This window comes from Zeus faber (genome assembly GCF_960531495.2).
Source record: "Zeus faber genome assembly, chromosome: 21".
Classification (NCBI taxonomy): domain Eukaryota; kingdom Metazoa; phylum Chordata; class Actinopteri; order Zeiformes; family Zeidae; genus Zeus; species Zeus faber.
Window position 1 is genome coordinate 8,235,712 of NC_137208.1, and position 71,709 is coordinate 8,307,420.

Below are 71,709 nucleotides of genomic sequence, written 5' to 3' on the forward strand. Positions count from 1 at the left end.
TCCTCTGACAAAAAAATAAATAAAAAAATAAATAAAAAACCACAATACCGCGATTTAGGAATATAATATTATGAACACTTGTGTCATTGGTTTCGGAAAATGAGTGCCCATTCTGTCTCTATCTCCATGTTATTCTCCCTTCCCTTCCGTCTCCCACTCACCTCCTCCGTTCTTGTAGCAGAGGTAGGGGAAGCGCCACATGTTTCCCAGTCCGATGATGGACCCCGCCACCGACAGGACAAACTCCAGCTTGTTGCTCCACTGACCCCTCTCCTCCATCTTCTCCACCGACGGAGGCCGCGGCTCCGCGGGTCGGCCGGCCCCGTTGGAGAGGCCCACTTTGGCGGCGTCCCCTGAGAATTAGACGGGGGGAAAAACAAACGGACGCGGACACTTGAGAATGAGGAGCCATGACGATGTGCGGGTTCGGGGTGTGTGACCTGGAGGTTGTGGGCGTAACGCAGACCCAAATATCAAGAGCAGGTAAGAAAATGAAAAACCGGAAAAACATTAGAGACCCCTTCAATAGTTTGTCTCTCAGGCATCCTCTATGCAAACTCCAGGCATGATGAAGAATTACGAGCTTCATAATATATATATATATATATCTCTCCATTTACATTTATATATATATATACAGCATATATAGCATAGTAATAGAATACAGATATTTCAGAAGCGGCTCAAATAATATTTAAACTGCGACAGTGGCCGACCCAGACTCCATCTAATGTAGTACAGTTTTACAGTTATTAAATTCTAAACTAACACATAACTCAATCTTTCTTGTAATAACATCTAGAAAAACTGCGACGCAACCTGGCACTAAACATGGACACCTTACCGTTCATTGCCCCCTTTCAGTCGCACGACGCTGCGTCTAACTATTGTCTCGGGGCCGGAGCTATGGCTGAATGTTGACCCGCAAATCTTGAGGTTTTAGTATTTAACATAAGTGTGACTGGGGGCGGAGTTCTGTAATGTTATACAGAGACCAGCCTCCGCATAACTCTCCCCACGCCTGCCCCACTCTGAGCAAAGGGCATCTTCAACACTACCATGTGTTTTTAAAATAGTTTGCATATAGGATTCCAATTCCGATAGGATGGCACGGGCAGAGCCTCATACGCAAAGCCTCCGTCGCCCCCAGTGCAAAGAATGAGGGTAAGAAGAGTGGGGAAATGTGTGAACGTGCACAACCATGCTGTGTTGCGTTGGTGCTTTTGACAGAATATAAGGCAGGCATGAGGGGAGCAAATACGATGAAGGGGGGGTCAAAGCTTCCGCCTGATTTTGACCCGGGCTCCGGTCGACAAACGGGCGTGCCGACGTCGACGAGGGGTTCGGCTCAAAGTTGAAATGAAACGATGTTTCTGCAGAATCGACAAGCTTTCCCAGCCTGGATCCGCGTGGTGCATCCTGACAGACAGGAGGAATGTGCACGACAGTGGTTCTCGCAAATTCGGGGGGGGGGGGCTGTGTGGGGTCCTTCAAGAGGTTCCGGGGGGGGTCCTTGCAGAAATGATTTCCTTCACAAGAGATTTATCGGGGTTAGAGAGTGTACGCCGATGGCCGTTTTAATCATAGTTTCGCTCTTATCTCCCGAACTACAGACCGAGTCACACCCGAGAATAAAAATGCCGGCGGATGGCGTCCGTGGCCTAATGCTGATCAAATTGGGGGTCCCAGATGTGAAACGGGTCCTGGTACGTGGGTCACAGTGGCACTGTTTCTATTTTGCTTGGGACGCCCAAATAAGGACGGGGATATGCAGTACTTGTGTGTCTGTGAATGTATTGGACAACAGAGTACTCAGCTCACAAAGTCCTGTGTCTCTGGCGATGGCGATGGAGGGCGCGGGGGGGGGGGGGGGGGGGGGGGGGGGGGGGGGGATTATGAAATCGGTGAGGTATTACGACGGATCATCCTCGTTAATGATCCCGCGGGGGGCCTGGGGCGAGGAGAGGTGATTCCCCCCGAGAGGCGCCGCGGGTCCCTTGGTGGCCCCGGTCAGATACTTCCAGTCAGCACGGTGGGAAAGGTGAGCGGCCTCGCGGGGCAGAGGAAAGCAGCTGAGGTCAGTTTGCGCCGGATTTGGCTTGGTCAGCCCGATATCCCACATGCCACGGCGAGGTAGAGCGGCTGGAGGTGTACGAACCGTAAGCGCCAGCAATACTATATGTCCCTTTCCTTACATTGGCGATGAATAACACGGGGTGTGGGAGCCTTACCACGTCACTGTAGCTGTCATCCACAAGGACACAATATCCCAGAATATGACGAAGGAGCTAGGGAGCAGCTATGATGGTGTTGGGGAACAAATCCGGTGCTGACCTGAGCAGAAGTAGGGGCGGGCAATGGACAACAAGTGTCTACGTTTCCACATGAGTAAAAGTGGATAAGTACTGGCTAAAAGTAAAAGTACTTGTCATATTCAATCTACAACATGGCATGAAGTACGACTGCACCCGAGCGCTCAGCATATCCTGATGTGACTTGCTTTCAATAGATCTAATTACAACCCCTAACCCAGAATGGACAGGGATATAAATCCATATTTTCAAAACTGAATGCACATTAAAAGGATTTAATTCAATAATAATAAAAATACATTTAAAAAAAGTAAATCGTAGATATATTTGCTTTGAAGCATAATGGAGTCAAAGTCAAAAGCTCTCTGAAAATGAACTTAAGTATTTGTACTTTGTTGCTTTCCACCACTGCAGGGTAGCGAGAGAAGGGTTTTAGGGCAAACGAGACATTACCTCGTAGAATCCCCGGCACTCATCACTGATTTGAAATTTGATTATTGGGAAACCTCAAATGGTCCACGGCCTCGTGACCCTCCCTTGGACCCCTCTCGAACAAGTTGAGGATGAATGTTTTAAGCGTGTGGCAGTGAGTGATTCCGCTCTTTTGGGGGATTCACCAAGTCACCCGTCGGTCTTGACCAACAAAACGTTCCCAGTTGGTAACCTCATTTCCCTTGTTCGCCAGAGCCCTCGGGGAAGTTTGTTCAAGAAAACATAATTACAGTTGAGCCCTTTAGGGGACAATAGCAGCTTACTGAGACGTGAACAATTAACGAGTAATGCAGGCCGGTCTCATGGGGTCGTCCAAATGTGACACATTTGGAAAAACAAACAACTCTGTCCTAGGAAATAACGGATTTTCCCCAAAGTGATATAACAAATATCTGTTGCTCCTCAAGTAGAGAAGGACAAGGGTGTCTACCCAACCTTGGCTGTATAGCAAAACACACAATCTTTTTTTTTTTTTAATCAGTATCTTTAATATCTATATCTTCTGGATAAGCAGTGGCAGTATGTTGATTCATACACTGAAATAAATTTTGGGGTTCATTCTGGCATTACAAAATGAAATTCAAGGACTTTCAAGTGCTTTTTAAAGCACTTTTTTCTATTTTCACACATTACAAATATACATTTTCAATGTGATAAATATTCATCAAAATATAATCTTAGTCTCATCGACAATAAATAATATTAGTAAATACAGTATATGTGTATTGTCAATCAATTATATTAGTAAATACAGTATATATGTATTATCTCTTTGCCATCTAATATTATAGGGTCTATTTCTAAGCATGGTGGATTAAATGTGTATTTCGTCTGCATAATCTATCGTAAAAGTGATTCTGGATTTTTTTTTGTTCTGATTCGAAGAACAAAACCAGTGGGTACACTACATTTTTTCCAAGGACTTCTCAAGCACTTCAGCACAAAGGTGGATATTTTTGAGGTATTCCAGTACTTCAATTTCTGAGGACAAAATTCAAGCACTCAAAGCAGCAGGAGGACCTGGGAAGAACGCCAAAGCTTATAAACGACAGAGGTGAGGGGAGGAAAAAAAAAAAAAAAGACGACAATGACGTCTACTTCATTTGACTAGGAATAGTTTATTAAAGGTGGGAAATCAAAAAAAAAAAAAAAAAGACAGAATCCAATTGTTCAAAACATATATACATTATAAATAATTCCACTACATTACACCCATCTGTTAACCTAGTCTTGGATCCTACAACTTGACATGTTATTGTTTGAGGGGCCAGGCGGAGAGGCGTGGTTTAAGATGGCAGACGGGACACTAAAACCGAGGGTAGGCTTGAGTTAGAAGACAGAACACCGGGAGACCGTCGGTGTATTTGCCGACGTGCACTGACTACAACAGCTGAGGGGGGCGGCGGGTGGTTGACTGTAACTGTATGTGTTTGGAAGGTTCGCTGAGAGCACCGGGAACAGCTGGTTGATGTCTCTAGACCTAAATCGCTGGAAGAGTTTTATCATCTGCACACAAACAACACCATCGCTGCGTTACATCTGCTGATGACGTCAACTCAAAATAAATCGCTAATGCAATAATAACAATAATAATAATAATAATGTGCATCTTAAAATGTAATAATGTTGTCTATGTAATCAATACCACAGTGATGTAATTAAAGTTGCTTACCATTACCGTAATAATTTATTTCTCAGTTGTCAAATATTCATGACAGTAAAGGAGAATGTTTCAACCTCCCTGTTGATGTAACAGTTCACCATTAACGTAATAATTACTACATTAACTTCTTACGTAACCGGTGGGCAACTCCCATTACATTTCTGGGAAATGGAATACAGTGAAGGGATTTTTTTTATATTATAAGCTGCCAATTATTGTTATCATGGCAATTGTTTATTAACCCGGGGTCCTTGTGTCGGCAGTTATAACAACTCCCTCTCGGCGTTCAGCAGCTTAGGGTCGTACTCGCAACAAAAAACAAACAAACAAAAAAACAAACCCAAACAAACGTCACCAACCCGTCACACAGGAAGAGGGAGGGTGACTTTGTGCCACTACTGTCCAGTTTAAATCCCTTTCTGTATCCAAAGACCTTGTGGAGCTTCGGTCTGAAGGCAAACCGCTGATGAGGACCATGGGGAGCGTCTTCCGTGTGCTGTAGAATTCAGGCAACTTATAGCAATGCAAAATGCCCCCCCCCCCCCCGTCTGCTTAGTTTATTCATGGGGAGGGGGGGGTTGGGGTCAAGAGGTCACACGATAGGGCGGCCACTGTTAAGTGTGCATGTGCTACAATCCGCCGCTCTCCCGTCGTGCTAGCTGCCCTGGCGAGGTTCTTGGTGTGACGTCACTGGGTTCAGTAGCTGCGACACCGAGGCCACGTGCACGGCGGACGCGCAGCGGGAGACCACCAGGCCCGTTAAGCTGCCCCCCTCCTCCTCCTCCACCACCACCTCCTCCTCCTCCTCCTCTTCTTCCTCCTCCTCCTCCTCCTCCTCTTCCTCCTCCTCCTCCTCCACCTTGACCTCCACGCTGTCGTCGCCGCCAGCGGCGGCGGCCTTGCGGGAGCAGTCCAGGCAGATGTAGTCCTCGGTTTCGGCCATCTCGCACGACACGCCCACGCACACCTGATGGAACCACTCGTCGCAGCCACCGTCGCACTGCACCCAGTCCACCTGGCCGGGCAAGCAACAGTGTTTCCAAATGGTTAGTGTTTAAAATAAATTAAAAATAAATAAATAAAAACATACATTTCTCTCCGTGGCTATGCAGATCAAAGGCCTGTAAATAAAGAATCCAGACATGCAAATTGCAATAATTCACTGTTAAACATGGAAAGAATCATGTCGCATGACTTATAGTTGCTAATTAAGTTGTTGTGATTTTTGTGTTTCCTTCCTTCCGTCCACCCCATCCACATTGTTGCAAGCCTACCGATTCCTCAAGTCTGATTGGCTGACCCGAGAACCGAGAGGAAAGGAGGACGAGCCACTGGTTAACCTGCTGGCTTATTTACTGTACTGGCTCTAAAAGGACCACGCGGGCCGCCCCTGTTAATACGTTATGTGTAACTCTCTTTTAGGTGTTCCAGTGCTGTTATCAGCTGTTGAGATTCAAGTTCCACTGTGCTTGTTTCGGATGGCGTGTTGTCTTTCCAGTGTTTTCTATTAACTCTAGTCAGCAAGTCATCGTCGGGGGACGGGTCCAGTGCTCTAGAACCTCAGGGACCTCGTCTGAATATTGCCGTGATGGAAAAATTTAGAAAGAAAAGAAAATTTAAACCCAAACACCACCAATCGGGAGAGCACCAGTTGGAACATCCTAAAACAGGTGCACTGTTGCTTCTGCCACCATCGCAATATGCTCCGTCTATCGTCTATGGGTTATGCATCTTGACCATTCTACCACGATGGCGTGTCCACCCTTGAAGGACAATACCCACTTTGCTTTCATTTAGAATCTCACCAATATAACAAAAGTATTAGGCTGATTTTGGAAAGTGATAATTAAGTGTCCATAATTCTTGTATAGAAGCACAATGTGAGAAACAGTATTTTTTTTGCTAAACATTAAATATGAGGTGAATAGATGTTTTACAACGAATGTATCACTATTACCAGGTAAAGATGGCACTTCTATTGCACCATGGTTCCATCTTCTTGGATCTTTGTGAATAAATGTTTTTTAACTATGTATGTGTGCTGACTAGGAAAACGCTGCCCTCTGCTGGCACAAAGACAGTAATCACGGTCATCCGTGAGATTGTTTTGTCTAAAGAAATCCCACGTTTGATATTCCCATAGCAAATTTATTTAGCTATTGTGGGACTTGAGTTAAGAAACTGCCCATTCAGTGTATTTGTCTTATGGATGTTGTGCTATATACGGCGTTTCTATTTTTGGCGGCAGCGTCCTCCGTTCCTGGTAAGAATGCAGTAATTGGGCAGGCGCAAGAAGTTACAGGCAGCTGTAGTAGAATTTAATAAAGCAGCATAAACAAAAAACAAAAATAAATACGCGCAAATAGCAACGGCGCACTGCAACGCTATTTGCGTGGCAGCTCAGTTAGCGGGGCGTTTCACCGTTTGCGGATGCTTTGTGAATTAGACGCTCGCCTTTTCTGGGGGTTTTTGCGCCGACTTTAGCGGCCGCAAAAGCTTTGAAGGTCTGTTTGACGGTCACGTCTGGCCCATGTACGTCAAACACAAGAACATCCCCCCTCCCCAACACAGATAATTATACGATTTCCACTTTAATCCATTAGCTGGCATGTTTAAAATGTGGCATAAAAATCTCCATGACAACCGAAAAAGCAAACACAAACTGTCATGGTATAGGGCCTGCTCACCTTGTCCTTGCAGGGTCTCTGGCAGTTCTTGGCAGCACACACAGCGTTCTCATCGTTGGAGTCCTCGGCCCCGGACCAGTCGTACTTGGAGGGAATGTCCAGAATCTTCTTCTCTTTTCTCTTCTCCAGTCCCTCCCTCATGGCCTCTGCTTTAGCCGCCGCCTTCTCCTTCCTTTTCCTCTCCTTCTCCTCCTTGGCGAGCCTCTTGGCCAGCTGCTTCATCTCCCTGCTTTTGTCCAGGTTGAGTTTGAGCTTCTTCTTCTTGGGCTTGCCCCCGAGTCCCAGCTCCAGGCCGGCCCTCTTCAGCTCCTTGGACTTGACATGTCGGATGTCCACCAGGCCCGAGGCCCCGGCAGCCGACGCGGCAGCCATCAGCATGTGGTGGTGCTCAGCACGCCCCATCTTCCTCTTCCTCTTCTTCTCAGAGTCCTTCAGCTTGATCTTGAGGGGCTTCTCCATCAGAGAGTCGTCAGGCTTGGGGCGAGAGAGAGGCATAAATGAGGAGAGCCTCGGACATGAGCATTTTCACCAGAGATAGTTAAAAATCAAGCACCAGGACTTTAATGTAATTTCGACCAATATCTGCTATATTTGAGTCTAGAATTTTTGCTAAATTGCTGTGACTTGTCCCACATTAAATCACCAAATCAAAAGACCTCTTTGACTTGTCGCGCCTTCCCTGAGATGACAGAGCCGATGTCACCAGCAGCATCACTGTATCGTCATAAAGTACTGATTTTATTTGGTGCTTTGCTGTATGTTGAGGTGAAAGCTTATTTCATAGACCCTGGAAAAAGTTTACTCTATACATTTCTTTACGGGTTTTGAGAAAAGCCGCCGCAGAAGTCAAGCATTTTCGTTTGCAACCATCACAAAAAAACTCATGAATGTATAGCAGATTCGCATTGCTGATGGTGCTTTACTTTCAGAGAAAATCTTGGAGAATCTGAGACTTTCCTCATAAACTGCAGTGGAGCTGAATGAATGGGGTGCTGGATGTGAACCGCTTTTAAAAAGTGGGTTTTAAAATATGTCAAATAAATTGTATTTCCCTTGTTTAAGTGACTGTGGTGATGCGGTACCAAGCAGATGCTCCACTCTGCTTCAATCTGACATTTTCAATCCTTTTTATTTTTTTTTTTTTTTTTTCCAAATCCAACATGAGCCAAAGGGATCCAGCTGTGTGACCAGGATGTGAAACCAATGTGCGTCCTACCTCCATGACCTGCAGGAATCTCTCCTCAGAGGGGGGGTGGGTGGCCTGCAGGATCCTCCAGATGTGCTGGGTCTCGTCCAGGGACACTTCCAGCAGGTCCCCCACCATCATCAGCTCCTCCAGCTTGGCCTTGGCCTGGGAGGACAACTCCAGCACTGGGGGCTCCAGGCTGCGGGGCACAAGGGGGGTCTTCCTGGGCTGCTTTCTGGGCGTGCCCAGGTCTGGGGAAGAAGATAAGGGGGCGGTCAGACGCATTTTCAGGGTGAGTAACGGAGCATGCGGGGAACAACGGGAACCATAATCTTTTACGGAGTCGCTTTATTTGCTTCATAACTAGTGATGATGACCATCGTTATTAAAATATTTTCAAAATGAAATTTCTTTGCACACTAAACGAAGAGCTCGATGGATTAAGAACCTAAGAATTACAGTTCAGTACCTCAATAAATAGCAAAAGATAATATTAAATACAGCTAGTTAAAAAAAAGCTTTTGTCAAAAATGAGGTCATCTCTTAATGTCAGTGTAGCGCAATGTAAAATGTTGGGCCATGTAAAATGTGTGTGCTCACTAGTGATTGGGCTCAACAATTTGACACCGACATACTCCTTGAATAGTACGAAGAAAAATCAAAACAGTGACAGAAAGGAGGGCGAGCGCTCAGAACTCCTTACTTTGGACACATGATTTGGAGGCCGAGGAGTAGGCATGTTCCGTGCAGAAGGAGGGCGCGGCGGCGGGCCACATGTGACTGACCACCTCCTCCGACTTTACGGGGATCTCTTCGTCACAGAACAAATAGGGCTTCACCTCACCCGGGTCCTGCGAGGAAACATCAAAATCACACCGGGAGAGATTCAACTATTTTGTAGTCCAAACCGGCAGTTAAAGAGGAGTTATCACATTTAAAGGGAGCAGTCGACAGCTTTTTGTGCCACTGTCACATGGAAAACCAGACAGCTTTATGATGGTTCAGAAGCGCTCCGTGGAAATGATCAACACCACTTTGGAAATAAGAGAGTAGAATGAAGCATGTTCACTGATCAGGTAAATTGAAATTGTCATAATATTAGCTTAATTTCATAGACAACAACTAGACTCTGTGTTGGGCAATTCGGCCCCTTGCTGTGATACGTCATCGTCGCCGCCATATTGGAAGGGAAAGACTGGGATGTACACAAATACAAGTAAACGGGGGAACTGCAGTTTTTCTGGATAAAAAGCACTGTAACGTTTACATGTCTCAACCGATTTCAATGAGTGGTTTTTATATTCAAGGGTTTATGATCTACCTGGAGAAGTTTGCTCCACCGCCCGCAATTTCTGCTAATGGTTGCGCATTGGTTGACCCACTTCCTCTGAAGTGCTGCTGTAAATCATTCATTTTGCCGGGAGTTCCGTACCCGATGGCAGTCCGAATGCATAGCGATATCAAGGCTTATAGGGAACCGATCTAAACGCAGACGGTGTCATTATTCTAAAGCCATTACACCGTGCAATCAACATTAACTTCATAATGATAAGTAAAAGCAAAAAAATTGTCTATTACACCTCTAAATATCTATGGGAGTTTTATTTGACAAACTCCAGTTGTCCTTTGCCATTAAAACCAGTGACATGTATGAGGCAGCAAGTGAACAGTCAGTTCTTGAAGTTGATGTGTTGGAAGCAGGAAAAATGGGCAAGCGTAAGGATCTGAGCCACTTTGACGAGGACCAAACTGTGACGGCTAGACAACTCGGTCAGAGCATCTACAAAACGTTTAGGGTGTTCCCGTGCAGTGGTTAGTACCTACCAAGAGCGGTCCAAGAAACCGGTGAACTGGCGACAGGGTGATGGCCGCCCAAGGCTCTTTGATGTGCGAGGGGAGCTAAATCTAGCCTGTCCAACCCTAACCCTAACCCTGTCTGGTGAATCACGCTTTCTTCTACATCATGTGGACGGCCGGGTTTTGGGTCTGATCCCATGGAGCATCTGTGGGATGTGGTAGAACAACAAGCCTGATCCATGGGGCCCACCTCACAACTTCCAGGACTTAAAGGATCTGCTGCTAACGTCTTGATACCACAGGACACCTTCAGAGGTCTTGTGCAGTCCATGCCTCGACGGGTCACAGCTGATTTGGTGGCACAAGGGGGAGCTCAACAATATTAGTGGTGGGTTATAATGTCATGCCCGATGTGTGTATGATGTGTGTGTTAGGCTTGGGCAGATTAATGACTAAATCATCTCTCGGCGATCGACTCCATCAATCCCGATTGACATTGATGACAGACGATTTTGATTTTTATCCGCCAGGAAAAATCCGAGCATTGAACCGGTGAAAGTGCAGTTTACCGTGTTCTGAAACTAGTGGAGAGGGAGAGAGGAACACAGAGAAGGAGAGAGGGGGCGGAGGCTCTCCCCCTCTTCACTCAGAGCTTTCGAGTAACCACTGGTGATAGGACCTCACTTCCCTGCTCTGCAGTCCTGTGCAGAGCCTTGAAAAAGGGGCAGGTGTTATAATAAAAAAAAGGCACATGGACCCACTACCAGCTGCGGTTGGAGGCATTTTGCTGCACTGGGCGAACGGAGCAGCACGGCAGAGCCCCGATGCACACCATCGGGGCGCCCGTGATCTGCGCTCCGCACATCGCAGGCGTGCCGAGGTCACGTTCCTCATGAATATATCCTGCCCAAACAATCCGCTACCTCGATGCCCGTTCACGCATTCAGGCATGAAGCTACAAAGGGGCAGATGCTCGACACCCCCTGACCCCCACTCCCATCCTGCCACTCAATATGTACATGTTGTGATAATAATATAGCAATATATAATGTAGAAAATATCACAGAGAAAGATTTAGATTTATTTAGTTTCTTTGTTTCTTACTTTTATAGAAAAAAAACAAAAAAAAACAAAGTCCTGTGCGCCCCCCTGTTGCTTTCGGTTGCTCTGGAAATTAATTTAGTAAAAACTGTTTTTGTGTAAATAGCTTACTCGTAAATAACAACTCCTGCACTCCTGCAATGGGGAGACCGCATTTGCAACATTTCAATACGTTCTATGTGTGCGCCCAAGCCTCGTGTGCGCACGCGCACACACTTTTTTTGTGTGGGAGTTTAACAGATCAGATATCCCCAGTCATCTGTACCTTCATGTCGTAACCATAGGTCTCCCTGATGTCCTCGTCCGAGTCAGTCTCCTCGTCATCGTAATCCACAGACTGGCGGGGTGACGCTACTCGGCTGAATCCTGCCTGGTGGAATGTCTGGATGTGGCCCTGGAAATAAACAGACCTTTAGTCGGATAATAATACTAACAGTAACAAGGATAATAATAATAGTAGTAGTCGTAGTCGTAATGATAATACTATTAAAAGTAATGTATAATTCTGACTCCAAAAAATAACAACAATGGGACATGTTTAAACATAAAGTAAAAAAAAACACCCTTCTAAGTTTATTGCAAATTTAACGTTGGATGTCAGCGAGTCTGTCCCGTGGTACCTGCAGGTCTGGGTTGGCGGCAGCTTTCTGGAGCTCAGCGTTGATGATTTTCTCCGTCTTCTCTCTGGCCGCCTGCTCCACCATGCGCTGGCTCAGCACAGACAGTTTGGCGAGGGCTGAGGAGAGCTCATCGGTGGCCAGCGCCTGACGTGCACGGTCCTGGTACGAGAGAGGCAGGTGGATGGTTCACTAGCTGTTCCAACGTCTGAAGCCTTCTATTCTCACACACACACACACACACACACACACACACACACACACACACACACACACACACACACACACACACACACACACACACACACACACACACACACACACACACACACACACCTGCCAGCCCATGGCCCTCTCCGTCAGGCACTGCAGAGCCTCCCCCTCCGGCAGACGCACCGGCAGCTTCTGCAGCGACACGAGCAGAGACAGGATGGTCTCCAGCCTCGGTCGCCTGGAGCGCTGGCACAACGGGCACAGGAACTTGGAGTCCTTGCTGTTGCTCTGCCAGCCCACGCCCGGCTTCTTCTGGGAGCCCGTCTTGGGCAGCGGCACACAGGCCCCGTGGAACCAGTCCTTGCAGAGCTCGCACTGCAGCATGAAACCACTGGCCGTCTTGCGGCACAGGCAGAACTTCACCTCCTCGATGCGGTCAGCCATGGCCATCTTGGCGAGGTTGGCCGCTCGGAGGGAGTGCATGGCGTCCGCTTCCTTCTGCTCCTTGGCCTTGAAGGCTGCCACAACGGTGGACGGGTCCCTCGCCTCCTCCGGGCCATTGTTCGGGTCATTGAGGGCCGGGTCGAAGCCCCCCCGCTCCTTCTCCAGAAGCTCCTTGACACGCTTCCGCTTGCTCTTGCTGTTGCCGTAGACGCCGATGTCCACACGTGGGCTGAGCACCTGAGAGACACGGTGAAGGTAATTAGAAGTTGGAGTGCAACCTTCAACCTGAGAAGAGGTCAAACCAGCCAGAACACCTGACACAGGGTTAAAATTGTATAAATAAATATTCACTCTGAAATGAATATTGTTGGACAAAAATAACTTAGTTGGACATTGAATAAGACATTTCCAGGCCAACCTTTCTTTCTAGGACATTTGGGGCAACTCGTATTCTCTGAATTTTCCATGACCGTACTATAAAATTCAAGGTTTTCCAGGACACGTGGGAAGCCTGATTAATGCCAGTTTGCAAATATCTCCGGCAAGTTAAACATGGAGCGCAACCTCTTGTCCCAGGTGACTTAAGTATGTCCATGTAACGCTAACAAGTCAGACAAAAAGTACCAGCTCTTGGTACCATTTGTACTTTTATGAGGCCTGAACACGACGTCCCACCTGTAGCAGTGTGTAGGTGGAGTTCTTCTTGAGGAAGGTGCGGGCTGTCCTCTCCCTCCAGGACCGCGCCGAGGCTACCTGGGACTCGACCTGCGCCAGCGAGTCCAGCCTCACAGGTATTGAGCGGCCCCGGGCCAGAAGGCTCTCCAGCTGCTCTAGGTAGGCGTAGCTGCTGCCGTTCTAGAAGTAGACGCAGGACACGAGCGTTCGAGAGGATCAATGCTAACGCTCCTAAAAGGTGTGGAATGCACGTGAATTCAATTTTGTCCTGCCAAAATATAATACCACAACATTTTTATTACAGTTAAGTAATTACATTTTCAGACCTTCATAGACTGTTCTCCATGTTGCAGTCACTACCACTACCTCTAAACATCTTGTGAAGGCACATTGAGGTAATTGTAGTAGTACTTTCTGTCAGTACCTGGATGGCTTCCACCTTACTGGTCCACTCCTTGGCCTTGTGCAGGGCCTCCCTGAGGGCCAGGACATTGGGTAAATAGGCAGGGATATTTCTTGCTTCCAGCACGATGCTCTCCAGCGTCACCATGCTGTGACGAGGCCTTGGAAATAAGACAAATGACACAATAAGGCATGGTTGAAATCAAGAAAACCTAAGATCTACCTTGGCAGGGAAATTGAAGAAATTCTGATGACCAGTGCCGTGTGTGTTACAATGAAATACATTGTAATAGCATTTTTACAACCAAGTTTGCGTTTATATGCGTGTTTTTATTAAACACGGGTAAACCTGCCAAAAGGCGGTCGGCGCCTTTCCCATCGCCAGTAAACAAGTAACTTTTTGTTCTGTAGACATCGGCATGTCTTTTCATCAGGACTGGGGACAATTATTCCTACTACTATTATTATTATTGCTTATTATTGTGGTGAAAACTGGGACAATTTGGTAGTCAATGTTCAAAACCGGAGGTGGAGCAGGCTCAAACTCAAACTCAAAGGCGAAGAAGTGGTTCATGATTAGGCACCCAATCTGAACTGGCCCTCGAAATGCCGTGGTGGAAAAGGGGCCTGAAGGTGTCGTTGGCAATCTGGCACCAAGTGGTAGCAGAGGATCCTTCCTCAGTGGTTTCAAAGTTGTGGCTGATCTGTGTACGTTAGTAGTGTTTACCCTCACCTAGCCTGCAGGCAAGCTCGGGCTTTGTCCTCCCATTTCTCCGAGACGGTGAGTATCTCTTGCAGTTCGGCCATGGCCTTCTCCACAGCGTGGTGGGGGGCCAGGCCCACCCCAGAGTCAATCAGCCTCTTCATGAGCTCCAGGGTGACGCGGTGGGGCTCGGCCAGCGTTACGCGCACCTGTTACATGGCAGGGAGGGATGAGTCACTTGTATTTCCAACATCAGAATTACCAGGAAAGGAAAAGGAGAAGTGCCGCGCTCCAAAAGCCAAGCCTCTCTTACTGAGATGTTAAATATGCCGGTATCATTTCTTGAGTAGTCCAAAAACTGAGGATAAAATGACACAATGGGGAAGTTATTAACATCTCTAACTCCGTCGGCCAATCACAATGGGAAGACTTATCTGTTACAAGAATAGATTGAATTAATTTTCCTTTAAAGCACCAAGGACCATAAACATGACCCAAGACCCATTCTTAAACTGCATCACCCGTCTAATCGATTAAAAATCTACTCAGGAATTTGGGGAAGAGCTACTCCAGTTCTTTGGGAATTTCACGGGAGCCAGGCTGGTTGATACCCTCTGCAGCCTTGCACCGAGATAGCGCAGTTAGCCCGCAGCCCGTCGTTATCTCGGCAGTGAACATGGGGATGAAATTGGGGCCGACTGTCGTCTGAATCTGGCTAAAATAAGACAAAAAAGCAACTTTCCCGAAAGAGTATCCCTTTAAGAAAATGGGCCAATCTAAACAGCAGTCCATGAGATGCAACAGTGTGAACATGGCAGGGACCCACCTCGTCCAGCCAGCGGGCCTGCTGGAGCTCTTGTTTGAGTCTGGGAAGCTCGGGGAGCTCCACGTCCAGGCCACTGCCAAGATCCAACAGGGCCTGCAACTTGGAAGAGTCTGGCATTTCATCTGCCAGTGCCACCTGGGCACGCTCGTGAAAGTCCTCTACATTCTCCAACAACTCCTGGAGAAAGAGGGGGGATTGAGTACAGAACAGGGGTTAGGGAGTAGTGACTGTGATATCATAGGGGTTCAATACCGACAATATAAATTAAAGAGGGGGCACAGAGAAAGGACTAAAGGTAGAAAAATGGTATGTTTTTAATAGACCAACTCTGGAATTCTTAACATAAGCCAAATTTTTCCCCCAATCATCGGAAGTCTGTCAGAATCTTTCAAGATAAGTACTTTGATAATTATCATGATTAATTAGCAATTATTTCTTAAATTGAGCCAGTGTCACTTAGGGTGACTTCCAATGATCGATAAATAAGGTGTAGGTTAAAAAAAACAAACAAACAAAATAAAAAAAGCAGTCGAATCAGTCGTTTAACTCGGGGCTTCCAGAAATTAACACAGCTCAACTGGATGACACCTATAGATTCCGGGTGACGGCGGATGTTTGAGCGGGACCCACCTTGACCTGCCGGGCCTGGCCGATGATGCAGGGCAGCCTGAACAGCTGCTCAACGAAGGCCTTGAGTTCCTCTATCGTCAGCTTGGTGCGCGTGCGCGTGCTCTCTGGTCGCAGTCGGCTACTGGAAAACACAGCCAAGAATACTCCTTCATACCAGGGATCCGATATATATATTTTGATTTTTCTGAGCAAATATTTAACAATAAAATATAATATTTTGTCAAATGTTGGTCTATATGCATATATGATATATATGCATGATATTATATATATGCATATACATGTTTGCATACTATATAATAGTTTATAACATATTCTTGTTGATTAAAATAACGTCTTCTCTCTTTTCAATGTTTTGAAGCATATTAAAAAGCTCCTCTGCTCTCTTTCCTCTTAAAAGTTATGCCCTCGTTAATGTTCCAAAGAGGAGATCATGAGCAAAATTTCTGTTCCAGGGAAACCTGAAGCTTGACATTTGAGGACATTTACAATTTAACATAACGTAACATAACATAAAATTATTCTGCAGTATGATTAATCATTCTAAGGCAGTGAGTTGACATGTTTAAGGCTTACATTTTTTGCCACATTGTACGAGGGATGTTGAAACAGGTCAACTAATCATCAATGTCGAGAGAAAAAAGGTAAATCTAAAATACATATATTTTTTAATTAATATTATTTTTAAATAAACATTCTCCAAACTTTGTTTATAATCTATTCAAAATGTCCACAATTAAATAAAATAAAAATACCAGTACTGTTTTCCAAATGGGAGAGGGAGAAGGGCGTGTGCGCCGCAGGATGTTTTCTTTCTGAGAAGCCTTTCCAAGAATTCCGAGGCAGATCAGAGATTCTTTTTGTTTGCGCAATGTCAACTACCCCCTCGCCTGTCCCGAAATGCCCCACATCGCACATATGAGCCACATAGCCAAGTTTCATTTCAGACACGCTTGAATCTTGAGTGTCTGCTTCGTCATCATCTCGCTATGCCAGACAGCCATTGCCTGTGGCTAAAACCACGCAGTTCTCCAGCATTTTTAAAAGCTGAATATATAATTTATCATGACTCAGATCTTTATTTATTTTTGCCAATATTCAAAAATGCAAGCGAACAAATTCATTGTTGACTTGTCAAAATGATGAAGCACAATCCACACCTCGGATCATAGCGATCTGTTGTTTATTTAAACAAAGTGTGTTTTTATTGGCTTTTTTTTTTTTTTACTCCTGTGGAACTGTGTATAATGGGGACACTTTTTCACATTTAAAGCGTCACACACAGAAACAGCCCTTTGAGAACAGGTTATCGAGGCATGTTAGAATGAGTAGAACGCATGATCTGAAGGGAACAGTATTTTCAGAAAAAAAGAAAAAGTCCAAAACATGTTTTGGGGACCTCAGAGACCCACATTAACTTGCGAAAAGAAGCATAATACGTCTACTTTAAGGCCTGGAGAGAACATCAGCGAACCTATCCTCCACAATTATTGTGTCTGCCTTTGGTTTGACAAAGCACATACGCTGGCTTCCAATGAGAAAACAGTCTGCGGGTGTGCAGCAGCGCTCTGGGCGTGGCTGACCTGTGTCTCTGCTTCTGGCTGAGCAGCAGCTGGGCTACAGAGGAGCAGGTCTCCGCTTCCTTCACCATCTCTCTGAGACGACGGAACAGGGCGTTCTCGGGGTACTTCCTGTCCTCCGCATCCTCCAGCAGCACCTTCAGCTCAATCAGATCTGCAAGAGACGCAGAGACCAAGGTCGAGGCCAGGACTCAGTTAATAATAATACTAATAATAATACAAAACATGAAGCTTTATGTGCTTTACATTAAGCCGATCCACATAGTTACCCTTCTTGTTCTTTTGGTCTGCGGACAGAGCTTCAGAGACCCTTTTTGCCCACGTGTCGTATGACTGCGCGCGGGTCTTCACCCCGTACAGCATGCCGGGGAACTCCTCTAGATCATAACGGTACCTGAAATACAAGCAACAACGTCTACGTAAGAGTACTACTCGCATGACTACGGATCGTCTGACAGTAAATTACAATGCGCAACCCTTTTCCACGGCAAAATAAAAACAATCCCTCACCGTAAACACTTGTTGCCCAGTGGGCAGTCACAGAGATCTGCTGCGTGGTGGAGACAGACCAGCCGCTCAGGGCTACAGGAACAGGTCAGAGCTGACAGGAAGCAGGTGGTCTTACACTTCTGGCACTGGCGCTCATCATCAGGAAGTAACTCAAACACTTCCTGCTCTGATGACAGCACCCCCTGTAGGAAAGGCCAAATCACAACAGATCAAGTCCCCCCCCCCGACTTCAATTTAGGACAAGGCCAACAACCATGTGTGAACTGACCAGAGGCTTGTTAAAGGGTTACACTTTTGGGGAGATTCCCTTGTTGTTTTATCTAACCCAGATTCCGACGAGAAGGTCAATACCAATTTCATCCCTGTGTCCGGTAGCGAGACAGATTGAATGAAGTAACTTGCGCCCCGTAATCCTCGTGCGCTGTCCCGATGCCTTACGCAGACCTGCCAACCACGGGAAAATATTTTGAGTTCCACAACAGTGTAACATGGAGGCTCCGTGGCGTTTTAAGTTACAGCAGCTAAATGACGATCAATTGTTCAAATTGCAGCCCTCGCATACGGGCGTATGCAAAGAACCACGTAACAAACGAACATATGCGAGCTACTACAGCTAACATACCTACAGATTACAAATTCCTCTCATTAGGATATACCCCTTGAAATGCATTACCTCGTATAGTTACTGAACATGTTTACCAAAGAGAGATGCACCGATTCCAATTTTCTTGGCCTTGGAAAACAGCTATTGCGGTTGGCACAACACCAACTCAACTGCGGCGGTGCTTCACAGCTATTTAGCGGCAACACATACACACTGAAATTGGTATTGACCTTTCCGCCCGAATCAAGGCAAGATGGACAAAAGGAAAACTTCCCGAAAAAACTCAAGTCTCCGTTTTCAGTCCACACTTCCATCTTAATCTACCATCTCACCATTTCCTGGACGGCCTGTCGAAGGCGTGTTTCCTCCTCCATCATGTCTCCCATCTCCTTGAAGACTGCAGCGGCCAGCTCCACATCCAGGCCCTCTGGGTCAGCGGCCATCTTGCACAGTAGCTCCTCGTGGGAGAAGACACAGTAGCGATGCAGTCGCCTATAGTGTGCGACACACTGGCGGCCCATGGGCAGCTGCCAAAAGAGGAAAATGCGGGCTTTGAAATTACAACCAAGATGAAAACACACACACACACACACACACACACACACACACACACACACACACACACACACACACACACACACACACACACACACACACACACACACACACACACACCTTTCATTCTAAATAAAATGATGCTGCTTTAGTGCTGACCCAGTCTGCAGTGCAGAAGTTGACAGCTTCTGCAAAGTTGTAGCCCTGGTTGAACCCGCTGTGGTAGGCCCTGGGGAAAGTCACCACAAATTCACCGGCACACTGGTTGGTCCTGTACACCTACAAGAGGGGATGACAAAGTTAAGAATTTAACCGTCAGGAAATATAAACAACTACATAGCAGGAGATGTTGTGTTATTAACAAACGTTAAAGAGGAAAACGTCATGCCTCGTTTAATTTAACATTCAAAGAACGCTAATTTTTAACTGCCCATCAAAAACCAGGGCATTGAAAGCCAGCCTACGCACAGGGACTCCGTGCTCCATGAGGACGTTGGGGTTCATGATCGTGACCAGCTGGTGCAGGAGGTCGGGCTGCGAGTCGAAGAGCTCCGGGGCCAATTTCTTCATCACTGCCTCCAGCTGTTCTGCCGCGGAAGCCGGCACGCCATACCACGTCTTGGGCTCGCCCCTGGCGCGGGCCGAAGAAAAGGTAGGTATGACAGTAATCATCTCAGCTGATTTAGGGTTTTACGTTATTATTCTACTTTGTAGATTGCCTTCACTTATTTGCTCTGCTTTTATTGTTAATATTTCACGGCCTTATTTTAATATTAAGCACTTTGAGTGACATGTCATGTATGAAAGGGGCAATACAAATAAAGGTTATTACTATTACATTAATAATGTTGACTGATGCAGAAGAACTCGTCTCATTTTGACAACAAGAAGCATCTGGAGTGGAAATGGTTATGCTGAAATCGAGACCTCAAAAATTGAAAACTGAAATGCCTTGATTTCTCATTCAAGATATTTTAAGTATTGATGCACCCTGCATAACGCAACAGGTGACCATTGTGGTGTTGTCGGGAAAAGCTCACCAGTGCAAGAAGTTGATGGAGTAGCTCCAGTGGTCTTCAATGTGCCAGCAGAAGGAGGAGAAGCACATGCCAACATATAGCCAGGGTACCTTCATGCCTGAGATGTCCACGTTGATGTGAGTTAGCACTGACTGCTCCAGTACTGGCATGTTGTTCAAGTTCCAGCCCGAGTTAGCGTATTCCTGGAAGCAACAGAATAATATGATGCTAAAGAATAACTAAATGGATCCCCCATTCACCCCATAGGCAAACTTGCAGGAGTTCTTAAAAGTAGTTTAAGTTATGATCCTGCCACTCAACTAAAAGACCAATTAACTAATACACTTTTTATATATCTATATTTATAAACAGAAATCAAAATAAATAGAAAATAAAATATATATTTCATATCTCTGCTTAATCATCATCTCCAAACAAACAATTGGTGTGGGTGTGAGCCCTATACAAGGAAATCTGTGAACGATGCAGTCACTGACATTTGAAGAAAACAGGGGGTCTTCAAAATTTGTGATCTCACACTTTTTGAAATCTCTCTCTCCCTCTCTCCAATTTACACATCAAAATCACCTCCTCGTCTCCCAGCAGCCTCCTCTTGCCGTCCCTGATAGGAAAGCCACTGCCAACGTCTTTGGAGCTGATGTCCGCTCCGTATTCAACGATCACGTCCTCCTCGATACTGCTGACCAGTCGCCAGAACTCCTTCTCTACCAGCTCCGTGGGAACCATCTGAGAACGGGGAACAGACAGAACAGAGTGGCTCAGCTGCCGGCACACACTCAAAACCTTCCCTTGTTATAATCAATAGACCATCCTCTGTTACAACATGTTCTGTCAGAACTTACCAAAGTGTAATCAATTTGACCATCATTTTGTAATAACACCAGCGTATTGTAATGAACATCTTGAGGGCAATGTGTTTTGCTTCACCCTATACATAATGCAGTGGTTATTGCATATTATGGGGATAACCTTTAATGATTAAACTCATTATGTAAAAACCCAAAATATTTATATCAAGTTTTCACAATTTACCAATTTTACTTGAAGGATCAAACAAACATAGAAACCAATGAATGTGATGGACCTGTGGTCATATGCAATAACAACCTCTTTATGAAATTATGTAATATGTCAAAGAGTGAAATGTGGAAAAGAAAAACGGGAACTGAGAAACAACATTTTACTTTACTCAAGCAAAGAATTACAGATTTTGGAAGAGAATGATCCTTAGCGTCCAACTTTTTGTACTCTTCATCCATGAAACGAAGCTTCGTACCATAATGAACCAAAACAGATGTCACGCACTGTCTGCGTTCGCCTGACTGCGGTGGACAGTTTATAACACGGTGACAACACAAAATATTTTAAACGGATTGGAATTTTCCTGTCACAAATCATTTTGGAGAAATCATTGGAAAGAATCAGATTTTTGTCCTTGTTTTTCTTACGCATATGGCAATATTCACTTATTCCACTTACAATAGATTTGATTTAAGCCCCTTTATTGTCAAGTTGGGTTAGGGTAAAAAGCTTTGGTCAGGCATGACTAAAGGCTGTCAGGTGTAGCCGAGGCTCACAGCAGGCATCTTATACAGGAACTCTTATATGCACAGGTATTCTAGCACGTTGCTGAATTTGTACATACATGGACGGGCATGTTGAAGTAATCAGACTTGAAGTGGTCGGCCATCTCTCCAAAGCTCTGCAGGGTGTACTCTCTCACGGCCTGTTCAAAGCCAAACGCCTCCCTTGGCTTACTGCACTCCTGTGGGGGAGGGGGGGGAGGGGACAGCAGTTTCTCACAACAGCAATTCAATGAGCTTTGTTTTATTAACAAACAGTGGAGAATGGACAGAATTCAAAACTCAAGACAGAATTAATTATTTTAAGATCGGGCACTGTATTTCACGAGGTCACTCAGTTTATTTGCGTTGCCATGTGCTCCTCGATATGTTGTTTCCATTGTTGGTGGCAGGGTCCACCTTTTCCAGCAAGAATGCAAAGATCGGGCACACGCAAGTAGTGAAAGCAGACGTGGTGAACTTTTTTAGAGAATCTTGCAATGAGGAAGAACAAGAATAAGAGTAGAATAATTCTACATTGTGTCTCCGTTCCATAGTTCAGTTCCTCTGTAATAAAATGCTGAGCAGGACATGACATCTCCTGAACGGACCAGTTCCTTTTCGGCACCTTTGTCGGTTAAACCACGATGAGCAGGAGTTCCCCCTCAGCTGAACCAAGCACCGATGCCCTGCATGCAGCCATGTGGGCTGTCTAGCGCTTCTGCGTTTATTACTTCATTATTCACACGGTACTTTCTCTCTCCAGCCACCTTTCTTTCTAAGAATGTGCCGGCTATCAACGCCCTGAGCTCTCTGCGTGGGCGCTGCCCCACCCTGCGGGAAGGTAATGCCGGGGCTGAAGGGTGAAGGAGGGTAAACCGAGATTTTGCTGTTTTGAATGGATTCTAGGACTTGTAGTGGAATCTATTCAACGAAGAAAACCTTATGTATTAAAACTTTAAAGCAACGAGCGCAGGAGTATGTAACAGAATCTGTAGCTAGGCTTAAGTGTAAACCGTCAATTAACACCAATAACAGTGGTACGAGTGATTTCACTTGAACCAAATTTGACCTCTCACCTCAGCTACACACTTGGGGCAGCGCCAGTCTCCCTTGGGGACGTCCTGCAGTGGCGGGATCAAGCAGAAGGTGTGGTAGCTGTCGTCACAGCCGTCGCACAGCAGGAGGCGGTCCTCCTCGTTGCCTCGACCGCACATCAGGCAGAGGTACAGATCAAGCTGGGGGATCAGTGGCATGGAAAGCCGCACAGCGGTGGTTAAGGCATAAACATGCATAAATGCATAAACATTGCTTCTTAAAACAGACAAACGGCGTCATAGCCGCTTGCCATAACTGCATGACAACTCCTGAAAATGTTAAAAAAAAAAAAAAAAATGATACCAGGAAAAGGATTTACAAGCAAACTTAATAAAATGTCTGGTACTCACAAAGTTGACCTCCAGAGTCTCCTTGCGTGGCCTCATTTTGATCGCGAAAGCCTGAGCTTTGAGATGCCGCTGCTTCTTGTTGAAGCCGTCGTCTGGATGAAAGTTGGAAAGGAACGATTGAAATGTTTTAGCTCTCCATAGCAGCAGTAAGTACATCAGAAAACTTTGCATTATGGAGTGGCGTGAACCGTTTTAATCTTGATGACGCTTAACAGAGAAACGTATGACTGATGTAAAAACTTGTCTGATATTAGGATGTCTCTTCCTTACCAGCCGGTACGATCTCCAGGCCCACCACCTTGGCACTTGTACCAAAAATCTTCAGGCCTTTGGGCTCCTTGTTCTCTCTCTGGAGAAAAACAAAACAACAAGAAACAAAGATTCAAGATTCTTTATTTCCATGTGTAACAAGTACAATGGAATGCGTATTACATTTACTCCCACAGTATCACTCCTAAACATTAATTCTAAACCATAGGTAAAAGTAATAAAACTAATAAGTAAAAAAAATAAAAATAAAAAATAAAAATAAATAAAAAAACAGACTAAGTAAAAATTATCACAACTATGGCGAGCGATGAAGAAATGTACAGTGACCAAGTGAAATACTGTATAAAAAATAGCATAATAAATTGTAACAATTAGATAGAAACAATATAATGATATAGTGGCCAGAGCAGTACAGTACAGTGCGAGTGCCTGCGTGCTATGTAGCCGAGTTGCTTGTGTAATTATAAGTCCAATAATTGAGTGATTAACAGTTGAGTAGGCGCACTGCCTGGGGGGTAGAACTGTTCTTGAACCCGCTTGTCCTGATTGGAATGCTGTGGTACCGGCGACGGGACCGCGACGGGGCTGTGGGGGGGGACGTACGGTTGGCGCCCAGAGTGGTTGTGGTCCTGAATGATGGAGCTGGTCGTGTTCCAGCACCTGCTCCGAAAGATCTCCTCGGTGGATGGAAGTGCACACCCAATGATCTTTTCCCTCCGTCCTCACCGCCCTCTGGATTGCTTTGCTGTCCTGTGCAGTGGTATCGCCATACCACGATGATGCCGCCCGTCAGAATAGTCTCTGCGGTATGTGCTTATGCTGCATTTCATACTGCGGCGTAGGAGGGAGCGACGCTCTCGTGCCTTTTTGAGCATGACCTCTGTTTTACGGGTCCTCGCTCGGTCGCCAGAGAGCTCTGATCCCAGGAAACGGAAGCAACCCATGATTTCCACCGGAGTCCCGCCTACGCCGAAGGGGAAGTGGCTGTTGCCCTTGCATCGCCGGTCAGCCGGACTACCTCATCTCTGAACTCCGTCTCGTCATGGTTGCTTATCAGACCAGTAACTGTGGTTCCATCTGCGAAGTTGATGATCCGGTTGTTGCTATGTTTATAGTTATATATAGTTATAGCATAGTTGCTGTAGTACTGTAGGATAGTTGTTGTTAAAGACATTATTGTTGGAACCTGATACAATGCCAAATACATAATACTTCTTAGAATTTGACCCCTCGTGAGGAACCAAATCAACCAAAGGAAAAGACAAAAAGGGCTTTAGCCCCAGACCTTCTTGGTGTGAGGAAACAGCCTTCAGCATCCGTATAAATAGCAGGGAACATGGCTGCCACATCTGTTATATGCTATTATAGGCATATACTGCAAAGGGGGCATACAATTATTTAAAAGAAAAAAAAAAAGACAAATAAATTGTTAATCAAAATTTACTGTATGAAAATCATCATCTAACATTTCAAGATCATGACAGCCCTATTTAGTTTCTCATTAGCTTGTTACATCTGTCATAAAGCACTTTCAAAAGCGATTCCGCAAAGAAATTGTACAGAAATTACATTCGGTCTGGACATTTAATGAAAGAAAATATTACTGTAAGACAGCTATGTGATTTATGTGAATATACCTCAATATGAAGAGAAGTATTAAGAGGGCTAAAAACTTGAACATTGTATTATATCATAAATGGGATAATCGATATATCAACTTCTATCAGATCAGTTTTACCAGTGGTGTCAAGTTGCTATTGCGTTTTTAGAAAAGTTTATGTAATTTTGATAATACATGAAGTAACAGCATGAAGTGCTGTTAGAACAGGACCGTTCTTCAGACATCACAATCTCCCACCAAAAACCTATAGAATGTTCTTGCAGCTTTGAGGGTAACTTATTTAAAAAAAAAACCTTTTTTTATTTACCTCAGATTTAAGTCGGCGGGAGCGTCTCTCAGGCAGGGGCCGCTCTTTGATATGCTTCCCGTCGCCTGGGCCCAACCTGTCCCTTTCTAGGTCCTTGTCCTCTTCTTCCTCCAGCTCCTCCTCATCCACAGCCTCCTCCCCTACTCCCTCATCCAGTTCCTCTCCATCATCTCCCTCCTCATACAGCCGGTGGGTACCCTGTGGAGACACCATGGGGGTCAGGGTCAGAAGACAGGGTTCTATAAACATGTCAACTGATCAATGCAATTTGCTTTTCCTTCTCTGAACATATAAGCACCTTCTGACTTTATTGTGAGCTTCCTGTTCTGAAAAGGCACCGGTTTAAAAATGGTGAACCTATCATTGCAGGTTGTTTTTGCAAGCAAACTTGCAAAAAGACAAAGGTTTTTTGTGAAATAAATGGAAAATGTGTCGCAAACATGGAGGACCACTCACAGTAAGCGTAGCTCCAGACTGAAAGAGCTCGTAGGGGTAGAGGATCCTCTCGTAGTGCGAGCGCAGCAGAGAGCCGACGCCTTTCCCAGGAGGGAACCCCATCCGGCCGGCCACCTTGGACCATCGCTTCTCCTTACACACCATTTCAAAGCCGCCCTCGGACGATACAATCTGAAACGCAGAGGGGACGTCTCTCAGCCGTGCTAAAAGTGAAGTGACCCTCTAGAGGATCAGAGAATAAACACAGCCTGTGAGATATAGATTTAATGTGTTTAAAAACAAACTGTTGGCCCTGTTCCAAAAATTTCAAAACTGAAATAAAAAAAAAAAAGGTAAATAAGGAAGCATAATATGAGATGGGAATGGCATCTACCTAAATCGCACAATGATTAAGGGGCGTTTGGAAGACATGAAAATTCCAGGCAGACTCAACAGTTCAGAACACAAAAACACACAGTTTACAAGAAGAAATTGTGGAAGTTTTAACCTTGCTAAGCCGGTAGAGGTCAAGAATCTTCTTTTCCAAGTGCGGGAATCTGATTTTGGATCCCTGCAGCTCCCAGAACTTGGCGATCTGATCTAGGAAGTTGAGCTTCACCCTAGTGAGGGCCTGGAGGAGTACATGTTCAACAGGATTACATTTCGGTGGCTGCACACAAATACCTCTTTCATTTCAGCTTTCATTTGAGTGCACAAACCTCATAAAAAAAAAACAATGCACTTGCGTTTCATTTTAATGCTGTGCATTCTTGACCTGTTTATCATTAAATATTCTTACTTGTTTTAATGACCAATTGACTGTTGGACTGCTTATTAATATGTATATATTTTGAATTTAGTGTACATTCTCCTCCTGTTACTCTGTACGTTATGCTCCCCCATTCAGCCGCTACAAATCCTCAATTTCCCCTTTGGGGATCAATAAAGTTACTCATTTATCGCATTTACACAAAATAATTCGTCACAAAAGATATAATATAATAGTCAATATAATAATTGTGCTTTACTCCATATTGTACAACGAAGTTCCACAGTTTTTAGACAAACCCAAAAGTGATCTATTTGCCAACACAAAACTCAACAAATGCTCCCATTGTTGCATAACGAGCAGTGTTTCATTTAATTAGCAGGAATTATCTTAATCCAAATGAACAGAATCAGGGATTGTTCATTTGATTTAAGCCCTTGTGGATTTAGTATCTCTTAACTACCCAAACAAAACCAGAATTAGGAAGAAAACACTCCCAAGTTCATAATAAATACAATGCGGACAACATCCAATGAACAGCCACTGAAATAATTTCAATCTGAAATGCTAACCCTAACCCTTGTGAATAAAAAATAATAACTTTTTGTTGTTATGGTGACATTAAGATCCATACTTCAGTCTGACAAACTCACCTCAAGTTCGTTGAGTCTCTGGATTCTGGGCGTGAAGCGGAAACTGCGCACATCGCAGGCGAAGGGCGGCTGCCAGTCCTGATAGCCAAGAAAGGTCAGAAAAAAAGCCAGTTCAAAGATGTATGCATCACCACCCGGTAACAGCTTTACCACCAGTTCAGATCAATTGGCAGGGACCAGAGCTAAATGCATTACTTTTAAGCCCTTTTAAGACACACTTTTAATAAAATGTAAGACTGATTTTTGGGCAAATCATCTCTAATTTACTCAACAGAGTATCGCAGGTACATACTATATATATGGTACAGGGCAGAGAAGTATTCAGTAGAAATACGGTAACCATGAATTAAATTACAATGCAGTCCAGTCAATCTAGAAACGGCATTTTCCCAACAGGTGGCAGGCAACTATACCAACCATTAGTGCCTAACCGGACTAATCTGGACAACATGAAACGTATGGATAAATAGGATCCAAACAAAATGTCTACTTTGAAAATATGAGCTCTTCAATCCTAATTGAAGACTGACCGTTTAATGAATTTTAAAAGGGCTTAACTTTGCTAAATTAAATTTTAAGACCTAACAATACGGCCTCCAAATCCGCGATTGGCCACCACAGTCGAGCCTATTTCGGACTGTATTGTTGGACAGGGGTCGCCCTAACCCGACAAGGCCCACACTTCAATTATTCACTGCCATCTTTAATACAAGATACATGTTGAGATGATCAGTTTGGACACGACAGGATTACGAATTCGGATATGTAGTTGCAGCGTTAGTTAAGACGTTACACATATTTATACGTTTTAACTATGCACGCATGGGTGGAAAATACCATTGTTCTAGATTTACGACTCTCGCATTAGGGTCGGATGAAAGTATAAAACAAAAAGAAAGTCATGTTTTATTTTGAATTCTACTTTATTACATGAAATATAATGTCGTTGCGTGTCGGCCTGCAAGTGCGATGAAATCACGTCTGATTTCACATCTATTTGACTGCTGATGGCGTTCCAAAAAGCAGGCCCCGAAACGACGCCGTGGACAACACTACGACAACCAAACAAGAAGCTGCACTCAATGATAATTCGTGTTTTTTGGGGGACGACGACACACAACATAAAGTTTTACCTCCGGGGGTCGGATCTTGCAGATGCCCGTTTTCTCCGCAATGGGACGAATCTTGTTGATAAATCCCAAAGGGTCCGAGAAGTCCTCCCAACTGGGTTCAAACACGGGGCATTCGGGAGGGGGCACGAATTCCGCAAAGGCAGACATGCTTACTTTGGGCAAGGCAGACAGCCCTTAAAAAAACAAAAAACAAAAAAAAACAACAACAACAACAAAACAAAAAGCGTAAACCAAATTAAAAATATATCTCGATGCGGGTGAGTGGCATCAGTCCATCCATCGTTAGACTCAACTTCAACCGCGGGCGAGCGTCTTGGGGCGAGCCGCTGTGCCCATCGCGGTTCCTAAAATCTCTGCAAAGAAGGGTACCTCAATAGTTTATGGGGGGGGCGTTTAGAAGTGTGTCCCAACGACTGTTTTCAACATCTCCACCGTCCGGGACAGCGCGGGCCAGGGCCGGTGGATCCTGACCACCTCTCCCCAGCTTGGACCACGGGGCTCCAGCTGCTCCAACCCCTGAATTCCACCCCGGGGCGAGGGCGAGGGGGTGGGGGGGGTCGGTGAAGTGTTGTTTTATGTGATCGTGTCCGACCGGGAGGCAGGGCAGCTTCACCAATGAAGGCCCCGTCAGCCCCCTTGCATAGCGGCAGACAACAGATGCACCCACCCGGGGAAGCTCAGCCCTTCACTGCACCGCACATGCGTTGGTCCATATACGCTGTGACACACGGACCAGCAGGGGCCGGTCCTCCGGCATCGGGCTGCGGCGTCTGCGCTGCTCTACCGGGGTCGGGCGAGTCGCGGCGGCACGGCTTTCACCCCGACGTCAGTCCTCCAGGGAACAAGTTTCCACGAAAGTTTTCCACTCCCGTGCAGTGAGCGCGGAACACGGCAGCCCCCGCTTCGAAACGGAGTCAGCAGCACACTGTTACCAGAAGACGCACAGTGTTGACCCATTCATTCAGCGGCCATGTACACTACGTGTGGCTGCTAAGATTAGCTCGCCAGTCGCGGGTAGCCGTGGCGCAGCTAACGTTGACGTCAGCCGAGGCGATCCGCTCAGCGGGGGAGAACCGGTACGCGCGGCGTCGACAAACCGCGGGCAAAACCACGGAGGCTCTGCCCGTGTGTGGAGAGGCGGATTCCACACCCTTCACGAGTGTGTATGTTTTATCCGGGCTACCGCGCCAGCAAAGCGGCTAGCTGCCGAGCGCCGCTGCCAGGTAACGAGCTAGCCAGCGGGTTCCGCCAGCTCGAACCGAGCCGGGCGAGAAAAAACATGATCCGACGAGGCTCGGTCTCCCGCGGTCCCTTCGACGTCCTCGGCAGCGGGGATCCGAACAAAGGCGGCGGTGCGGGGCGGACGGGTGACGGCTCAGCCTCCTTCGTGGGGGAAAGTTTGATTTGGCCTTTAGCTGCTAAGTGCTAAGGGAAGCGCCGCATCACGAACCACGCAATAACATTGTAGGCGTCCGCGAGCGACTTCCGCCTCCGACAAAAAAAAACTAGACCCCGGTCGCGCACTCGCTTTCTGTTTTGTCTCCTGTTTTCCGCCGTCACAGAATTAAACCATTGTAATTATTGTTGCATCTACTTGTTTCTTTCTCCTCCCCCGGGGATTTATCACAGCTTTCACTACCGCGCCAAGGTTGAAATGTTGTTGTTTTTAATGCACTCGTATCCGACACTGCGTAGTCCGCGATACATCGCCCCGCGCCCCCAGCGACAGGGAGTAAAACAGCAGCTTGTTGAAACGTGGTGTTGGGGCTGTTAAAACCTAACACACATAGCACAACCAGTCTAGATGTGTTCATGTTATTGGATGGATTCATTGTTATTCATGATTAATTTTATTACCCCCCCCCCCCCAAATTGCCTTCTATTAATGAAAGGTGTATGAAAGGTGCTATAAAATAAAGGCTGTTATTATTATTTTCAGGGGTCCAGCCCGCAGCGTTTTTTATTTATTTTTCCGGGCTTAAAGTATCTGGAACATGGCAACCACGGTACACACAGACGTGGTTGAGATCTCGCGAGAACAGACCGGTATCTACCATGTGGGATATCTGGGCACGTGCCCAGGGGCCACTGAGCGTGAAAGGGCCCTCTTTCTCCCGATGGGAGAAAAACAAATTATGCATTTTTCTCAATTTCTTGGTGGGTGGGAGAGCTGGAGAGAAGAAGAGGGATCCAACCGCGAGCATCTGATCTATGCTTTCTTTCCCTGTCCCTCCTTCTCGTCTTCTCTACCTCTCTTTCACTTTCTCACTCTCTGCCTCTCTCCCTCTCGTTTTCCCTCTCCTCCCCCTCTCTCTCCCTCTATCTCTCTATCGCACTGTCTCTCTTTTGCTTTCTCTCGGTCCCTCTCTAGCTTCCTATGAGCTTCAGTGCCCGGGGCCCCTGGGGCTAGTAGGCCAGGCTCGGTTAGAACCGGGACATTTCAGATGTCTTGTTGTTCAAGTTTTATCAATATCGATCTACATTTGGAGCAGAAATTAGTGGGAAAATTGTTGTAATTCCACCAGAAGTTGTAAAAGCTGGCACGGTTTGATTAGTTGCAGGAGCGAGACGCTTTGTGACATAATGTTCCGAAGTTATACAAATCCAAGCTTTGTGTCTCAGAAGTCATTCACATCCAGCCACTTGTGCCCTGTGAACTGCAGAGCGTTTGCTACGCATAGACAGGCAACTTGAGCCGATGCTGCGTTAAAAGGAAACTCAGAAGACTGTAACTCGTTCTGTGTTTTACAAAACCCCAAAAACTATAATCATGACATGCAGTGTTTAATCAGTTTGAATGGCACCGTGTTGTTGGGAACGTCCACAGGGAGTGATTTCCTTCCACAGAGACACCGTGAGGCAGGACTCTGTGGACTACAGGTCATAGACAGCCACCTTCTAATTTTTAGCATAAAGTCATAACACACAACAAATGCATCCTTGTATTAGTAATTCCGCGTGTCACCAGGACTCGGAAAACTTGAGTCACCGCATCATTATGTGAGCAGGATGTTGTGTTCATTGGAAACTCTGAAGATTTAACTCATTTTAGACGTAATGCTGATGTAAAGAGGAGCTACAGCAAAAACTGATGCTACGTTCCATGGGAGCTCGAAAATGTGTAACTGGTCTCAATAGTGGACCCCTGTGTATTGCTGCCTGCAGGGTTTTTTATTATTATTATTATTATTATTATTATTATTATTACAAGTAGTAGTAGTAGTATTTTGCAGTGAACTAAGGTCATTTATTAGGTGCTGGTTGCTGCTGTACATTCCTCAAGTGGTTTCATACAAAAAACAAGACTGGGTTATGTTAAGTAAACAGATTACAACACGGTGTAGCACTTGATGATTTCATTTCAAATATTTAATTTCAGAAGAATTTTCATAAAATCATGGAACAAAAGAACATGCTGCAGTAAAGGAGATATAGTGTGAAAAAATATTAGATTTCTATGTTGTCAGATAAGACGCTGCAGTAATAATGGCATAAGTAAATAATTAATAACGGCATTATTAATTGTTGTCTGATATAATGCTTAGAAGTGGTGTAAATTGGATTTCAGTAGGATGGTGCATACTAACCCCACTCAAATTATTAAACAAAGTGGTATAATGGATAGATAGAGCCCTCTTTTAATGTAAAGCACTTTGAGTTGCATGTTGTGTATAAAATGTAAAATACAAATAACAGTTATTGTTATTATAATTATTATTATTATTATTATTATTATTATTATTATTATTATTAGGTTATTATTGATCCCTGTAGGGATCAATAATAACCGACTAACTGACTCAATAATAGGAGTCAGTTAGTTGGTCTATTAGAAAGGAATTTTTTACTTTTATTTTTTTCCTAGGACATATTGTGTGCTATCACCGCGTTGCATTACATTTCACTGCATATATGTATGAAAGTATGTATATGTATGTGACAAATAAAAATCTTGAATCTTGAATCTTGAAATACATTGATCTCTGTATATTAAAGAGATTTGTTGTCATTTCTTGGCCTCTGGGGTCTAGTAGTCATCATGGAATGGATACTCAGGGTGGTCACTCCACCTGTAATTACACATGGTTATTTTATACATGGTAAATTTATACATGGTTGCTTTGTAAGAGGCAATAAAAAATGTATTCAATGTACAGAGGTCATACAGAAGCTTACTTACATGAGAAGCTCGACAAAACGAATGTTCTTGTTTAACCCTTCTATTTCTTTCATCTCAGTCTCGGTGAGCGAGAAGTCAAATATCTGATAAAAGCAAAAATATGATTAAACAACGGAAATAAACCAGAGTATTTCTGCCTACCTGGTACATTTTTTTTCAGTCGATATTAACTGAACTGTACATTATTTTTACATTCTATTTCCAGATTATGCAGACATGTGATTTTAATATTGTGCCACCAAAACATGTCAGATCTATTTCAAAACCAACAAACCTGGAAATTGTCTTTTATGCGGCGGTGGTTGAAGCTCTTCGGAATGACCACCACCCCTCTCTGGACATTGAAGCGCAGAGCTACTTGGGCGGTGTTTTTATTGTGCTTTTTGGCAATGGCAACAAGAAGCTCATCTTCTAACAATGGCGGGCATTTCAGGTTTACCCTTTTGAAATGAATGTGACTTTATTTAATAAAGGCAATAACATTTTTAAAACAGCACTGAAAGAGATATTTGTATCCTTTCCATCAACGACAACCATCTGCTGCTGGACAAAAGATTATTGGTCCAAAATTATCAAACTATGCTGGAACTACCTCTAAAATAAGCTATCAGCTATGACATAAATGTAATTGTGGTGTGGGGATGGTGTGGTGAGCAGCCACACCTGACCTGGATGTAGGTGACTGGGATCAGGGTGGCTGCATACCTGTTGCTCATTGGTTGGTCTAGCAGCTAGCCCACTCTCGACAATAAACTGGTGTTAACAACCCTCGCTGTCTGTGTCTCTGTGCCGGAGGGCCCTGGAAACACCACTTGGATGGCGTGTGGTGGTGAAACTGCCACACTGGCACCCGTTTCCAGGGCCCTCCGAGTGGGCTAGCTGGAGTTAGCCCAGGAGCAGATTGAACATGTCATGACATAGGCTCCTATCCTGAGTTTCTGGGAATGGGGGCTTTAATCTGTTGCTGGTTAGACCAACCAACGAGCAACAGGTAAGCAGCCACCCTAAACCCAATCACCGAAATCCAGGTCAGGTGTGGCTGCTCACCGCACCATCCCCACACCACAGTAATGTAATGTAATTTATTTCCATCGCATACCAGGAAGGGTCTCTGGATGTCCCTATGGGGCTATATGCCACTATGACAATGTCCTTCTGCCGGCAGTACTCAAGCAGCTTTGGCTGAGTGAAATAGGGATGGCATTCAACCTACAAGCACAAATTCAAACATGGGAAGATCACAGATCAATGACAATTATCAATAATATTTAATTACTTTCCAGCTATGAATCGTATTGATGTACTCTATCTATACCATACAATTAACGTTGCAAAGGTGTGGTGCATGGAATCAGTCACATAATTTTTCTTTCTGCAAGTTTCCTGCAGACAGGGTTGGGTAGACGATTATCGAAATCCTTGATTCAATTTGACTTTCAATTTAAAGGCCACGATTCACTGTGCAACAAACTGGATGAACTTAGATTGAACTTAATCAAAATTTTTTTTGTAATATCCAAAATTCTATTCGAATTTCGCCCCTGTAGCTGTAGTTCCAGGTGGACTGGCGTAGTGTGCGTTGCGGGAGGCGGGGCAGCGGAGTCGAGTGCAGCTCTCCAAACTCCGAACCAAACTTCATGTAAGTCGGCTCGGAGCAGGGCGAGGCGCAGTCGACACCCCGCAGCGCACACTGCATTTGTTTACTGGCGGATCTTGACCGCCCCAATATGGCGACCATGACAACATTATCACAAAGAAATACGGGAAGAATCACGAACCCGCTTGTGATTTCAAAGTTCGAAATCGAACGTTCATTTCGATCGATTTCCGATTTCCAATCGGAATCGTGACACCCCTAGTGTTGGGTATGTGTAACTGAGCATCACAGGGATGTAATAAGAACGTTTCTCTACCTGATTTGAAACAGGTTTGTGTTTCAGGCCAGGCTTGTTCAGAATGAGTTCCAGTTGCCTCTTGTTGAAGTTGGAGACTCCAAGGGATTTGGTTAGCCCCGCATCTTTGCAAGCTTCCAAAGCCTTTGAATAAGAAAGAAAATACTCACAATACTGAACTCAAGAGGAAAACATTGAATTATCAAGACAGAATCCATCCTCAGCTCAACCATTCCTGATATGGTATCCTCAGTTTATGTAGTTTAATTAAAATCGGAAAATCTATGATTTCAGTCGAATATCATGAACTATGAGCTATGATCACCGGCATTAACATACATGAACCTAATATTATAACCCACTATCATATGAATATTTGGTGGAAATTCAATTAATTGATGTAGTCATTATATATTTTTATGAATAAGTAAGCATTAATCTTAGACCATTTCATGTTCACATGGTCTAGTTCAAGGTCTAGTTTCTGGTCCTGTTCACTAACTAAAATGTTTACTGTGATTCACTTGGAAATCCAATACCCGATTCCTTTCCATTTCTGCTTAACAATATGATCACAGACGTTACAAATACATTGCCATGGTATTAAAACGCAAATATTTTATTTAATAAATATTTTTCTTCTCTTTGTAATCAGTGAGTGACAACGTCGGCATCACATAACATGAAGATTAATCTATATTCCATATAGATGTTTTAATCAGGTGGTCTGAATATGGAACCATTTTCAATCACAAAACCCTGGAATCTCTGTTGTTGTTCACCTGTTTACATTTACTGCCTTGCACTACATAACTGTTTACACTCACTACTGCACTGTTTCATCAATTGCCCTTGCACTGCTATCACCTAAAAAACTGCACAATATTTTTTTTAACTTAACTTCTTTTTAATATTCCATAACCTGACCAAAACCTGCATAATATACATAGATATACTACATGTATATATATATTATTTATATAAAATGTCTATTTATACTCTCTGTACATAATCCCCCTATACTCCTGACAAACCTGTATTTATAACCTTACACTGTTGTACATAATACATCGCTTTTGACTACATAACTGCACAGAAACACTACTCAAATAGCACTTTGGTATTGAAATGCTTCTTTTGCACTTCTGGTTAGACCACAACTGCATTTCATTGGTTCTGTACCTGTACTCTGCTAGTGACAATAAAGTTGAATCTAGTTTAATCTAATAACTTCTGGAAATACCATACTTACAAGTTCACATCTATTCTAGGGGCATTTAGGTGTTTTGAAATACATTTACCCGCAGACCTTATCAAGGTTATGGATTCTCTAGGTTTATCCCTTTCTGAAGGAAAATTCTACATTTTGATAAATACCACTGTGGACACAGCTCCAAATCTGGACAGAATAGCATGCCAGATTTGCTTTTAGTCTTCCTAAAACTGTTTCTAAAGTATAGTAGTAAAGTATACAGCCTACTTATATACATAGTCATACCTACTATAAAGGTGCAAACAGAACTGATATTTTGTTGTTTTTTGATGGTGGTCAGTGTGTAGTCTGTTGCCATCTGAAAAGTGCTGCATGCAGTCGAAGTTGTCTCACCTCCCATGTAGCGCAGAGATCCGTTTCATGATAGATATACTTGCCGTTCTCATCCACTGGGTAGAATGTGTTTCCTGGCTTTGTATAAACAAAATCCACATTGTTCAATAAAGACCTAATTAAAGTATCATTCTTGTGTCAAATTCAGTCCTAGCCTTTTTACTAGTCAGCACACACACATTTTTGCATTTTACATTACCCCTGAACATTTTTCTAACGACAGCTCACATTTTGAGAAACTGTCTCTACTTTCAGTTTTTAGAAAATTTGAATGATAGAAATTTGAATTGGAATGTAGGGGATCATTTTCTGGTAGTTTTGTCACCATATCGTTCTATTATTAGAAATCGAAAAATGTGAACGATCATCAGGAAAATGATCAATTTCACACCGAAATGAAACAAGAATACAGTTGAGCAGAGTTTGCCCTGTCGGTTGGCCTGGTCAACGCCTCTGGTGTTGACTTTACCTTGAATGCTGTTGGCATTTCCACAATGTACAAGTCGACATAGTCGAGCTGTAATTCCTTCAGGGTTTTCTTTAAAGTTGGCCTCACCAGGTCTGGTGGATGAAATGTATTCCATAGCTGCATGTTACCAGGACAGAATGGATGATTATTTGCTGGCTGCTTCATAACAATATAGAAATAAATTAAGTCATATTTACAAAAAAATATATCTCATTGGTAAAAATGCACCACAGCAGAATACCACTGAGAATGCCACAATAATGCTCCTGTTATACCGTATCTTCTAACAAACCTTTCCGCAGTAGAACATTTCCTCTCTCTTAACAGTTCCATCCGCAATCTTGTCGCGTATAGCCTGCCCCACCTCGTGCTCGTTGAAATACACCAACGCACCATCAAAGTGTCTATATCCACTTTCAATGGCCACTTTTACTGAATTATACGCAGTTCCTTTGGGTGTCTGAAAGGTCAATGTTTAAAAAAAAAAATTATCCTACGAGAATATTCAAAAATAGGAGAAACTTAATTACAATTTTAAAAAATAGTAAAATGCAGTAAAATTGAATACAAACGTCTTACTGTGCGTGGATCCCCATAAGTTCCCAGTCCAATCAGAGGTATTTTGTTGCCATCACTCAGAGGGACGGTGCGATGCTCAGCTGTCACGTCCATTTTCAACAACGTATTTCTGCGGCAGGTAAATGTAAATTTTCTCCAAAGTCCGAGGTCACAACACCATATACAAATAATGATGGTTAATGAGTTACCCGTCTCTCACCTTTGAGCACCGCACTGCCCGACCTAATCTGATGTGCCTGGGATGTGGATGCACTGTGTTGTGGGACTTCCAGCCACTGGGCCCTGATATTATAACAAAGCTATCACACCCACTGGGAATGATGTGTGCAACTGCCAAATATTGTTTCTGACTGCAGGGCAAGGAACAATATTTGAAAGGAATATCTGCAAGGACAGTAAATTATAAATATTAATTCTTAAATATTTATGAGTTTCACCAGAGTCTAAGCAGTCGAAAATTGTTTTATTTCTCTTTATGCCTCCTTAGTGTCCTGGTGTGCTCCAGGTCTGGTGTGTTTTCTCCGTTGCGTGAGCGGCGTTACCATGAGACAGGTATGTGCGTAGTAAAATGTCTCCCTGTATCGTGTTTTGTTTAAGGAGAAAGACGTCATTTGGGTGGTATATTTGAATGCAATGTGTGTATTGTTTGTTTTAGCATGCATTGTGATGATTTTGGAATATTTTTTATTCACTAATGAAACGTTTATTCTTACTATTTTAATCAGACCATTTGGACGCTAACTCGCTTCAAAGTTCGTTATGCCGTCACAGTAATGTTACTGCATTGGATGATGAATGCATTTCATTGTGTGTTCATACATGCGAAGCCTGTAAAGAACCAACGCCATGACATTCTATGATGACATTTTGTGTGTTGTCTTCTTTAAAATAAAGAAGATAAAAATCACGTCCTTGTCCATCGGTTCTTCACTAAGTGACCACGGTAACACTAATGCTCTTTACAGGAATGCCCAGTACATTTAGAAATTAAGTGTATCTATATATATATAGATAGATAGATAGATAGATAGATAGATAGATAGATAGATAGATAGATAGATAGATAGATAGATAGATAGATAGATATAGATACGAGCGTGGAAATTTGCAGTCAGCGGCGGTCAGCGGCAGTCAGCGGGCGACCTACATTACATTACATTTACATTACATTTAGTCATTTAGCAGACGCTTTTATCCAAAGCGACTTACAAGGGAGAATAACATCGTGTGTCATCACCTACATCGTGTGTGCACGTAGTTCGTGGCTTATCGATATTTTTTTCATATTTACTGTGTTTGTGCTGTGTATTTTGTTTATTTTTACCCTTCGTGATGAGTCCTAAGAAGAAGGATGTTGGTAAAAAGAAAACGGCAATGACTCCCATTGAAACTAAGAAGGAAATCATAGAAAAATATGAGCGTGGTGTATATGGGAAAAATTGCTTCGACATACGACAGTTCTTATAGAACGAATTACAGTCGTAAGTTGAGGTACCACTGTATATATATTTTTTTCAAATTCCAGTTCAAAAAACAAATCGAAATTCTTCACAGTCAGAAGACAGAATAGCAGGACAGAATAGCCACAAGTTTCACATTGAGATATATATACACTACTGGTGAAAAGTTTTCAAACGCCTCCATTTTTGCAGTTTTATTGAAATGTACGCAGTTCAGGGTTCCCTTTTTAAGTCAAATGTCAAATTCCCTGACTTTTCCCTGGCTTTCGCTGACTGAAAAGCTGAATTTCCATGACCTACTGTATAATGAATGGAAAAACAGGCTGCCTTTGTGTTGAGCAGAGAAAAACCACCCACAGTAATTTAAACTCATCAATTTGCAAGCATTATTTTACTAGGCCACAGACATTTTCAGTACACAATGTAGTTTACACTGCTTAAACATACTGCATAATTATGATGACATATTGTACAACTCGGTCTATACACCCTTATGAACACAGTGGCCCCTTAAGCAACAAACCTTGAGCAAAATATTTGTTTTTAAATGGGAAGAAAATTTACAAATTTACACGGCTATTACATTACTTGAATACTTAAAAGAAAGAGCTCTGATGTATGAAGTGCTTTGGATGAACTTTAGTCTTTAACTAGCTTTTAACAACAAATAACACAATCAAACAACCACTTCAGAAATATACACACTCTCTCTCTCTTTACTTTCGTTGGTTTGTTGGCTTTTAGCCATTCAATGCACTTAGATCTTTTTCTGTACTATCTCAACAGAAATTCATTCATGGTCTTTACGCCTTCGGGGGTTAAACCAGGGGTGGGCAAACTACAGCCCGCGGGCCACATCCGGCCCGTTGGTCTTTTTAATCCGGCCCGCCAAAGATTGGTACAGATTTCATAATTATGACTGCATTCATTTCACCTTGACCTGTAATGATCTGGCGTTTCCAACAGGTGGCGCATCAGGCGCAGGGACTTGATTTTGCGGAGTCCGAGCTACTCTCTGTTATTAGTCTGCTACTACTCTGAGCCCATCTGCAACAATGAGTGGGCCAAAGAAAAGAAAAGTCGACAGTGAGTGCCGAGTGTTTAATGAGGAATGGACAACTTAATACTTTTTTACTGAAGTCCGGTCAAAGGCTGCATGTCTTATTTGCCAAGAAACTATTGCGGTTTTAAAGGAATACAACATCAGCCGTCACTTTTCCACCAAGCGTGCTAATTACGCTAACAACCAATCAACGCATAACGGACGGCTACCGCTCAGAGGTTGGCGGCTGGCTTGCAGGCTCAGCAAAACACCTTTATCTGACAAACTGCCATCCAAGAATCAAGCACCAAGGCAAGTTATTTGCTGGCATTCAAATTAGCAAAAGCCAGCAAGCCTTTCTCCGAAGGGGAGTTTCTCAAAGAGTGCATGGCAGAGACAGCACGTATCTTGTGTCCTGGGAGCAAGAACAAATTTGAAAAAATTAGCTTATCACGCAGGACAGTGACTCGCCGTGTCGAATTAATTGACGAAGACCTAGCTAGCAAGCTAAACAAAAGAGAAGTAATTTACATTATATTCTTTGGCACTGGACGAAAGTAATGACATAAAGGACACCGCTCAGCTTTTAATTTTTATCAGAGGGATTAATGACAATTTTGAGATAACGGAGGAGTTTTTTGCCAGGGAATCCTTAAAAGGGGAAACACGGGGAGAGGACTTGTATGACAGTGTGTCGGGGGTCATCAAGAGGCACAAGCTACCTTGGAGTACGCTCGCCAACGTTACCACAGATGGATCGCCAAATCTGACGGGAAAAACGTCGGACTGCTCAAAAGAATCCAGGGGAGGGTGAAAGAGGACAACCCTGAGCAGGAGGTAATTTTCCTACACTGCATAATTCACCAGGAAGCACTGTGTAAATCCGTATTGCAGCTTGACCACATGGTGAAGCCAGATGTAAAACTCGTTAACTTTATTCGAGCGAGGGGACTTCACCATCGTCAGTTTAAGTTTCTTGAAGAAACTGACGCTGATCACAGGGACTTGCTTTACCATTCTAATGTCCGCTGGTTAAGTTTGGGGAAAGTATGTCAACGAGTGTGGGAGCTCAAACAGGAGATTATCTCATTTTTGGAGCTACTTGAGAACGTTGACAAGTTTCCTGAGCTGAGTGACACAGATTGGATTTGTGATTTTGCTTTTGCTGTGGACATACTGACACACATGAATGAGCTGAACGTGAAGCTACAAGGGAAAGACCAGTTTGTGCATGAAATGCATACAAACGTCAGCACTTCAAAACCAAGCTAGCTTTACTCTCAAAGCAAATGTCAAACAAGTCATCCGCTCATTTCCCCACACTGGCTACGTTGAGGCCCCGCAACATGTGAAAAAATACAGGAAATCACTGGATGACCTGCACGAAGAATTCTGCCGTCGGTTCTCTGATTTTGGAAAAATTTACAAGTCACTTCAGCTGGTGTCATGTCCCTTCTCACAAGACCCTGAAACTGGAACTGATTGATCTCCAATGTGACACCATCTTAAAGGAGAAGTTCAACTCTCTTAAACTGGATGAGTTTTATGCTTCATTAAGCGCAGCTAAATTTCCAAACATCCAGAAAATGGCACAGAGGATGCTGGTGTTGTTTGGCTCTACGTACGTATGTGTGTGAACAGACTTTTAGTGTGATGAACACCAACAAAGCACCCCACAGATCCCAGTTGAGTTATGAAACCCTCAGATCTGTTCTGAGAATTGCCAAAACAAAAACTAACACCAGACTGCGATGCACTGGCAAAAATGGGTGATCAACAACACTGTAACGGGTGTGGTTAGGACCCAATTGCAGCACAAAGACAGGCAGGGATATTTGGTAATTTATTTTATTTGTAGAGCAGACGGAAGACAGGCAGGGGGCAGGCAGGATACATCGTCGGGGACAGGCAGGTTCGAAAACGAGGAGTGCAGACAGAAGACAGGAGTGGGGGGGCAGGAGACCCCGTCCATCTCCACGTCCTCCGCTATATGGGCCACGTGATCCTCATCGGAGTAGTCGGAGACCCCGTCCATCTCCTTGTCCTCCGCTAAATGGGCCACCTCCTCATTGGAGGAGGGACCCCCAGGGTCGACATCCTCCGCCTCTGAAACATCGCTGGAGGACGCAGACAAGAGAGATGGTGGGGTCTGCGGTCGGGAGGGTTGACCCGGTCTGGAGGGCTGGTCAGGATGGAACCTCCTGATGAAGGTGTGGTCCAGAATGTGTCTCGCAGGGACCCAGGACCTCTCCTCCGGGCCGTAACCCTCCCAATCCACCAGGTACTGCAGGCCTCTCCCATGCCGGCGGGAACGTAGGAGACAGCGGACAGAAAAGGCAGGACCCCCGTCAATGAAGCGCGGAGGAGGCGGGGGAGGCGCCAAGAGGACCAGAGCACTCTCCCGGACTGGCTTGACCTTGGACACATGGAAGGTGGGATGGACACGCATGGACCTGGGGAGCTTGAGCCGCACTGCCACCGGGTTGACGACCTTCTCGATCTTGAACGGGCCGATGAACCGAGGAGCCAGCTTCTTAGAGTCCACCTTCAGGGGGAGGTCCCAGGTGGAGAGCCAGACCTTCTGGCCCGGCTGGTACTCCGGGAACTGGGAGCGGCGATGGTTGGCGGCAGAGGCGTTGCGGCCAGCGGCTCGGAGGAGGGCGGCCCGGGCCCGCGTCCAGGTCCTGTGACAGCAGTGAATGAAGGCCTGGACGGACGGGCAGGAAGCCTCCCTCTCAAGAGCCGGGAACAGAGGCGGTTGGAAGCCGGAGGCGCACTGGAAGGGGATGAGGCCTGGGGCCGAACTGGTCAGGGTGTTGTGGGCGTATTCCACCCACAAAAGCTGCTCAGACCAGGACGACGGGTGTTGAGACATCATGCAGCGAAGGGCCGTCTCCATCTCCTGGTTCTTCCGCTCCGTTTGGCCGTTGGACTGGGGATGGTACCCTGAGGACAGGCTGACGGTGGCCCCCAGGAGCGAACAGAACTCCCTCCAGAAGACCGAGGCGAACTGGGGACCCCGGTCGGATACAACATCTACCGGGATGCCATGGAGGCGGAAGACGTGATACAACAGTAGCTTGGCGGTGCCCTTGGCCTACGGGAGCTTCGGTAGAGGCACGAAGTGAGCCATCTTGCTGAACCTATCCACCACGGTGAGGATGGTAGTGTTACCGCTAGACGGTGGCAGACCGGTGACGAAGTCCATGGAGATGTGAGACCAGGGGCGATGAGGAACCGGCAGTGGGTGTAGAAGACCGGCAGGAGCAAGAAGAGAGGGTTTGTGCTGATTACAGGTGGGGCAGGCATTGAAGAACCCTCGGACGTCCTCACCCAGGGAGGGCCACCAGAAGCGATGCTGGACGACCTCCTTCGTCTGCTGGATCCCCCGGGTGGCAGGTGAGTTGGGAGTTGTGGGCCCACTGGAGAACCTCGGACCGGAGGTCAGGCAGGATGAACAGACGGTCGGGCAGACATGCGCTGGGTCCGGGTTGGTCCTGGGCGGCGGCTATTACTTTCTCCTCCACCTCCCAGGTGAGTGTGGCGACTAGACGGGAGGACAGTAGAATGTCGGGGTCAGCAGCGTCTTCCTTCTCCTCCTGGAACTGCCGGGACAGGGCGTCGGGTTTGACATTGCGTGACCCCAGCCGATTGGAGAGGGAGAAATTGAATCGGGTTAGGAAGAGCGCCCAACGAGCCTGACGGGAGTTCAGCCTCCTGGCGGACTGGATATACTCCAGGTTCTTGTGGTCAGTCCACACCAGGAACGGCAGCTGGGTTCCCTCTACCTAGTGTTGCCACTCTTCCAGGGCCAATTTGACGGCGAAAAGCTCCCTATTCCTGATGTTGTAGTTCCTCTCCGCCGGGGTCAAACGCCTGGAGAAGAAGGCGCAGGGATGAAGTTTCTGATCGGAGGCGGTTCTCTGGGACAGGACAGCTCCGACTCCCATGTCGGAGGCGTCCACTTCCACCACGAACTGCGATTCGGGGTCAGGCAATACTAGAATGGGGGCTGAAGTGAAACGTGTGTTCAGGGCCAGGAAGGCGTCGTTGGCGGCGGCGGACCACAGGAACGGCACCTTGGAGGAGGTTAGGGCTGTGAGAGGGGCCGCCACCGTGCTCTAGCCTCGGATGAACCTCCGATAGAAGTTGGCAAAACCGAGGAAGCGCTGGAGTTGTTTGCGGGAGTCCGGGGCGGGCCAGGTGGTGACGGCGGAGACCTTGGTGGGGTATATCTGGATGGTCCCCCTCCCTACGACGTACCCCAGGAAGGAGACGGATGGGACGTGAAACTCACACTTCTGCCTTCACAAAGAGTGAGTTCTCCAGGAGGCGCTGCAGGACCGTCTGGACGTGGTGGACGTGCTCAGCTTGGGATCGGGAGAAGATCAGGATGTCGTCGAGGTACACGAAGACGAACTTGTTGAGCATGTCCCTGAACACGTCATTGACCAGGGCCTGGGCGGCTTGCTTCAGGCAGACCTGATGGCACGCAGGACTCCATCCCAGAATAGCCCCTGTGGTCCAGTCGAGGTGTGGGTTGTGACGCCGGAGCCAGGGGAACCCCAGGAGGAGAGGGTGACGAGGTGAGTGCAGGATGCAGAACTGTATTGTCTCGTGGTGGTTGCTGGACAGGAGCATGCGGATGGGAACCGTCTGATGGGTGACTGTCCCCAGGAGGCGGCCATCCAGGGCAGTGGCAGGAACCGGAGAGGGCAGGAGAACTCGGCCAACACCCAGCTGCCGTGCTAGGTTATCGTCGATGATGTTAACATCTGAACCAGAGTCTATAAGTATGGCGAGGGAATGTGAGCCTTTGGGCAGCAGCAGCCGAGCCTGGCACAGGGGGTGTAGGTTGGAGGGGGATTTGGAGGTGTGGCTCACCAGGAACTCCTCCCTCACTGGCGAGCCCGGCCCTTTTACCGGACACCCGGAAATGTAGTGTCCAGCTAGACCGCAGTAGAGGCAAAGGTTCCCCACCTGGCGTCTCTACTTCTCCTCCGGGGTGAGACTGGCCCGGCCAACCCGCATGGGAGAGGCCTCACTCGTGGGTTGACAGGCCCGAAGACCTGGCGGCCTGGAGGAACCTGGAAGACGGGTTGCTGGGCTGTGCTCCACTTGCCTCCGACGCCTCTCTCGCTGCCGGGCCTGGATGCATCGGTCGATACGGGAAGCAAGCTCAATGATGCCATCCAGAGAGGTGGGCAGGTCGTGGGAAACTAGCTCATCCTTCACGTACTCTGCTAATCCCATCAGGAACGCGTCAATCTGGGCTGCCGGGTTCCACGCGCTCAGTCGAGCCTGGGTGCGGAAGTCGATCGCCTAATCGACCACAGAGCGGGACCCTTGACTGAGACTCAGGAGACCACCAGCAGCATCGGGACCTCGTGATGTCACCCCGAACACCTTGCGGAGCTCGGCGACGAAGGCGTGGAAGGAGGAGCAGGCTGGTGTGCGTCGTTCCCACTCGGCCGTTCCCCACGGCCGAGCGCGGCCCGTCAGGTGATTTACTGTGAACGCCACGCTGCAGAGCGAAGAGGATGGAACAGTTCGTGATGAACGGACTACAGCCGTCTGCGTCTCCAGCGTAGCGTTTTGGAACCCCACCCGGGGCTCCAGGGAGTACCCAGGCTGGGCCGGTGCTGGTGGAGGTGGGTCCAGGGAAGCAGGCGGCGGGATGAACTGACCGAGAGTGATGGCGAGCTGCTGGACCTGGGCGGCTAGCGTGGCGAGCCCTTGCTCCTGGCTAGCCGCTGCTAGCCGAACGTCCTCTGAGGTGGACATGTTGGAATGCTTGTTTGTCACCTGGAAGACGGCAATCTTCGCCAACACCATCTTTCATGCCAAACACGCATACGAGACACACTAAAGAGACAGAGAATGCAAACAGGATAAAAATAAACATTTTACAGAAACTCTTACATTTTGAACTGGCGTGTATTAGTCTAAATAAATGAATGCAGCTATGTGCACATGAAACGATGAGTTGAACAGGAACGCCCACAAGCGATATCGATGGCTTCTGGTGTGAGCGTACAGTAAGGGGTGACAAGGGCTGTGCGTATGGGCATATTGTCATGATTACTAGTCCTCCATCCGATTTCAAACCTACAAATTATAACCTTAGCCATAATAATAATTATATATATATAGCTGCAGGCAGCAATAGACAGGGTGCAGTTTAGTCATGTTAGGTACTAATTACAGTTTTCCAGGTTCTGTGAAATGCAGCATGAGTGACAATTTTCCGAGTTTGCATTGAACACCGCATCACATCCCGTGGTCTTTCGTCTGAACAAGCGTACGTGGTGCAACTCTGCGAATGCAAATGAGCACTAGTGATGTGCGAGTTTGAACGAATCCTTGGAAACGAACGACTGTTTTTACTGCCTCCGCGTGACTCAGAGTGAGTCCTCGTCTCCACTAACTCGTCCACTGACTCGCCCCTCCTACCTGGACAACGTGTCCTTCACACTACTGTGCAACTCTCATATTAACTGTATTTGTGGAAATGTATCAAGTTAATTACTGTGTTAACCCACCCCTGTGAGAGAAGAAACCGCTTTGGCGCTTGTTTCAACTCAATACTCACTCTCTCAGCCCGGAGCCACCCTCTGACCTGGCCCTGCGGCCTGACACGGGCTGCACATAATCCCTTGGTGGAAAAACAATCCAAGAGTTAATCCAGTATGTCAATGTGTTGTAAACCTGTAAAATGCCCAACTGAAATATCCACAAACACTGACAAATGCTATGTATGTCAATATTTGTGTCCAGTTCAACCCTTCTTTTACCATCTTTCTTATTTCTTACTCAAAATACTTTTATTCATCCTTTGTCTCGACATTTCAATGCATAAATGTAGGACCGTATGTATATCTATGTGACAAATAATCTCTTGAGCTTGAATTTGAATTTATCTCATCTATGAAGCAGAAAACCCTGATCTACGCTGTGATGCTGCGTCCAGAATGTCACTGGCACACAAAAGCCTTCAAGTTGTATAAGTATACAAATGGGAATTATATTAACTAATTAACTAAACATGCTGTAATTTGGCTGCACAAATTATTTCCCAAAATATTGCCCCAATAAAAAAATGATTCGCACTTATTCCGACAGGTTTTACATCAAGAACTCCACTCTTTAAGTTGTATGCACTACGAAATAACCTTTTAAAATGGTGGGTGTTTCATGACACAGACATTCTCACTCACTGTTGAGGGGGGGGAAAGCAAATGCAAAGATCTTTAAGCTCAATGACAAATAGAAGTGGATGCATTCAACATATTTTCACAGACAACATATTTAACAGCCTGTGGGCAAATACCGCTCCCATGCAAATTACCCCCGATCATGTCATGTGGGCAGGGCTGGCAGTGATGTGCCATGGCGTGCAATTGTTTGGTCCTAGTCCTGCTAATTATCCTAAATCATCATAACCGATCTTAAAATTACAAAAATACCCTGTTCTCATCATAACAGATAATGTTAAGACTGGAGGTGACAGCTGAGCATCGCACCGTCCCTCTGAGTGATGGCAACAAAATACCTCTGATTGGACTGGGGACTTGTGGGGATCAACGCACATTAAGAAGTTTGTATTAAATTTTACTGCATTTTACTTTTTTTTAATTTTTAATTAAGTTTCTCCTATTTTTGAATATTCTCGTAGGATTTTTTTTTTTTAAACATTGTCCTTTCAACACTCAAAGGAACTGCGTATAATTCAGTAAAAGTGGCCATTGAAAGTGGATATAGACACTTTGATGGTGCGTTGGTGTATTTCAACGAGCACGAGGTGGGGCAGGCTATACGCGACAAGATTGCAGATGGAACTGTTAAGAGAGAGGAAATGTTCTACTGCGGAAAGGTTTGTTAGAAGATACGGTATAACAGGAGCATTATTGTGGCATTCTCAGTGGTATTCTGCTGTGGTGCATTTTTACCAATGAGATATATTTTTTTGTAAATATGACTTAATTTATTTCTATATTGTTATGAAGCAGCCAGCAAATAATCATCCATTCTGTCCTGGTTACATGCAGGTATGGAATACATTTCATCCACCAGAGCTGGTGAGGCCAACTTTAGAGAAAACCCTGAAGGCATTACAGCTCGACTATGTCGACTTGTACATTGTGGAAATGCCAACAGCATTCAAGGTAAAGTCAACACCAGAGGCATTGACCTCAGACCAACCGATAGAGCAAACCAGAAAATGATCCCCTACATTCAAATTCAAATTTCTATCATTCAAATTTTCTAAAAACTTAAAGTAGAGACAGTTTCTCAAAATGTGAGCTGTCATTAGGAAAATGTTCAGGGGTAATGTAAAATGCAAAAATGTGTGTGTGCTGACTAGTAAAAAGGCTAGGACTGAATTTGACACAAGAATGATGCTTTAATTAGGTCCTTATTGAACAATGTGGATTTTGTTTATACAAAGCCAGGAAAGACATTCTACCCAGTGGATGAGAACGGCAAGTATATCTATCATGAAACGGATCTCTGCGCTACATGGGAGGTGAGACAACTTCGACTGCATGCAGCACTTTTCAGATGGCAACAGACTACACACTGACCACCATCAAAAAACAACAAAATATCAGTTCTGTTTGCACCTTTATAGTAGGTATGACTATGTATATAAGTAGGCTGTATACTTTACTACTATACTTTAGAAACAGTTTTAGGAAGACTAAAAGCAAATCTGGCATGCTATTCTGTCCAGATTTGGAGCTGTGTCCACAGTGGTATTTATCAAAATGTAGAATTTTCCTTCAGAAAGGGATAAACCTAGAGAATCCATAACCTTGATAAGGTCTGCGGGTAAATGTGTTTCAAAACACCTAAATGCCCCTAGAATAGATGTGAACTTGAAAGTATAGTATTTCTGGTATTTCCAGAAGTTATACATTATTTCCCAACATTTTGCCCAAAAAAGAACATCCATTTAGTCTTTTTTCAATGAGTTTTACATGAACAATGCTTCTCTAATAGTTGTGGACACTACATGTGTGGGTTTTATAATTTTTTTACTTCAGGCTACAAAATTTAATTTCACAGAGTTTGTGGGGTTTTGTGATTCAGAATCAGAATCAGAATTAGAAATACTTTAATAATCCCAGGGGGAAATTACTTTCGTTACAACTCCAAATCTACATACAACATATTTAAATACAACATATTAACATACAACATATAATAATTATTAAGAAACATATTTATATATAAATATATATATAAACATATCTATATACACATGGTAAAATGTAAAATGTAAAAGTTGTAAATGGTTCCATATTTCAGACTACCTCATAAAAACATATATTTGAAATATAGATTAATCTTCGTGTTAAGTGATGCAGACATTTTCACTCACTGATTACAAAATTAAATAAAAATATTATTTTAATATAGTATTTGCATTTTAATACCATGGCAGTGTATTTGTAACGCTTGTGATCGTATTGTTAAGCAGAAATGGAAAGGGATCAGGTATTGGATTTCATAGTGAATCATAGTAAAGAGAACTGTCCTTGAACAAGACCATGTTAACATGAAATGGCCTTAGATTAATGCTCATTAATGCTTAATGCTTATTATTAGGTTCATGTATGTTAGTGCCGGTGATCATAGCTCATAGTTCATGATATTCGACTGAAATAATAGATTTTCCAATTTTTTATAAAACTTCATAAACTGAGGATGCCATATATGGAATGATTGAGGATCGATTCTGTCTTGATAATTCAATGTTTTCCTCTTGAGTTCAGTATTGTGAGTATTTTCTTTCTTATTCAAAGGCTTTGGAAGCTTGCAAAGATGCGGGGCTAACCAAATCCCTTGGAGTTTCCAACTTCAACAAGAGGCAACTGGAACTCATTCTGAACAAGCCTGGCCTGAAACACAAACCTGTTTCAAATCAGGTAGAGAAACGTTCTTATTACATCCCTGTGACGCTCAGTTACACATACACTGTCTCTAGGAAACTGGCCCAAAGATAAACAATGTGACTGATTCCACGCACCACACCTTTGCAACATTAATTGTATGGCTTAGATACATCAATATGATTCATAGCTGTAAAGTAATTCAATATGATTAATAATTGCCATTGATCTGTGATCCACCCTTTTTTCGAAATTGTGTTTGTAGGTTGAATGCCATCCCTATTTCACTCAGCCAAAGCTGCTTGAGTACTGCCGGCAGAAACACATTGTCATCGTGGCACATAGCCCCATAGGGACATCCAGAGACCCTTCCTGGTATGCGATGGAAATAAATTACATAACATTGATTTTAAGGGTAGTTCAAGCATAATTTGGTAATTTTGCACCAATGATCTTTTGTCCAGCAGCAGATGGTTGGTTTGGTGCTGTCTTAAAAATGTTATTGCCTTTATTCAATAGAGTCACATTCATTTCAATCGGGTAAACCTGAAATGCCCGCCATTGTTAGAAGATGAGCTTCTTGTTGCCATTGCCAAAAAGCACAATAAAAACACCGCCCAAGTAGCTCTAGGCTTCAATGTCCAGAGAGGGGTGGTGGTCATTCCGAAGAGCTTCAACCACCGTCGCATAAAAGACAATTTCCAGATTTGTTGGTTTTGAAATAGATCTGACATGTTTTGGTAGCACAATATTAAAATCACATGTCTGCATAATCTGGAAATAGAATGTGAAAATAATGTATAGTTTAGTTCACCTCGACTGAAAAGATGTGTACCAGGTAGGCAGAAATACTCTGGTTTATTTCCGTTGTTTAATCATATTTTTGCTTTTATCAGATATTTGACTTCTCGCTCAGCGAGACTGAGATGAAGAAATGGAAGGGTTAAACAGGAACATTCGTTTTGTCGAGCTTCTCATGTAAGTACATATGACCTCTGTACATTGAAGAAAGTTGTTTATTGCCTCTTATAAAACAACATGTATAAATTTACCATGTGTAAAATAACCATGTGTAATCACAGGTGGAGTGACCACCCTGAGTATCCATTCCATGATGACTACTAGACCCCAGAGGCCAGTTTGCACCATCGTATTAAATTCCAATGATGAGCCACTGGTGTGCATTGCTTGAGACAACTTATGAGAATCTTCTTCTTTTTCTCTTGGCTGCTCCCGTTAGGGGTCGCCACAGTGGATCATCTGCCTCTAATACCTTGTGTTTTGCATATCTTCCTCCCTTACACCAACCGCCTGCATGTCCTCCCTCACCACATCCATAAACCTTCTCTTTAGCCTTCCTCTTTAAGGCTGAGATATTTATTATCATTATTATTATAAATAATAAATAATAATATTAATAATACCAGTAATGTGAATAAGATTGACGAAAACCTAATGCACGTTTAACCGTAGAAGGCCACAGGACGCCGTGGCAGCGGCGTGCAGCGTGGTTTTCCACCAGCTCCACCGGCTGCTTGGTGAAGCCTCCCAGACGCGTCAATGTTGTAGAGAGGTAGAGAGAGGAGGACGAGTATTGGAAACAACAGTGATTAAGAAAACCCAATAATTAACACACAGTTTGATAATACTGTGACGTGTTTCCGGGTCCACCAGACACAATGAAAAAGGAACAGTAGTCATTGCCTGCCGCGAGACTTACAACTTCCCCAGCGTTGAGGTGTCCAGTTGGAAAATAACAACAAGGCATGGCCGTGTCCCCTTTTTAATCGCAGACTTCTCTTCAGACACTCTCTCTCTCTCCTTCCACTCGCACCCAGCGCTCTCCTCACTTCCCTGTCTCCTTCCACACTATCCTGGACACCTCCCCTCCAATCAGATGAACTCATGCACATTATAACAACCCACCAATAAACTTGAACCCCCGTCTACTCCCTACACAACACACACACACAGCATGTTTGTTCTTTGTATTTAAAACGGGTCTTGATCAATAAATCCAACAGTAGCTCTAGTCTCCGGTACATTGTCGACTCATTGTGGCAGTCTCACCACCACACACCAACCAACCTGGCATTTTCTGGGCCCTCCGGCACAGAGACATAGATGACCGGGGGTTGTAAGCACCAGTTTATTCCAAAGAGGAGGCTAGGTGGAATTAGCATGTCATGACAGGGCTCCTGCCCTGAGTGTGTGTGAGGATAGGTGTTTTAACCTGTTGCTCGTTAGCCCAACCACCGAGCAACAGGTATGCACCACACTATACCAATCAGCTAGATCCAGGTCAGGTGTGGCTGCTCAAACCATCCCATCTGTTAGGCCCACAGCCTCCCAGCGCCACTAGAGGCCGCCCTTGCCCCATCTGCAGCTCCCTACTCAAGCCCAATTGCACACACCTGGGATCAATTACCTGCACAGTATTTAGTCCCAGCTTCCTAGTCTTTCCTTGCCAGACCGTCAACTAGCTTTCCCCGAGTTGTATTGCTATTGGCTCCCTTCCAAGTTCCTAGTTCCTAGTGCCTATTCCTAGTTCCTAGTTTATGTCTCGTTGTCTCGTCTTCCCCTTAACTCCTTGTCTCCTCTCGTCGACCCAGTCTGTCTCTCCAAATCCAGCCAGCCCGGTTTACCTGCCTGTCTCCGCTCGTCGACCAGGGCTGCCCTTCCATCTCCATCCAGCCTGGTTCCCCGTCTCTCCACCCGGATCCTGGACCCCATCTCCTGGTCATCATCATCCCTGCCCTGCCCTGCTCCATCCCCACACGACCGGGTCCCCCCGGCCAGCTCCACCGTCCCGACTAATAAACATCCTTTGCCTGCCTTCCGTCTCCCTGTGTCGTGCGTTTGGGTCTCTCCCAGTTCTGGTCGTGACACCATCTCCACATCACACTCATATAAAACACATTTAAATTTATTGCACTCTTCTATATTGTCTTCCTATGGAAAAGGCTGCGTAGCCGTGCGTAGCTTGCACCATGGGCACGGAGCTGGCCGAATCACTCCCTGCATGACCAAAGACTATCAAGTAGCGACTGACGCCTTAGGCTTTGGGGCTTTCTTCTGGTGTGTGCCGAAAAACAACCTAAATCCTGAATCCTAAAAAAAAGGAGAGGGGTTTAGGAGCATCGCAGCATGCCGCTTTCACGACGCTGACGCTTCTGTTTGATGTGAGCTTCCACGTGATGTGTTGCTTGTTGTGTGGCCCCAATCAACAAATTAAACCCCACATGTGGAAATAAACAATATAGTTCCAGTAGGAGAACAAGTATCACTCCCAGGAATAGACTTTATATTTTACCCCATGCATGAAAAGTAGTATAAAAAACTTTCTTGGTCTGGTATACTGTAGGACAGTGGATAGGACGTTGTGTCCTTGCTGCTGGAGTCACGACGTGTGGGCTCCAGTCAAACTGACTTGTCAGTCTGTCTTGTCTTCATTAGTGTATTTAATGTGTGTGTGTGTGTGTGTGTGTGTGTGTGTGTGTGTGTGTGTGTGTGTGTGTGTGTGTGTGTGTGTGTGTGTGTGTGTGTGTGCATATATACATATACAGTATACACACACACACACACACACACACACATATATATACATTGCGTATATATCTGTATTTATTACACATTACATGGTGTAGCCAACAAATTGAACTCCTTTTATGCTTTTACGGTTTGAGTCTGGCCGATAGCTCACCGTCTAACTGGAGTAACACGTGTAGTTTCTTGATGAATTTGATGTGTTGATGAAGAAGGAGAGACTGCTGACGCTGACTTGAGTAAAATAATACATTTATTAAAAAAGAACAGCATCAGACCAGACTTGCCTAGGACGGATGGATTCTCTGTCGAATGAGACTCGGGCGGGTTCTTTTATGCTTGCCCAAAGACAACGTTGACCATTTGGTTTCCCTACATAGGTCACAGGACACATTTCACCTACCTTATTACCGGGGCCCCTGGCAATGGTCTCTCTCTCTTGGGACCCCTGACACCGTCTCTTAGTAATAATCTTATACGATGGGGCTGTTTTGGGACGCCACACATTCCAAGACACCTCACACCGCTGGGGATAAGCGCGCACTCTCAGTGTCTGAGCATGATGTCAGGAGGGCTCTGATGCGTGTGAACACCAGGAGAGCTGCGGGCCCAGATGGTACATCTGGACGAGTACTGAAGACCTGTGCTAAACAGCTAGCTCCGGTGCTCACTACGATATTCAACATCTCCCTGGCTGAATCAGTGGTCCCTTCCTGCTTTCAGAGGTCCACCGTCGTTCCTGTCCCGAAGATCGCCTCTCCAGCCTGCCTGAATGACTACTGTCCGGTGGCCCTCACCTCGGTGGCCATGAAGTGTTTCAAGAGGCTGATTAAGGATTACATCTGTGCCTTCCTCCCCCGCACCTTGAAGCCGCTGCAGTTCGCGTACCGGCACAACAGATCCAGGGATGAAGCGGTTTCCCAGGTACTGCACACCAGGCGCACGCACCTGGATGGCCAGAAGGGGGCTTTGTGCGATTGCTGTTCATCGATTATAGTTCAGCTTTCAATACCATAGTCCCCACCAGACTGGCTGTCAAGCTGCAGGAGCTCGGACTGAATACTCCGCTGTGTGCCTGGATCCGGGACTTCCTCTCAGCTCGGCCCCAAGTGGTTAGGGTGGGGAGGCACATGTCCAGCTCCCTCACCCTGAACACAGGATCCCCCCAGGGCTGCATCCTCATCCCCCTACTCTACTCCCTGTACACACATGACTGTGTGGCCAGGTCCAGCTCCAACACCATTGTAGTGGGCCTGATCAACGATGACGATGAGAAGACCTACCGCGAGGAGGTGACTGAACTGTCACTCTGGTGCCAGGACAACAGCCTCCACATGAACATCAGAAAAACTAAGGAGCTGATTGTGGACTTTAGGCGAGGATTACAACCGAGGACGCACGCGCGGTTGGTGATTAATGGGACTTCTGTTGACAGGTGAGCAGCTTCAAGTACCTGGGAGACCACATCACAGAGGATTTAACATGGACTTTATATATAGACACTCTGGTGAGAAAGGCAAGACAGCGTCTTTACCACCTCAGGCAGCTGAGGAAATTCCTGGTCTCGGTGAGGATCCTCAAGTCCTTCTCCTCCGGAGCAGTGGAGAACATCCTGACAGGCAACATTACTGCCTGGTTTGGGAACTGTACTGCTCAGGACAGGCGGGCCCTGCAGAGGGTGGTGCGTTCAGCTGAACGTATCACTGGAATTACCCTCCCCTCCCTGCAGGACTTACACACCAGGAGGTGTAGTAGCAGAGCCCACAGGATCATGAAGGATCCTCACCACCCCAACAACGGACTGTTCCATCGGCTGCGGTCAGCAAAGCGAAGAGAGAGACTGAGTTTCTTCCCGCAAGCCATAAGAACTGTCAATGCTGACCTCACCAGGTTTCCTCACTGAGTCACACACATAGGCTCCACTACCTTACTGTACTGTATGTAGTATACTGTACTGCATACTGTATCACTGTTCTGGGATACTGCTGACTGTGTTGTATTGCTGTTCTGTTCAGTTTTACTGTATTGCTGTGCCGTACGGTTTCTACTGTACTGTATATCTCCACACACACTGCCTCACTTTATTCACTTTAATGGACATATTTATATATATAAAAGCCTATTCCATATACATAAGTCTATTTTGTACCCCCACTCTGCATTACCTATGAGTTATTTTATTTATTTTATTCTATAATATTCAACTTGCATGTTGCATTGACATCTCACTGCATATATGTATGGAAGTATGTATATGTATGCGACGAATAAACCTCTTGAATCGTGAATCTTATTAGTGTATTTAATATGTGTGCGCGCTCACACACACACGCACACACACACACACACGCACACACAGACAAACACATACATTGAAGGGCTCATTACCCTTCGGAGAGAACGCCGTAAATAGGCATTCCATAAAACTTTTTACAGCGTTTTAAACGCATAAACCGCCGTAGAACACGCGCGTTTTTAGGTGGAGCGCGTTAAAATAGCTCCATAGCTTCCATAGCTGTCTGTGCGAGAGCAATGTATTTTAGCCCCAACAGGGTGCCGTAGTCCTACGCCATCGCAATGCCTCCTGGGTAATATCAGTGTGTCTTGTGAGCGATGGTTTGAGAAACAATCAGTCGGCGATTCTAAACACTGAACTACTTATTATTAATGAAATTTAAACCAAAACAAAATATATTTGCACACCCTTTTGCGTTATAGACCACCTAGAGCTTCACCATTGCCGGGAATTCAGGATCAATTTCTTTAAGTTTATGAAGCTATTATGCTAATGTTAGCTTAGCGAGCGGCGAAAATGTTACTTTAATGAAGTAACGTTTAATGCTGTTCCATTATTTCGGCGAAAAACGAATGGTGCGATGCGAATTATTGGCATTCCTGGTTTTTAACCTGTGGGGTAAGGATAGAAAATATCCTTTGTTTTCTCAGCCAGGGCTCAACATTATTGATTGCGTTTTGGTAGATTGATACTTTATTCATCCCCGGAAAAAAAATTGCGGTGTTACAGCAGCTCACATAAAAGACAATAGGCGATAATGAACTAATACAAATAAAAAAAGGGAAATGGCTTTATACAATACATCTAAAAAATAAGGAAAATGGAAACATACTATGTGCACGAATGTGTTATTTCTTATCACATTTTGGTCTGTCTCTTTCTGGACCGCACTGTTCATGCTGCTGTAATGCCTTAATTTCCCTCCGGGGATTAATAAAGCGTTGTCTTACGATAAGCCTTAGAAAGTAACAATAAACCTCTCTATTGACAATTCACCCTGTCAAAAATAGGAAATTGTGCAAGCATTGCCTGGACGACAAGGCTTCAGCAACATGGATGAAAGTCTAGAAAATGCTAGCAACGATAATGACATTGTCATTATTGTTGAAAATGAGGCAGAAAGTTTGCCTGTGGAAGAGGAGAGGATGAAGCAACCGGGTGCCTTTGGACTCATGGACACATGCCCAATGTGCAAGTTGAGCTTTCACAACAGAGAGCCCAAGCTGCTGCCTTGTCTTCACTCCTTTTGCAAGAGATGTCTGCCCCCTCCCTTCAGGAGTGCTGACCCCAGGCGTGACCCTCAGCCTCAGCTTGACAACAACAAATCAGGTCAGTGCATGTTGTGTGATGGGTAATATCAGCAGATTACTGTGTACGCCATGGTGGTAGGTTGAAGAAGACGATACACTTTATTGATCTCCGTGAACCAACTCCAGGTCTATAGTCAGGGGCATCAGCAGGAGCATCTATCACATGCAGACTTAGGGTGAGAGGAAACCGGAGCACGACATGGAAATGCAAACTCCCCACAAAAAAAAGTTGGGCTTGACTCTAGAACCTTATTGCTGTGAGGCAGTAGTGCTGAGACTCCATGCCACCAGTCTTGCATTTTACCTGTCCTAGCTATTAAGGACCAGAGGGCAGCCACAGCACGGCATCCAGGAACAACTACGGATCAAGAGTTAATGCCTTGGTCAGGGCTATTGGCAGGAGTGTCTGACCCTACCATGCGTGTATTTTGGGTGGGAGGAAACCCGCATAGGCAGAACATGCAAATGCAAAATAATGCCTTTCTGTGTTGAGTTTGCGAAAGCTGTTTGGGGAAAAAAAAGCAGACGCTTTTATCCAAAGCGACTTACAATTATTCAAAGACCAATGGACGCAGCCATCAGGAGCAATTATGGGTTAAGTGTCTTGCTCAAGGACACTACAGTATGCTAGCAGGAGGAGCCTGGGATCGAAACCGCAACCTTGAGATTACTAAACTAATACTCTGTACTGTACTGTATGCTTCAGTAGTCATTTCTGTATTTGACTAGTGTTCACACAACTCAAGGTTAGAGTTACACAATATTTGAATTGTTTAGTGCAGTTGGGTGTGATAGAGTTGTTAAGTTGAATGGTAATAATAATAACTAGAATAATAACAACAACAACCACCTGGTGATGATTGCTATCTACAGCTGTACATGCAATGTCTTGTTTTGATCTTCTCCTTTAGCGGGTGCCATTCGATGTCCGGTTTGTAGACAGGAATGCTGGGAGATGGACGTTTTAGATAACTTCTTTGTTAAGGACTCTGCCGAAATGCCTAGCAGCACAGTGGAGAAAACCAGCCAGGTTGGTCATCGCCAATAGTTTGTCTAGATTAAAAGTTTTTATTAAATTTTTTAACATTTGATGGGTACTTAATTTATTCATCCACTCTCTTCCTCATGTCTAGGTGTGCATGAGCTGTGATGACAATACAGAGGCGACAGGCTACTGTGTAGAGTGTGTGGAGTTTTTATGTGTAACCTGTATCGAAGCTCACCAGAGGGTCAAGTTCACCAGGGAACACACCATACGACAGAAGGAGGAGATGTCCCGAGGTAGGGATGTGTGCAATTAGTCGATTAAATGTTCCTACCCTCACTAGTCGGCACCAGAAATTCTAGTCTGAGAAACTTATTAGGCCCTATTATTATTTTATTAATGTACACATCTAACATCTCTACATATTGACATAATTTGCACTGAAATGTGGCATTCGGAAGATCGCTTTCCCGGTGTCAGCGTCCCCTCGTTAGGGACACCCCTGTTGGGCGCACTTCCCAGGGTCACGGACTGTTACTTGCTCGCTGCGGTTCCCTGTCCCTATCTGGGATTCCCTCCCAGACCCTGGACGGCCGCAGACTTTTCAGTGCCCCTAGGCTCGACCTCGTCGCGGACTCGGTTACCTGCTGCGCACCACAGGGCTCTGGCCTCCTCCTCTCACCTCTGTCCGGTCCGTCGGGCGCGTGAGCGTGGGTGATGTACCCGAAAGATGATGAACTATGTCTGGGCAGCGGCATTTAAAATTCTATTTGGTGATTGAAGAATCTGATTAATGCTTTCAAATGGCTGTTAAAATATACACTATATTTTTTTTATAATATACACAATACTTTTTTCTAATATCCACAATATTTTTTTCACAATATACGCAACATTTTTTCGGAATTTCATACTAGTTTAAGTTTAAACTACCGTTTAAACATCATTACGAAATAAGTCATGAGGAACATCCCTTGTAGCTAGTATTCAGGTGGGAAAGTTCACTTTAGTCCACTGGTAAAAGGGCGTTAACATTCCCTCAGCAGCAATCAGCCAATGTACTATATGACAACCAAATTATATATTTTGAAATACCATCATGTTGTGACCTGCAAAGTTTGTCTTGTAGAGCAGTAAAAGTTACATTATTCTGGTTTGGGGAAAAAACGTCAGCTCTATTCTCGCAATCATTTGAATGGAACATAGTTGACAGCAAGTTAGAGTTAATGAGATAAGATAACATGTTATCAACCCCCTGGTTGACATTCAGGGCAGTGGAATTAAACAATAAAATCTGTTAATACAAAAATAAGTTGACAGGCAGCAGATTTTTTACAGCTGACTATGTTAACATTTGAGCCCAGTATTAGTGGATAAAATAGGCTTAGATTTCATGGTCATTGTATTGTCACCATAGATAATTATAAAAGCCTAGAAACTATTGACGTAGGTTTGTGTTATTGCTCACATGTATATTTGTAATATTCTCACCCGTATCTGCATTCCAGAGGCAGTAGGTATGTCTACGCAGAGGCCTGTGTTTTGTGACATCCACAAACAGGAGCCACTCAAACTGTTCTGTGAGACCTGCGACCGACTAACGTGCAGAGATTGTCAGCTGCTTAAGCACAAGGATCACAAGTAGGCAACTTTGCACTGTGCTGTACTTTTCCTGACTGTTTAATATGACAACTCCAATACATTCATTTGTGTACTGTATATATGTATGTATACACAATAACAAAATATAACATTTGATTTACTTGTTGTTAGGGGTCATGTACTTTGCCAATATCATAACTTCTTCCAGTGGTCCACAGTGGAAAAATACTTTATTGAAACTTTGAATCTCCGTCTTAGATTAATGGAACGAAAATACACTTTTAGTTATAACCCAGCAGCTGCTATGTTGGAGAAATAGGTCATCCGCTGAGTGACACTGCTGTAGGCCATGGTTACTTGCGCCATTTCAATGCAACTTCGAGTATCCAGTCATGCCAGGTCATGACAAGCATCAATGCAGAAAAGCTGTGTTGAGTATGCATTATGATTAGATGAGTAGATCCACCTCACAAAGTGGACAAGCTTGTGTTCAAAACTGTGAATATACTACATGCACCTTATGACACAGTGTAAACGCATTACCAAACCATGCTCTCGTTCATCTGCCATTTTGGCAACACAGATGAAAATGTGTTTCAAGGTTTTCTTTTGCATATGATAGTTCAGCATACTGTCTGACCCGCATCCTCCTTTCCACAGATACTTGTTGTAGATCGTATTGTCGAACAGTGAACAAATACATTATCCTTAAATAAGTCATATGTGCCAGACTACAATTAAAGATACATTTTATCGCCAAGAAGAAAAAAAAATCTGGGTGAACCGGGAATAACCGAACAGGTGCCCGAAAATGGAAGTGTGTTCCACAATGGGATTAAGTGACTAAATTAAACTAAACTTTGGTTATAAGTAGGGCTGGGCTTGTTATTTCGTAATCGGGCGATTGGCGGTTATCGACGGTCATCGACATGCATGCAAAAAAACATATCGCAAATTGTTAATATTTTTCTAATGTACCTTTTGTCTAAGTATACATAAATCATTTAATGTATGCTTAAACACCACATGATCCCTCTAAAACAAAGCTGACAATACTTCTCCATGCAACAATCGCTCTGTCTCGGAAGTGTGCTGTCTAAACTTTACTGTGCATTGTAAAACAAGCATTGTTTTTAATCTCCCTTTTGCAGTACACCATGTAATAATAATAATAGTGATAATGAACTGAGATAATTGGACTCGACCGATGAGGACGCGTTCAGAATGTGTACCTCATGAATATTCATTCGCTGCTCCTCTGGACTTCCTCTTCTCATTTTTCCTACCAGCCAAATAAAGTAATTTACTCTGGAATATGACACATCAGAACACTGTTGTAGCCACGTTATTCTCCTGCTTTGATTATAAAAAATAATGTCGGGAAAGGAGTTATTGTCTTCTTTATCCCCACTAAAACCCACACAATGGAGCCTGCTTAAATATGGCTATTAAAAAAACCCACTCTGCTCTCAACTCCGCTCTGCCTTTGTGCTTCTCTCTCTGGGAGAACCGGTACCCCCGTCAGCACCCACCTTCAACCATCCAACTAAAACCAGAGTCTGTCGGGTTGGGGGCCCCTCTTTAGGTCCATATACAGTATAATACAGCTGTTTATAATACAGCCCCCCCCCCCCCCCCCGTGAGACGAAACCATAATGGCGATCGATTCGATTAATGGGTGGCAATCGATCGCCGGCAAAAATCTCATGACCGGCCCAGCCCTAGTTAAAAGTCATATTTTCACCAATTGAGGAATTTTGAAGATCATTTTCTTGGCTTTCAAATAATATTAATTGTGGTAAATACATGTTGAATGTTCTTTTTATCCCATTCACTAAATTCAACGCAATGAAATCCCTTTTGTGTCCAGCTACCAGTTCCTGGAGGATGCCTACAGGAACCACAGACAATATCTGGAAAACATGACACAGCAGCTTCAGGAGAAGAGGAAAGCCATAGAGGAGGTTTCCACCTGCATCAGCTCTGGGTAACGCGCTCTACAACTGGTTCATCACTTTTATTTATTTTTTATTTATTCTGGGTTACATTAAGCTTTAAATAAAATATAAGTGATTCACACAAGAATTGTGTGCTGGTCTATCCTTTTGCTAAGAATTTATCATTCAGACAATGTTGGTTGTGATGAAAAGTTCTCGTTTTCCCTCAACTGCCTTGATTTTTCACAGACTCCAGCACGTGGAGGAAAACCGTAAGGCCGTCACCAATGAAATCAAGAAGTCAATCTGCAACTTGATAATGGAAATCAACAGGAAGGGAAAGATTCTGGTCAACCAACTTGAGGTATGTGTGTCTTTTATAAATACTTTTTTCCTGTCCTTTTCACCAGTGACAATATTGAGTGCTATATTACCCACTGGGCAGCGGTGTAGTGGTGCTTGGAGAAGTGGGTATACTCTTAATTTTTGCCCAAAAGGTTTTTTTAAGTGGCCCATCCAGCAAAGGATAAATGCCCTGTGTTATAAACAGTGACATGTAAGACCACATTTGCATATTTAGTTGACCCGAAAATTGGCCGGTAGTATCTGAAATTTGTCGCTTAATCTCTGCTGCTTGACTTCAGGAATTAAGGATCAGTATGGAATTAACATTAGCCACAGAAGGACGATGAATATATACTGGCCCACAGACTATAGGGCAAGACAATTAGCCACACTTTATGTGAAGATAATCTCTTTAGTGGGTTTTTTTTAAGGGAACAATAATTCATGCATGGGAGAACATATTTTCTTTGAGGGGTGCTGCGAATATACATGTACGCACAGGGTAGCATAAAGTCACGTGCTTACAAATGAACTTCTAAAGTGTGTGTGTGTGTGTGTGTGTGTGTGTGTGTGTGTGTGTGTGTGTGTGTGTGTGTGTGTGTGTGTGTGTGTGTGTGTGTGTGTGTGCGTGGTGATCATTTTGTCAGTGGACTAACAGTGAGTTATTGAAAATGGAAGACAAGGAGTGTAAGATCATTCAAGTTTGACGATGGGAGAGTTGGTCATTATACAAAGAAAGTGAATAGCCATGATAGGACAGACTAAATGTCAAATTGAAACAAAAGCCGAAGAGAGCGATGTCTACAGCTGCCCTCCCCAAGAAGCTCAGAGCAGAGGAACGCTATGGAAGTTGAAGAATTGTGTTTATGGCCAAGCAGATGCTTCTCTGTAATGGTACAAGAGAGTAAAAGACAACATGCAGGAGTTGGGAGCTACTGTGTTAGAAGTCGATCCAGCAGCGTTGGGATGGGAGTGCTTGATGTCATGTGGATTACTTCATATTCGGTGGTTCAGAAACCCAACACAACAGGGTCTCCACAACAGTCATCCCTCACTTGAAACATGCTGCTTTTCAAATTGGACGTGAAGAACACATCAGCTTCAGCTACATTGGAATTGAGGTTAACTCAATTGACATGTTAAAGTCAAAGATTGCCCAAATTGTATGGGTGGCAAGGCAGAGTAGACCCAACATATGGTGTGATATATCCATTACGGCATCCATTACAAACCATGCTACTGTTCAGACCCTACACTTTGCAAACATACTTATCAGAAAACTGAAATCAAAGGAGGTTTCAGCACTTGGGAAAGGACAGCCCCCTTGGAAAGGACAAACTGGTGTTGTTCAGTGATTCTACAATGGGAAACCTTCCAGACAGAGGCACTCAAGGTGGACACATGATCATGCTGATGGGAGGGTCTCACCTATATGCTGGCAGTCAAAGAGGATCAGGAGAGTTGTCCAAAGCACTTTAGCAGGGGGGACTTTGGCACTTGCAGATGGCATTGCCAGTGCAGTTTTCTTAGTTACCCTCTACTTGGAGCTTCCCACAGGTGATTATGCACATAACAATTTGCCCATTGTGTTTGTAACTGAAAATCACTCTTTTCTTGATGCTGTCAAGTTCACCAAATCAGTCATGGAAAATAGACTACACCTCAAAATCATAAGCGTCAAACAGCTCATCCACTCTGAGATTATCCAGCAGATCATGTGGTTGGCTACCAAGGAGCAGCTTGCCGACTGCTTGACAAAGAAGGGGGCATCTGCACTCGTTCTGCTGAGGGCTCTCAACAAATGTGTATGGGGACTTAAAGGCTAAATGGATGAGACAACAAGAGACCTTTCTACCGCCCAACTCTAGTAATTAAAATTGCAGCTTTAAACCTATGTTTATCTGTTAAAGTAAAAAAAAAAAAAAGAAAAGGTTGTTTTTTGGACTAGGATTGGATTTCATTGAAGTCAACATGATACTGATAGCAATTACAAATTCACTTACTTTGACCTCACTCCAGAGGTAATCATGATTTCCCCTAATTTAGTTAATACATACACCGATCAGCCACAACATTAAAACCACTGACAGGTGAAGTGACATTGACCGTTGCGTTACAATGGTGCCTGTCAAGGGGTTGGATATATTAGGCAGCAGGTGAACAGTCAGTTCTTGAAGTTGATGTATTGGAAGCAGGAAAAATCGACAAGCCTAAGGATCTGAGCCACTTTGACAATGGCCAAACTGTGATGGCTAGACGACTGGGTCAGAGCATCTCCAAAACGACAGGTCTTGTGGGGTGTTGCTGGGGTTAGTACCTACCAAAAGTGGTCCAAGGAAGGACAACCGGTGAACCGGCGACAGAGTCATGGCCACCCAAGGCTCATTGATGCGCGTGGGGACTGAAGTCTAGCCTGTCTGGTCTGATCCCACAGAAGCGCCTAAAGCACCTACAATGGGCATGTGAGTGCCATGGAGCAATGGGAAAAGGTGGCCTGGTCTAATGAATCTGATTTTATTTTACATCATGTGGATGACCGGCTGCATGTGTGTTGTTTACCTGGGGGAGAGATGGCACCAGGATGCACTATGGGAAGAAGCAGGCCAATGGAGGCAGTGTGATGCTCTGGGCAATGTTCTGCTGAGAAACCTTGGGTCCTGGCATTCCTGTGGATGTTACTTTGACACGTACCACCTATCTAACCTTATTGCAGACCAAGTACACCCCTTCATGGTTACAGTATTTCCGGATGGCAGTGGCCTCTTTTAGCAGGATAATGTGCTCTGCCACACTGCAAAAATTGTTTAGGAATGTGAGATGTACCGGGAAAAACAAGCCCGATCCATGGGGGCCCCACCTCACAACTTACAGGTCTTAAATGATCTGCTGCTAATGTCCTGAGGTATCGGTGCCAGATACCTTAGGGCACCTTCAGAGATCTTTTGGAGTCCATGCCTCAACAGGTCAGAGCTGTTTTGGTGGCACAAGGAAGATCTACACAATATTAGGCAGGTGGTTTTAATGCTGTGGCTGATTGGTGTATATTCATGACTATTTATTTTCAGAGACCATAGTCTGTGTCATTGATTCACAGGCGCTTACTAAGGACCATGAAACTGGGTTGAAAAAACAGCAAGATGATGTCAGCTCTTTGACCAGACACCTAGACCATGTCATCCGCTTCACCAAATGGGCCACATCCAGCCACAGTGGCACAGCCCTCCTCTATTGCAAGAGACTGGTAAATATCTAAATTTCCGATAAATATTTGAGTCACTGAGTGGCAATATATTTGCAAAATTTGTAATTTATTTATACGTTATACGTTACGTATAATTTTCTTGTATCATTTTAATATTAAAAAATAGAAGTTACTGTGTCCAATCGATCCTTCGTCTCCATATTTTTTTTTTCATTTCTGATCTTCTCCCTCTCAGATACTTTTCCAGATTCATTACCTGATGAGGGCAAACTGTAATGCCTCCATTGTCCCTCAGAGCACTGTTCGTTTCCAGTGTCGCTCTGGTTTCTGGGCCACAAATGTAGACCTGGGTAAGTCCAGCGCCATTTTGGACAAAGTAATGACAGATAGCAATATGCAGTTTTGTGTTCAGTAATTTGATATTTTATATTGTGGTGGTGAAACTGTGTCAGATAGAAAACATGTTGGTTATGTTCCAAACCTGTGTACTACTACTACTACTACTACTATTTTTACTATAAATGCTGCAGATAACTGCTACTGCTAACCCTCACCCGGAACTCCCTCATGGATATGTGTAATAGTTAATTAGCAGCTTTTAAATGGGTAATATCCTGCCATAGTGTGCAGGATGCACTGACCAGCAAGTGCTTTTGATATTTGTGAAGTCACTGGACACATGCCCAGTAAGGAAGGACTTTAATGTGCCACTTCTCACAATATGATAATAAGCTGACATTTGAGTATGAAGGAATGTCAGTGTGTGGACAGACTCAAATTTTACACCCATGTGTTATGGGTGAAATTATTGTTATGAGAATCATACCTGTTGATGTAGTTATATTTTGCATTCCTTTTAAATGTATTGTATTAACGTCTGACTTTACCAGGTTCTCTGGTAGTAGAGAGGCCCCCCGCTCGACAGCCGCTATTGAACCTCCAGGTTGGGCCCAGAGGAGATGGCCCTGCTGGGGGTCTCTCAGCGTCAGCACAGCAGCGGCAGAACACCCTGGCCCTGCTTCAGATGCAGGTAGAATCAGTCACTAAGGTGAATAGTTCACCAACGTAAGAGGAAAATTCCCTTTCTCCAAGAACATCGATTTGGATTAACTTTTTACCAGGGCTGTATTGAATCCTCATTGTATAATACAGAGTAATCGTAGCCACTTCTCTATTAAAATGAATTTAAATGATCCCATAACTCAATTCTGTCCCAGGTTGACAAGCTGCCCCATCAACCCAACAAGCAGCCCCCTCCAAATCACTGGTCCTGGTACCAGAACGTCAGGCTCCCAGGTCCCCCCGGGCCTCCACCCCCAATTAGGCCCATTCAAGGTGGTTCCTCTCCCTCTCAGGTTCCCCCAGGCCTAGGTCAGCCAAGCCGCCGGTACGGAGGCTCTCACCACAATCCCAGAAGCCCCACCTCCTCCATGCTTCACAACACAGGATTCCCTCCTCAGGTATGTGTGTGCGAATAGATGGATGGAAAGAGGATAAATACAGTCTCCAAATTACATGCCTCAGATAAGAGTTATTTGATGTCTGGGCTGGTAAGACCCTCATTTCTGATGGAAGACAGTAATAGAAATCCGCCTGGGTGGAAATGGTTCCTCCTTTGTACGGCGGAAGGTGGACGCCCAGCCAAAAGGTTGGAAGTGACAAGTGCCATCACCGGGATTTGCAGCGCTTGTCTCATAAGAAATGAGTGTGTCCTCATGTTGTTGAGGGAAAACTTTTAAAAGCTTTCATTGTGAGGTTGCAATACAGGGCAATCTGAAACTTGGCTTAAAAATTATTGTGACTATCGATGTTGAACCCCTGCACCGTGTATCGTACCGATAGTGATAGAGCAATATTGAGCTGAGTCTATCGTGACGTTGTTCTGGTTACCCTACTCAACCGTTTCATCTCTTTAACTTTGAGTTGATGGTCTCTTCTGGTTCTAGTCACTGAGAGAGCTGATCCACAGCTCCAGCTTCCATCCAAAGCCCATGGATGTGCTGCAGGGGGCGTCCCGCTACCCACACACACTCTCCACTGGAGTAACTACACAAACGTCACTACACCAGGTTGGTAGCGGGAGAGAAATTATATCACGGTTGCATTGTTTCCAAGCAGTGGCCTTTGGTTCAAATTCAAGACTACATCAAGCGTTTAATACAGTTAAGATAAATATGGAAATTCTTTAGAGCATTAGACTGTATATACTGGTTAGCTCTAAAAGTTCCTTGTACCAACGCTTATTTTTGGAACACTGTTTTTTTGCACTATGCTCCTTACCAAATGGAATTTAATTCACTTAACCCTCTGGATGATTTAGAAGTTTTAATTGCCAATCATATTAACAATATCTGTCAACAATATCTGTCATTCTTTTAATATTTGAGGATGTTTTGACTTCATTATTAGTGTGGACTAAATTCGATTGGGTGTGAATTTATCCCTTTTTGGTTCTCAAACAATGGAGCTTGATCTCAATGCGACTAGTAACTGGTATAAAAGTCCTAACCAATATAAAAGTATTCTTCTATTTTATCTTTTTTTGTTTTGCATAACCAGTATAAGAGTCAAGGTATCACTCTATGGAACCCTAGCCCAGCACCATATTGGCACAGTACATACCACAGAGTAGAAGTGCTACTTGGTTCTGTTCCGAATAATTGACAGAATGTGTTAAGCCCTGTGGGGTTTGTCTTGTGTTTCTTTCAGCGGGGCCTTAACGATTCCTCTTTTTTAAAGAGGAGTGAGGCAACGGGTGCCGTCCCCTCCATTACCATCTCCATCCCTAAACCCAGCTACGTTTCAGCAGGTCTAGCTTCAGCAACTGCAGACAGAACAGGTAGTTTGGTCGCGCAGTGGGTGATCCCGCCAGCACTGTCAATACAGACCTCAGAGCAATCTTTCCTTTAGATTCTGTCGTTTTATAAGGTCTTATTTTTCCTTTTCTTTCTGAATTTCAAGGAATACAGATGTCCCCGGTGGCCAAGCCCTCATCATCAGACAGAAGCACGGGGTAAAAAATGCAGACAACGCATGTATTTGCCTGCATTTTTGGAACTAGATAATGCAATGCAGACTTCTTGGTGAAGAACGAGGATGCATTCTTTGCTTCTCGTAAGAGTCGAAAAAAGAAAAAACACAGAATCTGAGAGATTGCAGTGTCAGCTGTCGCGATGCAAATTTAAAGGAAGTTCCTTCATCGATAGTTGTTAATCTGAACAATCGTCGATTAATTGATAACATAAATGCTAATTGCGTCACCAAGCGGTGGCGCCGTGGCGCATGACTAATTCAATTAAACATTTATGAAATTCTCAGGTATAAACCGACACACAATAATTACATTTAATATTTTTTATTGGCGTTATCACCGTAATGACATATCGCTTGTTCAGGTTTTTTCGTCAAACCTCCCCCACGCTCCGTGTTTTTTATTTATTTTTTTTTTTCTTTTATCCTGTTCCCGTTCAATCGTGTTCAATCTGAACGCCGCATTAGTTGTTGAGCCACAATAAACATATAGATCCCTCCTCTGCGTCGACGTGTGCGCAGCCATGTTTGTTGTTTGTCGTTCTTCCGGAAGCCTCCATCTAATTCTACTACTACTTCCTACTCCACCGGGCATTTTTTTTTTCTCCGCAGCCTCTTGTCGTTCCGGTGAGTACTACTACTTCCTGACTGGGTATTTTTTTTATTCTCGAAACGCACTGTGCCCCACAAAGACTCTCGTTGATACAATAACAAGACCGCAGATTGTTCAGTTCTTACTGATAAGACACAATCTTAATCGATTACATTTTTTATAGCAATTAATCGATGGTCGATTCATTGTTAACATCCCGAGTCAGCTGTAGAATTCTTTATGCTGTTATCGTAGTTATTTTTACAGGTTGCAGCCTTGAGTTTACACATGTTAAACATTATGTGCATATGAGCTCACTCTGAGGTAATCTTCATAACTGATTTGAAGGACAAGCTCCTGGAAGTCCCCCACCGAGCCGCCAGTGGCACCTCCAGCCAAAAGGCGAAGAAGGGTGTCCCCAGGCCCTATCATCATCATCAAGGACGAGCCGGAGGACGAGGACGAAGTTCACTTTGTAAGAGAGTCACATGGTAGTATGAGTCGGTGCTGCCTCCACCCTGTGATTCAAGGCCTGGTGTGAGCGCTGGTGTGTTGTGTGATTCTGGCATGTGGGAGGATAATATTAATAATAGTGATGATGAAAAACACTTTGCATAAACAAAGCTTACAAAGAGCTTCACGCAACAGCAATTAGATCGATTGAGAACGACTTGAATTGAGGCGAGGCAGTATTTTGTTGCTTTCACTCTCCGTGACATATGTTTCTGTTTTGCTTCTATCCAGCTATGTTTGCTGTCCTCTCTCTGCCACCAGGTGCAGTCCAGTGTCGGGGCCAGTTTGCCGGATAGCAGCACGGGGGCACAATCCAAGCCTGAGCAGCAGAGGCAGTCTCCCCTAGGCCAGACCCCAGGATCAGACTCCAATTCTGGGCAAGAGCAACAGCCTCCCGCGCTGGAGGAAGGGGCTGCACCCAAGAAGAGTACGCAGCCAGAGGAGGATCCCAACGAAGACTGGTGTGCAGTGTGCCAGAATGGGGGAGAGCTGCTCTGCTGTGACAAGTGTCCCAAAGTTTTTCACCTTGCCTGCCACATTCCCATGCTTAACGAGTCTCCGAGGTGAGTTGTTGCAGATGCTCGAAAAAAAATACAGCACTGTGAAGTTCACAGTTGATCACAGTGCACTTTTGTTCTAAAATGGGAAAGTAATTAATTTCCACGGCTGAATGGCGTTATCAATATGCACTAGATACTTGGGAATTAGTGCTGTGCAATACGGCCTAAATTTGACATGACATTATTATTTTAACTCACAATTATGTGAGAATATATATTAATAATATTTCCAATTGCAAATTTGTGCAAAACAACTCTTGAAGGTATGCTCTTTTATATTGAACAAAATTGTAAATACAGTGAAATAATCATAATTTAAATAAATAAGAAAATACTTAAGTACAAAAATAAAAAATTATTTAAATAGTTCTGACAGTTCCTACACCAATGGAGGAGGCAGCCATGCAGTTCTCATGGGGAGCAGTTAGGGGTTCGGTGTCTTGCTCAAATACAATTCAGCACGCTACCAGGAGGAGCAGGTGTCGAACTGGCAATCTAGACGACCCGCTGCCCACCGCCCCGTGATTTTGTGACAGAAAGTGATTTTCCCTCATTCATGTTTTTCTTTTCTTTTTCTGGATTACCCATTTAAATTATCCCTCCGCAATACCCCAGTGGCATTACAAGGCTTCATATTAAAACAGAGGTATATGCCACTACATAAGTTGAAAACTGATGCGGATTTTGTGCACTGCTGGAGACTGCAGAGTTTTTTTATGAATAGGAAGCCAAGCGCCTCTACGTACGCACGGGACTCCCCCCACAGAACAGGCTTTGAGTAAATATCCTAGACGTTGGACAAGGGGTGTGTGAACATGCGGCTATATCATTGTGTCAAGTCTGCCTGTTAGTCTGCCTGATCAGTGTTATTGTACTGAGCTGAACAGCTGTCCATTTCAGTTTCCAGTTTTGCAATTTTTGGAGTGCAGATTTGGAGTGCTGCTTGTGTTATTGCTTTTTAGTGTTTGTGTTACAATGGAAGATGACAGCGAGTATGCGCAGCAAAGCGCAAATGGTGACCGCAGAGGCAGGGCAGGGGTGGAGTCTCGCTCCTTGACAATGAAAAGCAAGAGCTATGAAATATCTTGTGTGAAAACTTTGAAGTAGTTTCGAAAATAAAACTATGTTACCCCATTTCATATCGAGCATTAATAAAATATCGATCGAATTGAGGTTCACGATATATCGCCCTGCACTACTTGGTGTGTGTGTGTGTGTGTGTGTGTGTGTGTGTGTGTGTGTGTGTGTGTGTGTGATGATTATCAGCTTCATTTAACATGATTTATATAATGGGAAAGGAAAATCCTAAAGAAAATATTTTCCAGTTGCGTGATCATGTATGATCCCTAATCTCTTGCCCCCCTCCCAGTGGTGAGTGGTTCTGCTCGTTTTGCCGCAACCTGAGCTCGCCGGAGATGATCTACGACTGTGATGACAAAGAACCAAGCGCTGAAGTTTTCCCTCCGATTGATAGAAGGGTAAGGTCACTGATTGTCATTTTAGTTTTAGTTTTTTTTAAATAAGTGCAGTATTTCCCTTGCTAATTTAAGCTGATGGTCTTAATGCAATGTTGTTTGAGTCCTGGAGCAGAAGGGCATGATATCATAGCACAAAGATAGTCTTTGATAGGGCTGCTAGCTGAAATGTTAGTCAGGCTGGCATTTACAGACAGGTCAACATACAGTCCATAATACTTTATGATACAACTGTAGAATACAATACTTAATAATACAACAATAATATCACCATATCTCTATATAACGCGGCATAATGCCCAACCAAATGTCTGACATGTCCTTTTTCGTTTGAATCTTCAGCGCTGTGAACAGCTGCTACTGCACATGTACTGCAATGACTTCAGCACAGACTTCCAGCAGGCTGCTGCACCATCGGTAAGGGCGGCGTAGTTCCCGAGTTGGTTGATGAATTGTAATTGTTTTGAAGGAGGTGAGATGTAACACAGGGAAACTGAAGTAGTCACTCTAAATCGAAATCTAGATTGGCTGCTAAATCTACTCATCCTTTCAGTGAACCACCTCTCGCCACAAATAGGCCCAAAATTTTGTGAAAAGACTGAAGCGAGTGGAAATTACCAAAGCCAAATTACGGAGCATATTCCCCGTAGCTCGACACAGCCATTTTGAGAGATGTCGTATCAAGTGTCATCAAAAAACGCAGAACCCCACTACTCACCTTTGGTGATTATATTTTTAGTTGTCTTGTTATTCTGTTTTCTCATCTTAACACTAAGAACAAGATTTAGTGACTGTATGCTTATTATACATACTTATTAAAGTAAACAAATAGGTGTGTACTTCTCACTGATATTTACAATAGCCTGTGGGTTGCCTGGTGATCTAGAGTGAGCATTAAGCAATAGTTGAATCCTCATGTAGTACGTAGGTAGGTTTGCTCCATACTCCATATATTAG

At 44.5% G+C, this 71,709-nt stretch overlaps 4 protein-coding genes and 1 pseudogene across 9 annotated transcripts in view; 2 read left to right on the top strand and 3 right to left on the bottom strand.

The window, feature by feature from the left end:
• The window catches only part of LOC307246772 (sodium- and chloride-dependent GABA transporter 2-like), a gene marked incomplete at its 3' end in the record, with an annotated part of 6,878 nt that extends 6,530 nt beyond the window's left edge, over positions 1–348 (bottom strand). The window contains exon 1 of the mRNA XM_080022786.1: positions 162–348. Coding sequence (XP_079878912.1) covers positions 162–279 — 118 coding nt within the window. The 5' untranslated portion in view covers positions 280–348. The remainder of the gene's footprint in view (positions 1–161) is intronic.
• Positions 349–5,122: 4,774 nt separating this feature from the next.
• On the bottom strand, positions 5,123–28,589 carry kdm5a (lysine demethylase 5A; the record flags this gene model as incomplete). The annotated part of the gene is made up of 30 exons (XM_080022365.1): positions 28,236–28,589; positions 27,103–27,180; positions 26,189–26,311; positions 25,702–25,872; positions 25,246–25,443; positions 23,318–23,396; positions 23,048–23,139; positions 22,679–22,837; positions 21,683–21,802; positions 20,605–20,763; positions 20,038–20,219; positions 19,466–19,628; positions 19,157–19,276; positions 18,775–18,969; positions 17,839–18,020; positions 17,598–17,722; positions 17,332–17,482; positions 15,749–15,869; positions 15,119–15,295; positions 14,323–14,501; positions 13,612–13,750; positions 13,188–13,367; positions 12,192–12,749; positions 11,859–12,017; positions 11,504–11,632; positions 9,044–9,191; positions 8,371–8,591; positions 7,155–7,628; positions 5,327–5,482; positions 5,123–5,170 (listed from the first exon to the last, which is right to left on the bottom strand). Exons 1-30 carry the CDS (start codon positions 28,380–28,382, stop codon positions 5,123–5,125), a joined length of 5,133 nt encoding a protein of 1,710 aa, XP_079878491.1. The 5' UTR covers positions 28,383–28,589.
• Positions 28,590–32,183: 3,594 nt separating this feature from the next.
• Positions 32,184–37,054, bottom strand: LOC307246355 (aldo-keto reductase family 1 member D1-like; the record flags this gene model as incomplete). Its single annotated transcript, XM_080022273.1, has 9 exons — positions 32,184–32,305; positions 32,416–32,498; positions 32,690–32,855; positions 33,515–33,624; positions 34,329–34,451; positions 35,914–35,991; positions 36,383–36,499; positions 36,675–36,842; positions 36,962–37,054. The coding sequence occupies 9 exons, from the start codon at positions 37,052–37,054 to the stop codon at positions 32,263–32,265; spliced, it is 981 nt and encodes a 326-aa protein (XP_079878399.1). The 3' UTR covers positions 32,184–32,262.
• A 7,204-nt stretch (positions 37,055–44,258) lies between these two features.
• Positions 44,259–51,994, top strand: LOC307246456 (aldo-keto reductase family 1 member D1-like; annotated as a pseudogene). The gene is made up of 10 exons (XR_013844778.1): positions 44,259–44,271; positions 47,197–47,336; positions 47,512–47,628; positions 47,913–47,990; positions 49,273–49,395; positions 49,625–49,734; positions 49,900–50,064; positions 50,256–50,337; positions 50,442–50,536; positions 51,972–51,994. The product of XR_013844778.1 is annotated as an aldo-keto reductase family 1 member D1-like (transcript).
• A 3,535-nt stretch (positions 51,995–55,529) lies between these two features.
• trim24 (tripartite motif containing 24) overlaps positions 55,530–71,709 on the top strand; it is an 18,785-nt gene continuing 2,605 nt past the window's right edge. The window contains exons 1-17 of one of the 5 annotated variants that reach the window (XM_080022268.1): positions 55,530–56,530; positions 57,423–57,541; positions 57,645–57,792; positions 59,005–59,137; positions 60,969–61,085; positions 61,285–61,399; positions 64,475–64,621; positions 64,818–64,932; positions 65,473–65,630; positions 65,800–66,042; positions 66,529–66,651; positions 67,292–67,421; positions 67,544–67,595; positions 68,553–68,679; positions 68,979–69,280; positions 70,647–70,755; positions 71,095–71,169. In XM_080022268.1, the coding sequence (XP_079878394.1) occupies positions 56,254–56,530; positions 57,423–57,541; positions 57,645–57,792; positions 59,005–59,137; positions 60,969–61,085; positions 61,285–61,399; positions 64,475–64,621; positions 64,818–64,932; positions 65,473–65,630; positions 65,800–66,042; positions 66,529–66,651; positions 67,292–67,421; positions 67,544–67,595; positions 68,553–68,679; positions 68,979–69,280; positions 70,647–70,755; positions 71,095–71,169 (2,490 nt within the window). In that variant the 5' untranslated portion in view covers positions 55,530–56,253. Of the gene's footprint in view, positions 56,531–57,422; positions 57,542–57,644; positions 57,793–59,004; positions 59,138–60,968; positions 61,086–61,284; positions 61,400–64,474; positions 64,622–64,817; positions 64,933–65,472; positions 65,631–65,799; positions 66,043–66,528; positions 66,652–67,291; positions 67,422–67,543; positions 67,596–68,552; positions 68,680–68,978; positions 69,281–70,646; positions 70,756–71,094; positions 71,170–71,709 lie in introns of those variants that run through there. The other 4 variants (XM_080022270.1, XM_080022269.1, XM_080022271.1 and 1 more) reach the window with 4 other exon arrangements.